The 71,012-nt window shown below is 44.6% G+C and overlaps 4 protein-coding genes across 4 annotated transcripts in view; 2 read left to right on the top strand and 2 right to left on the bottom strand.

Moving 5' to 3' along the window:
- Positions 1 to 753, top strand: part of DHRS1 (dehydrogenase/reductase 1) — a 999-nt gene extending 246 nt beyond the window's left edge. Inside the window, exon 1 of the mRNA XM_056856783.1 lies at positions 1 to 753. This exon is cut by the window's left edge and continues 246 nt beyond it. Coding sequence (XP_056712761.1) covers positions 1 to 753 — 753 coding nt within the window.
- A 6,404-nt stretch (positions 754 to 7,157) lies between these two features.
- On the bottom strand, positions 7,158 to 31,585 carry ZUP1 (zinc finger containing ubiquitin peptidase 1). Its single transcript, XM_056856216.1, has 9 exons — positions 31,345 to 31,585; positions 28,609 to 28,719; positions 26,553 to 26,656; positions 22,705 to 22,873; positions 20,722 to 20,910; positions 17,985 to 18,150; positions 16,738 to 16,892; positions 14,297 to 14,514; positions 7,158 to 7,217 (listed from the first exon to the last, which is right to left on the bottom strand). The coding sequence occupies exons 1-9, from the start codon at positions 31,583 to 31,585 to the stop codon at positions 7,170 to 7,172; spliced, it is 1,401 nt and encodes a 466-aa protein (XP_056712194.1). The 3' UTR covers positions 7,158 to 7,169.
- Positions 31,586 to 37,956: 6,371 nt separating this feature from the next.
- KPNA5 (karyopherin subunit alpha 5) lies at positions 37,957 to 53,266 on the top strand. Its single transcript, XM_056856317.1, has 13 exons — positions 37,957 to 38,103; positions 38,986 to 39,087; positions 39,167 to 39,266; positions 39,917 to 40,011; positions 40,487 to 40,618; positions 41,630 to 41,718; positions 43,032 to 43,131; positions 45,428 to 45,591; positions 46,843 to 46,921; positions 47,930 to 48,055; positions 48,649 to 48,776; positions 50,442 to 50,620; positions 52,909 to 53,266. The coding sequence occupies exons 1-13, from the start codon at positions 37,975 to 37,977 to the stop codon at positions 53,094 to 53,096; spliced, it is 1,611 nt and encodes a 536-aa protein (XP_056712295.1). The 5' UTR covers positions 37,957 to 37,974; the 3' UTR covers positions 53,097 to 53,266.
- A 4,935-nt stretch (positions 53,267 to 58,201) lies between these two features.
- The window catches only part of FAM162B (family with sequence similarity 162 member B), a 14,846-nt gene continuing 2,035 nt past the window's right edge, over positions 58,202 to 71,012 (bottom strand). The window contains exons 3-4 of the mRNA XM_056856318.1: positions 60,558 to 60,666; positions 58,202 to 58,354 (exon numbers count right to left, since the gene is read on the bottom strand). Coding sequence (XP_056712296.1) covers positions 58,256 to 58,354; positions 60,558 to 60,666 — 208 coding nt within the window. The 3' untranslated portion in view covers positions 58,202 to 58,255. The remainder of the gene's footprint in view (positions 58,355 to 60,557; positions 60,667 to 71,012) is intronic.

Here is a 71,012-nt window from a genome sequence, read left to right on the forward strand (position 1 = left end):
GACGAGGCGGGCCGGCTGGACGTGCTGGTCAACAACGCCTTCTCGGGCGTGGAGGCGCTGGGGCAGGCGATGGACGCGGCCTTCTGGGAGGGCGCGCCCGGCGGCCTGTGGGACGCGGTGAACGGCGCGGGGCTGCGCGGCCACTACGTCTTCTCGGCGCACGCGGCGCGCCTGATGGCGCCGGCGGGGCGGGGGCTGATGGTGACGGTCTCGTCGCCCGGCGGGCTGCGCTACCTCTTCGGCGTGGCCTACGGCGTGGGCAAGGCGGGCTGCGACCGGCTGGCGGCCGACTGCGCCGTGGAGCTGCGGCCCTTCGGCGTGGCCTGCGTGGCGCTGTGGCCGGGCCTGGTGCGCACCGAGAGCCTGCTGCGCCAGGCCGAGGCCGGCGAAGGGCCGCTCTACGACCAGCTGCGCCGCAGGCTGCCCGCGGCGGGCGAGAGCGTGGAGGTGAGCGGCAAGTGCGTGGTGGGCCTGGCCGCCGACCCCCGCGTCCTGCGCCACAGCGGCACGGTGCAGCTCAGCCCCGAGCTGGCCCGCCGCTACCGCTTCCGCGACGTCGACGGCAGGGAGGTCTTCAACTACGTCTCCGTCCGCAACGTCCTCGCCGAGCTGCTGCCCGGCCTGGCCGGCCTGTTCCGCCTCATCCCGGGCTTCCTCACCGTCCCCAAGTGGGTCCTCGCCCTGTATGCCAGCAAGTTCGCCGTGTACCCCCCCCTCCACCCGGTGGCCTTGACATCCACCAAAAAGGACTGAACCTGTTGCTTGTGCACAAAACAGCGCCCGCATCTTGGGTTCGCCTCTTTCAGATGCACAGGGTTTAATTCAGACGTCAAGCTTTCCTGCTTTCTGTTTCTCCCCCCCCTTTCAGCCAGTTGCCTTGAAATCCACCAAAAAGGACTGCATCAGTTGCTTGTGCAAAACAGCGCCCGCATCTTGGGTTCGCCTCTTTCGGATACACAGGGTTTAATTCAGACGTGAAGCTTTCCTACTTTCTCTGATGCCCAACCCCCTCCACCCGGTGGCCTTGAAATCCACCAAAAAGGACTGAACCGGTTGCTTGTGCACAAAACAGCACCCACATCTTGGGTTCGCCTCTTTCGGATGCACAGGGCTTAATTCAGACGTGACGCTTTCCTGCTTTCTCTGATTCCCCCCCCCCTTTCAGCCAGTTGCCTTGAAACCCACCAAAAAGGACTGATGCTATGGCTTGTGCAAAACGGCGCCCGCATCTTGGGTTCGCCTCTTTTGGATGCACAGGGTTTAATTCAGACGTGCTTTCCTGCCTACTCATTTGCGGTTGAAGACACTTCCTGAGTTGAAGATCGCTTTGAGGCAGAACTGGAAGTTGCTTTCTCTGTATCCCCCCCCTGCAGCCAGTTGCCTTGAAACCCACCAAAAAAGACTGATTCTATTGCTTGTGCACAACAGCGCCAGCATCTTGGGTTCGCCTCTTTCGGATGCACAGGATTTAATTCAGACTTGAAGCTTTCCTGCCTACTCATTTGCGGTTGAAGACACTTCCTGATTTGAAGATCCCTTTGAGGCAGAACTGGAAGTTGCTTTCTCTGTGAAAATGTGCTTGCTCAGAATCAGATAACCTTTATTGGCATAATATTGATGGTCACAAGGGCAGAGACAAACAGATAAGACATATCTAGGTTACAATTAAGTTTGAATGTGCCTCCTCAAAAGCCCCACCATGTGAAAGGAACTTACTTCTGGGTACACATGTAAGGACTCAACAATTTCTGAAGGCTTTACAGCACCAGCTCTCTCTGTGGTATTGTATTTTTGTTAGCAATAAAAATAAAATAGTAACTGTTAACAGTTTGTCATGATTCCATGTGCTGTTATTAACTGTAGCCTTGAGGCAATAGAGATCTCCATAATTATTAATTTATTTTAGATTATATTCATTCTGCTATTAAATATATTTGAAGTAGCAGACTTTATGATACCTGAAAATATTTTGTCTTAAGTTTCTTGCTGCTACAGTACATATTTTTCCAATGAGGCTGATATGGGGCTGTTGGTATGCCTGATGGGAGCAAATTCTTTTAAGTGCTAGAAGATTGGTACAGAACAGCAAAGGAGATAGATTTTTGGTATATGGAAGTGCTCCTCTACAAGCAGACTGTAATCCACACAATGATCTAGTTATAAGTATGCAGGGACGCAAACTTCTCAGTTTCTGGGGGAGGGGGCACAGTGCTGAACCTGATCCAGGCCATACTAGTAATCCATATTAGATTATTTCAATAGGAAATTATTTATATTTCCAAAAACTATATGCCACCAACAATTAATCATGTGGTTTAAAAAATATAATTTTTCACTCATAATAGTCTGAATCTCAGTCAAAGAAAGATGACCCTGTAAGAGGAGAAGAAAGATGTTGTGAACTCCTCCATTGAGACAATCTGAATAAATGTTTCATTCATGTATGAAAGGAAATACTTTATCCCCCTCTTTTCCTCATAGCTTAGGCTGAGTGAATGACTGGTCAAAGGTCTAATAGTGTGCTTCGTGGCTAGGTGGGGATTTGAACTCTGGTCTCCCCATCTTAGACAACACTTGTAACAACTACACCACTCACATACTGAATACTCAGTACCAATCTCCAAATGCATCTCAGAATCCACAGTAAATACTGGTTTCTCAGATACCTTGACCTGAAAATATGGGAGCATTTGTTTGGTTAAAGTAGGGTCCAGGACAACAGAATCACCTCACTCTCCATATTTGAGGAAACAGCTTTATCTCCTCCCCACCCATGTACAGACACACCGAGACAAAAGAATGGCTAAAAAGAAAAATATGCCTGTCTTTTCAATTTCTTTTTGTTGCAAAGCTGCTATAAAGACAGACAACTGAGCCACTTTAAAAAAAACCCAGCTGTGTTTAACCTTCCAGCAAGATTTTATTGTTGACATATTTAAAATGAATGTGGCTAAAGCCAGTGTTACTTAAAAACTGCTGTAGAAAAGTGTGAAGTTGCTTTCCTCTTCACCTCTAGAGTACTAGCTGTGTGTGTGTTCACACGTGCCGTCAAGTCATAGTGGACTTATGGTGACCCTGTAGGGTTTTCAAGACGAGACTTTCAAAGGTAGTTTGCCATTGCCTGCCTCTGCATGGCCTGAGAGAGTTCTGAGAGAACTGTGACTGGCCCAAGCACTAGCTGATGCCTGTAAAATTAACCACCGTATCTTCCTAGGAAGCTGTTTTGTTACTGCTGTAGGCTGTTTCTGAGTATAAGAGACACGGGTGGCAGGGAAAGGACAATGCAGAGGCATAAAATCTGACTTGGGTCCTCTTTCAGAATCTCCAAGGTGCTACTTCTCTCACACATGGTTGAGCTGCACGGGTCAGGGTCAGCAAGTCAAGATGTTAAGACGCTGTTAGATAGCATTTTTAAAAAACCAGAGATCCCGTGTGTTTCAAGCAATAAAACCTGACAGTGGCTCCATGGTATCTGAACATGTAACAATCACCACAAAACAGGAAAGGGATAATTAAAAGAGGGATTACTTAACATCTTTCAGCATGTTCCAGCTTGGTACGCTCAGGCTGCTTAAGCTACTCAGAAAATGGAGTTGTAGTAATAACAGGGAACACCCAGAAGGCAACCCAAAAAAAATCAGAATCGAGTAGCAGTGTTGCATCAGCTCAGACCGCTGCATCCCTGCTAAAAGCTCAGTCATGTCTCCACCCTCACCAGAAGGTAAGTTCCAGTCAGCCAAGTATCATACACGCAATAGTAATCTTGTCCCACTGGCTTTCGTGGGAGATCCTTAACAACTTAATAGAACATTTTGACTTAGTATATTGAAGGATATTTGGCTAAGCATAACAGCAAGTGAAGGATGCCTATGCACAGAACCATAGAGCCGGAAGGGACTTCCAAGGGCTATCTAGTCCAGCCCCCTACACAACGCAGGAAACCCACAATTACCACCCATTCCCCCAATGACCCATGCCCTATGCCCAAAGGAAGGCAAAACAAACAACAGGTATCCTGGCCAATCTGGCCTGGAGAAAAATTCCTTCCTGACCCCGAAGTGGCAATTGCACATGTAAGAAAGGGCCACTAGAGCCGAGCACTAACTCATCCCTTCCTGCCCTATCTGTCACCATCTCTAAGTTCACACAATCAGCATTGCTGACAGAAGGCCATCTAACCTCTGCTTAAAAACCTCCTACAAAGGAGCCCCCCACTGCCCGAGGAAGCCTGTTCCATTAAGAAATTGCTCTACCCGTCAGGAAGTTCTTTCTAATATTTAGCTGATAACTCTTTGTGTTTTAGTTTCAACCCATTGGTTCTGCTTTGACCTGGGGTAACAGAAAATAACTACACCATCCTCCACATGACAGCCCTTCAAGTACATGAAGATGGCTGTCATATCCCCTCTCAGTCTTCTTTCCTGGCTAAACATACTCAGCCCCTTCAACCTTTCCTCATAGGTCTTGGTCGCCAGACCCCTCACCATCTTCATTGTCCTCCTCTGGACATGTTCCAGCTTGTCAACATCCTTCTTAAACTGTGGTGCCCAAAACTGAACACAATATTCCAAGTGAGGTCTAACCAGAGCAGAGCAAAGCAATACAATCACTTCTGCACAAAACTGCATCTGCCCTTTTTAGTTAGAAGAAGAGTTGGTTTTTATATGCCAACTTTCTCTACCACTTAAGGCATTATCAAACCGGCTTACAGTCACCTTCCCTCCCCCTCCCCACAACAGACACCGCGTGAGGTGGGTGAGGCTGAGAGAGCATGACTTGCCCAAGGTCACCCAGCTGGCTTCGTGTGTAGGAATGAGGAAACAAATCCAGTTCACTAGATTAGCCTCCACCACTCATATGGAGGGGTGGGGAATCAAACCCAGTTCTCCAGATCAGACTCCACCGCTCCAAACCACTGCCCGCCTCTGTGTCACAACCCTGGTATTCCTTGGAGGTCTCCCATCCAAATACGAGCCACGGCTGACCCTGCTTAGCTTCTGAGATCTGACGAGATCTGACTAGCTTGGAGCTATCCTATAAAAGTAGCAGAAATTGGAGCATTTTAAGAAAACATCCTATGTGAATGAGTGATTAGTGACAGTCTCTTCTCCTACGGTAGTACTATTTTGAAAACTGCCCCCTCCCCATATTCCTTTTATTTCTTCTTTAGGAGCTAAACATTTCCTGCTACACTCTTCCAACAGAAGGACTGCAACCTTTTAAGAAACGTTCATCAACATGTCTTTTTCTGATTCACTAATCTATAACAGTGACAGAGAACTGTCACAGCTCAGAGAACTATTAGAGCTTTTAAAAAATTAAACAGAATAGCCCACTACCCCAAAACCACCCACCTATTCTTGTGACACCCGGTAATATAACCCCTCCTTTCCCCATTAAATACAATATTCATTTTAAAGTTTATGAGATCCCTAAGCAGATAGTAGAATGTATACTCACCAATAATGGAATTCCATACCTGCTATTTGCAATATTTTCCGCTCTTACACAGATTCCTCCTCCCTAGTCCAATTGCCATGGAAGAGAGAGTTTGGTATTACACAATTGGGTTTGTGAAGAGGCTAAACACGTATTGGGAGAAAATTGAAGTAGATACAGGCCAATAAACTGAAGCTCAGTCCAGGCAAGATTGAGAGACATTGCTGGACCGAGAGGCCCAATGATTGAGGAAACAACCTGTCCTGGACAGTTGCCTTCCCCCTGAAGGAGCATGTTCATAGCATGGGATGACTGAGGAATCCTGGCTAACAACTGGGCTCAGTTTTCCTTCTTAGCCTGTAGCACCTTTTAACTGCTGATAGGCCATGCTCTGATAGCATCCATGTTAGATTACTGCAAGACGCTCTACAGGATGCTGTCTTTGACAACTGTACAGAAACTTCAACTGGTCCAAAATTCAGCAGCCTGGCTACTATCAAGGGCAGGATACATGGACGGCATCACCTTTGTGCTGAGATTCTTACCTTCAAGACCCTAAAGAGCTTGGGGTCTGGGTACCTGAAAAACTGCCTCCTCCCATACTGTCCAGCCCACCTGTTAGGACCTCCTCACAAGCCCTGCTTTCTGTGCCCTAACCTTCAGAGGCAGTGTCAGGCCTGGCTCTGCATCTTGGCCTGACTTTACTTCAGGCCTGTCTGACAAGGCCCCAGTCATGTGTCCTTTGGTTCTCATGCTCTGTACAGTTTATCTCTGCCTACTGGTGTGGTATGTGCCCATCCTGTTTACCACAGGCTCACAGCTGCACTCTTGTTATGCCTTGTTATACTTTGTTATGACTTTCTGCCCTGAGAACTCTTATCATAGATTCTACTGGACTGTGTGACACCATGCAATGTGTTTTAACCTTGTATTGTAATCCTATTCTCCATTAGTCGCCTTCTTCTGCTAAACTGGCAGTCAACTACTGACTTTGTCCAATCTTGACCCCTAATAAAGCCTAACCTGTTTCAAAGTCTTGCCTGAGCCAGTTTTGCTTGAAGGGCAAAGTCTGACAGGCAGGTGGCAAACAGAGACATGGTTTCCTCAGTGACGGCACCTTGCTCTTGGAAAACCCTCCCCCTCGAGGCTCACCTGATGTGCACTTTACTTTGATTTACATGCCAGGTCCAAACATTTTTAGCCAGGCTAACTAAGGGATTCCACCTTCTAAAAGTTGTTTTTATGGTCTGCTTCTAGCCTGAGGATTGTTTTATGAATATATATTTTAAGCTAGGTGTTGTTTTATTTTCAATGGACCATTTTTGTGCCGTATTTTATTTTGTGAGCTGCCTTGAGTGGGCTTCTGGAGAGGCAACCTAGCAGTCTTCTAAGTAAATAGTGCTATGGCAGTGGCACTTGACCCCCCCTTTTTTATGAAGCAGTAGTAATTGTGCAAAAAACAGTAGTTAGGCACTGTTCTTTCACTGTAGCCTTGAATGTGGGATGTCCTAATTTATACCAGCCACGTGTTTATGAACTGAGGGTCCATTGCTGTCCTTCTTTAGAATCTGATACATAGAGATCACGTGCACAACTTAATTTTTCAAAATTTTATTTTGCAATATTTGAGATACTGAGTACATGCCACACTAAGTATATGCCACATATTTCTGTTGTGAATGCATCAGAAAACTTTCATTTTAAAAAAAAAAGTTGCAGTGATCCATCTTTCAAGGAATTTTCTGAGCTTCGAAGACCTGAGAATCCTGCCGACGGGCCTTTTAAGGAAATGAGAGGGAAGGAGGGGAAATAGTTATTGTAATAGACAAGTCACAACCTAGCATTATTGTTTTAGTTTATACCATAACAGACAAGTAAAATAGGTTTAATAAAATGGCTAATATTTTCAAAATGGCTAATTTTTTCGAAATAAGAGATGTACATCTCAAAAGAACTTTTAAATAGTTCTTCAAGTAAAAAACGGAACCTTGGCTTACCTGTGAAGGTTCCTTCTACACTGAGGGAGGAGTACATCTTCATCAGCGGGTTTTGTTGTTCCTATGCTCAGGGAGGCAGGATCCAAAAAACCTTTGCTTCCTGTCTCATGTGCTAGGATCGCCCTCTGATATCCAGTTTGAGGACTTCCATAGCAGAATTTTTAAAAACAGAAAGACAGATGTGCACCCAAAAGAACAAGGAGCAGCCACTGCAAAAAACACAGCTTAAAACCAAGAATTAGTAACAAGCAGAACATGAAAATACTGTATTCTAATTCCCCTTATTTATTATTCCTATATATAACATATTGTTTCCCCATTTAATTTTTTTTTAAAAAAATTCAGCTTTATCTGGACACTTGACTTTCTTCATCTTGATCCTTTACAAGGTTCCGTTCTCCCACTGAGTTCGGAGTACATCTTCATCAGCGGGATCTTCAAAAGCTGACGTTCACTGGGAGGGAGTCTTCATTGATCATTTGATACAACATTCGGGAGGACTCTCCTGCCGAATGCCGCGTTGGATGAAGAATAGTCATTTATCTTGTAGTGTCTTATGAACATAGAAGGGCTCGACCAGGTCGAAGCCTTACAGATTTCTTCCACGGATGCATGGCCATCAAATGCTGCTGAAGTAGCGGCGCTGCGGACTGAGTGAGCGGTAATTCCTAACGGCACTGGTATGTTGCTAAGTTGATAGCACAGCTGGATACACTGTTTGATGCACTTGCTGATAGCTGCCGCCTTTGACATTTTGCAACCTTTATTGGGTGATGAAATAGAAACGAATAAAGACTGAGCGATGGAAAGGTTCCATCCTTCTCAAAAAGATCCGTAAAGCTCTTTTCACGTCCAGAGTGTGCCAGTTCTTCTCCTTTGGATGAGAAGGATGAGGGCAAAAGGATGGAAGATGGAGTTCCTGTTATCTATGGAACTTAGAATTTACCTTCGGGATAAAGGCCTGATCTGGACGTAGTACTACTTTATCCATGTGGAAGACGCAGAGGCTTTTTATAGATGACAAAGCCGCCAGTTCCGACACCCTTCTAGCTGATGTAACAGCCGTGAGGAAGAGAACTTTCATCCTAAAGAACCCAGGGAAGGCTCCCGTAAAAGTTCAAATGGGTGTTGAGTCAGAGCATGGAGTACCACGTGAAGTCTCCAAGTCGGAAATCTATGAATTGTCGGAGGAGAGATGGCCGAGGCTCCTTTCAAGAAAGTGACTATGTGGGGATGCCTTGACGTTGGGTAGCCATCCAATTGGGGAACAACAGTCGCGATTGCCGTTGTTTGAGAGTAGATGCCTTCAGCCCTTGAGCTAATCCCTCTTGGAGAAAGTCAAGCAAGTTGCCAGTGGAAATGGTCACAGGATCAGTATGTTTTCTCCCATACCATCTAGCGAAGGCCTTCCAGGAAAAATCGTATATGCACCTGGTGGATTGTTTCCTGGCTTTCAACATGGTGTCAACGATCTCTGAGGTATAGCCAGGCGGTCAGCTTTAACCAGGCTGAATCTGGGTGTACCAAGGGGCCCTGTTGGAGAAGGTCCTGGACTGGAGGTAGGGACCATGGCTCCTGGATCGATAGCTCTCTCAGTGTCACGAACCAAGGTCGTCGGGGCCATCGAGGGGCTATGAAGATGACCAGGGCCTTCTCTTGTCTGATTTTTCGTAGAGCTTTGGAGATCACTGGTAGAGGTGGAAATGCATAAAGGAGACCCTATGGCCACGGGGACAACAGTGCGTCTATTCCCTCTGCCCTTGGATGCATAAATCTTGACAGGAACCTTGGGAGCTGGTGATTTTCGCCTGTTGCGAAGAGGTCCATGATGGGTCTTCCGAATTTCTCCGTTATTTGAAGGAAGGTCTCTCTCTTCAAGGACCACTCCCCCTTGTCCACCTGCTGTCGGCTGAGCCAATCTGCCTGCTTGTTTAGTACTCCTTTTCTGTGCTCTGCCCTGATGGACGCCAAGTGAGCCTCTGCCCAATTCAGAGTTGTTATGGCTTCTGCGTGAAGGGAGGAGGAACAAGACCCGCCTTGCTTGGTTATGTAAGCTTTTGCTGAGACATTGTCTGTTCTCAGCAGGATGTGACTGTTCTTGATTCTTGGCTGAAACTCTATCAAGGCTTTCCGGATTGCCCGTAACTCCAGCCAATTTATGTGGAGGTGACTCTCTTCTGGTGTCCAACGACCCTGTGCTACTTGTTGCTGCAGAATCGCCCCCCAGCCTTCCAAGCTGGCATCGGTGAAAATCTGGATCATAGAGATCGGGAGATAGTTCTGGCCTTTGGCTAGGTTGTGGGACCTGGTCCACCACCTTAAGCTGTCCTTCACTTGCCTCAGGACAGTGAGGTGTAGGTTCCTCTTTTGAGTTATCTGCAGTTGAAATGGCTTGAGAAACCATTGCAGGTCCCTCATGTGGAGGCGAGCCCATGGCACAATCCCTATACATGCCACCATTTTCCCCTGCAGTCTGACAAAGGATGACAGGCCGGAGAATTTGGAAAGAATCACTGTCCTTGTCAACTTGACAATGGAGGAAATCTTGTCTGGCAAAAGGAAGACTGCATTCTGGTTCGTGTCTATGAACACCCCCAGGTGATGAATGAACTGGGACGGAGAGAGGGTGCTCTTGATCCGGTTTACCAGGAAACCGTGGAGTTCTAGAGCCTTGAGGACGGTCTCCGTGTGCTGTAAAGACAGTTGTTCTGAAGGAGCGCTCACCAGGATATCATCTAAATATGGGAAGACGTGGATCCCTACCTCTCTCAGGTGAGCCACCAACGTCACCAGGACCTTGGTAAAGACCCTCGGGGCCGATGAGAGACCAAATGGGAGGGCCAGAAACTGACAGTGATTGAGGTTGTACGCAAAGCGGAGGGTAGATGGGGATGTGTAAATACGCTTCCGTCAAGTCTATCGACATCAGAAACGCTTGGGGACGGAGTGCCTTTATGATGGACCTGAGTGTCTCCATCCTGAAAAGTTTGAGCCGGATAAATTTGTTGATGTACTTTAGATTTAGGATTGCGCGCCAATCTCTGTTTCTCTTCAGAACGGTAAAGAAAACTGAGTATACCCCGGCGCACCGTTCTGTCTGGGGGACTGGTTCGATTGCCCTGATTTGAAGCAGGTGGTCTATGGCTGCTTGACTGCGGGCTATCTTGTCCGGTTTGGAAGAGGAGGGGGAGAGAAAGAAGCGGTTTGGGGGGGATTTGCATAGTTCTAGGCTGTATCCCTCGTGAATAATCTTCTGCACCCAAGTGTCTGGGTGAAGGGAGTCCCAGGTATTGGCAAAAAACTGGAGTCTTTCCCCCACCGGACTGTTCCAGCAGTCATTGTTTCCTGGGTTTCTCACTACATCTGTTGGACTTATTGTTGTGGCTGGAATCCCTTGTTAAACCTGGGGCCCTGGTGAAAGGATCCCCTTCCAGAATTCCAGTTGTTCCTTCTGTTGTCCGCTCTGCCCCTTGCCAGGGTGTGAGAGGTTCGGAAGGGACGAAAGGAAGAAGAGTAAGAGGTCTTACCTTCTTTCCTTATGTATTTTGGCAAGGCCTTTTTCTTGTCTTTCGTCTCGACTAGTATGTCCTCTAGTTTAGAGCCAGAGAGCCGATCACCCTCGAATGGGTATCCCAACAGGATGGATTTGGAACCAAAGTCAGCTGACCAGGACCGGAGCCAAAGTGCCCTCCTAGAAATAGAGGAAACTGCCAGTGCCCTGGCCGACATAGTCATGGAATCAAGAGTGTTGTCCGCCATAAAATTTACTGCTTTCAGAACTCTGATAAGACCACTCAGAACCCTTTTATTGTCTTGAGGAGTCAGGTCAATTATTTTTCTGATCCACATGATGGATGCCCGAGCCAAAAATGCTGCCGTAGCCGATGCTTCTATGGATACGGCCGAAGCCTCATGGGCCTTTTTGATAGCATAATCAGCTTTTCTGTCTAGAGGGTCCCTGATGTTGCTAGCCCCATCCTCAGAAAGTAAGCCGGTGGATTGCAGAGCGGCGACTGGTGCTTCAACTAAGGGAACCTGAAGGAGGTTAGAAGCTTGGGACTCTAGATTATACATTCTTCGAACAGCAGTGGGGAGCTGTCTGTTAGAGAGAGGCTTCTCCCATTCATTTTTGAGAAGGTCCTCAAAGTATTCAGGAAAAGGCACAGCCTGGGTATGGGTCCTCAGTCTGGTGAAGAATTCCTTCATGCCCCTAAACTTAGCCTTACTTTTGGAAGCCTCTGAGTCCTCATCCTCATGAAGATCTAAGGCTGCCAATACCTTGCTCAGGAACGCCTGATAATCTTCCCCTGCAAATAACTGGGATTGTTGTTCCTGATTTTGAGTCTCCTTCTCCTCCTTGTCTTCTCCTGAGGAGAACTCGCCCTCTTCTCTATCGCTAGAAGAGGGAGAAGGGGACCTGTTCCTGCTGGAAGAGGACAATGGTGCCTGCCTTGCTGCCTTAGTTGGCCAGGCATGGTATGTGTCGCTGGAGCATTCCCCACGTTCTGACTCAGAGTGGATGGAAGCCCTGGAACCCGGGGATGAGGCTCTGGATCTTGCGACGTCCCCACAAGAATGGTTGCTAATTTGGGCAAACTCCTCTCTTAATGCCTGCTGCATTAAATTTATCAGACTTAAGTTGCCCTCCCCCACTTCCGCAATTAAAAAATGAACATTTTCAACATTACCCGGGGTAGTCCCAGTGGCATGAACTCCAGAGGAGCCGGGATCAAGTTCGCCCTCATAACCTCTAGAGAAGTTGCGGGCATCTTGCCCCTGCGCGTCTTTTTTGCACCGTTTTGAACATCTCCTGGCTGGAGGCTCCGTTTTTGTACCACCTGCAAATTGGGCTGATTCGCCCGTTTTCCCCCTTTGCAGCTCTTGGACGCAGCTAGGGAAAGCTGTTGGGGGGGGGCTTCAACTTGCTCCTCGTCTCCTGACATTAATTCCTCTGAAACCCTATCTCCACTCTCAGACATATTGTAAACGGAGGAGGGGGGAGGGGAGGGGGAGACAGGCAAAGACGAGGGAAAACAGTAGATACAAGAGGAAAAGGCTGCCGGGTACACACAGACCAAGATTAGGACTAAGAAAAAACACAGAAATAAAGTTAGACAGGAATAATTATTCAAGTGCAAAGGCTAGGAAAGAAGGGTTGCTACAGAGCTAACCACAAATGCTGCTTCTCCCTCTAAGGCAGGAGGAGAACTGGATATCAGAGGGCGGTCCTAGCACATGTGACAGGAAGGAAAGGTTTTTTGGATCCTGCCTCCCTGAGCATAGGAACGACAAAACACGCTGATGAAGATGCACTCTGAACTCAGTGGGAGAAAACCCAGTTTCCTCATGCAGAAACAAAATTTTGTAGTGCATTAACCACCTGAGTGCCATTGTCATAGCCCAGTGGTGGCGAACCTATGGCACACGTGCCAGAGGTGGCACTCAGAGCCCTTTCTGTGGGCACGCAAGCCGTCGCCCCAGAACAGAGTTTGCCTGAGTTCGTTCTCCCGGCTGAGGACGCCGGGCTCCCAATGCCTTCTCCGCAGTCGCCAGAAGTGAAGACAACGACAAGCCTTCTGCTGAGGACTGGAAGAGGCGGAGCCAGGACGGGGCTGGACCGGGAGTGGGATGCCTGGGCGGCCCTCTGCGGCGGGCTGGTTGGTGACTGCAGCGCAGGGGGTTGGCGGTGAGGGCTGAACGGGGGCCAGCCTCGGGTTTCCACTCTGCTTGTTCATGCAACTGAAGGTGCCTCTGAGCACGTGCAGAGGGCTGTCCCCACCATCAGCCCCCTCACATAACTGTCTTTTTAAATTTGTATGAAGATAACAGTTGGAAAAAGAACTAAACTGAAGAGGTGGGGGCTATGCTCCAGCTGCTTTCCTTCCCCTGCTCGGCCGCCCATGCAGGGTTGCCAACCTCCAGGTAGTAGCAGGAGATCCGCTATTTCAGTTCACCTGGAGAAAATGGCCGCTTTGGCAATTGGACTCTATGGCATTGAAGTCCCTCCCCAAACCCCACCATCCTCAGGCTCTGTCCTAAAAACCTCCTGCGGGTGGCAAAGAGGGACCTGGCAACCCCTAGCCCCATGTGGACTTCTAGCTGTGTTGGCACTTTGCGATAAATAAGTGGGTTTTAAGTTGCAGTTTGGGCACCCGGTCTCTATCTAAAAGGTTCGCCATCACTGTCATAGCCCCAATTAAGTTAGTTTCCATATAACATGGGTGTTGCATGAACAATTCTCATACATTTACTGAAAATGTACAATCCACATGAAGCTTTTGAAATTGTGCCAGTCCAGAATGTGAGAGGGCTGCTTGCAGGCCTACCCTTCTTCCCCACTAGAGACCTGATCTTCTATATTTCAGCTTTGCCTGGAGAACTATAAATGCATAACAGCTGTGGCTGTTCTATGAATACATTCTTGTTGGGCAGGAATCAGAATTCCTGTGTCAATAGGAATTAGTAAATATATATATATAGTGAATATAGTAAATATAGTATAGTAAATAGCCTAAGAATGCAATTCTATTCACATTCCACTGAGAGTAAGTCTCATTTAACTTAACAGGACATACCTATCAGTAAATATAATAGGATGCATATCTGACTGCAAACTTGACAACGCCCTAGGAGAGAAGAGCAACGTTCATAGCTATTTAACTAGAGAATACTTGGGGGGAAAACAGGTGATGTATTCCTACCTCTACTTTCCAAAATGTGTATTAAAGCACAGAAGATTCCAAAAAAGAAGTATAAGGATAGTACAAAGACCCTTATGAAAAATAATTTGCCTAGTTCTATATTCCCATTGACATAGAGATATGCTATATTTAAGTTCATGGATCCTTATGAATACTTACAACTTTTTCCTCTGCTGACAACACACCATCTATGGCCACCACTTGGTACTGTTTATGTCTTAAGCCACCCACAAATCTCCGAATCATCCTCATACTGTCGATATCAGTCTCTTTTAAAAGTTTTTGCATTTCTTGTGAGGGGCAGCTTGGATCAAATACTAGTAGACACAAGGATTTGTTCTTTCTTTCTTCTATTCCAAAAATAGTACGACTATGGCCTAATTTTCGAAACAAAACAAAAAAGTCAAAATAATTTTGAAGGAAGCATGGATTTTTCTGTTGGACACATTTGAATTACAAATCACTTTGGGAAAACTGCTATGCAAAATTCTACCTCACTAAAATCTATGGAAAGAGCCCCATGGTGCAGAGTGGTAAGCTACAGTACTGCAGTCAAAGCTCTGTTCACAACCTGAGTTCGATCCCAACAGAAGCCAGTTTCAGGTAGCCGGCTCAAGGTTGACTCAGCCTTCCATCCTTTCGAGGTCCGTAAAATGGGGGTAAAGGGAAGATGACTGGGGAAGGCACTGGCAAACCATCCTGTAGTGTAAAACAAAGTCTGCCTAGTAAACGTTGGGATGTGATGTTACCCCATGGGTCAGTAATGACCCAGTGCGTGCACAGGGAACTACTGTTACCTTATTAAAATCTATGGGGCTGGTTCCACACAAAGGATTTCCCCTATCTCAGCCACCCAGCTTGGGTGCTTCCCCCACCCCCCATTTCCACATGACATCATCCTTGATTCCAACACAAGTTGCAAACAGCCTGTTCTTTCCAAAGAACCCTGCTTGTTTTCTTAACCAACAAGAAAAGATGTTTCTGGGCATGATGCTACCAGGACAATCGTTTTCTTGTGTCCAAAAGGGAAGATTATGTCTTACCGTATATACTCGCGTATAAGCCGAGTTTTTCAGCCCAAAAAAAGGGCTGAAAAAGCCGAACTCGGCTTATACGCGGGTCAATACGGTGGAGGGGGGAACTTACCTCCATCACCGCCGCTGCCGGGCCCAGGCACCTTCCTTCGGCCGGCAGGGGCCTCCTTGGGCCGGCAGGAGGCCCCCGCCGACCGCGCGCCTGGGCGCCTTCCTCCGGCCGGCAGGGGCCTTCCTGCGCAGGCAGAAGGCCCCCGCCGGCCGCGCTGCCACCGGCCGCGCGCCTGGGCGCCTTCCCCCGCCGGCCGCGCCGCCGCCAATTACGTGCCTGGGCGCCTTCCTCCGGCCAGCCCACGAAGGCCACGCCGCCGCTGCCACCGATTCGCCGCCTCTCCCGGTAAGTAGGGGGTTCAGGGGCTCTTCCCCCTCCCCCCCTTGGATGGCACTGGGGTCGGGGTGAGTTGGGGTGGGTTGGGAGGGCCTGGAGGCCGGCGGGAGGGCGACCTGGGGCAGGGCCCTGCGCTCTAAAATGGCGGCCGCCATTTTAGAGCGCAGCATTGCCGGTAAAGGGAATTTCTTATTGACCCTCGGCTTATACGCAGGTCAATAAGAAATTTCCTTTTCTGGCCTCAAATTTGGGGGGGTCGGCTTATACCCGAGTATATACGGTATGCTTGAATGGAAATCCTCTACATTTGCACAGTGAACTCTGTAAGTTTTTTTAATGGGGCAACATTATAGTGCAATTACTATTGTGCGGGAATACAAAACCATGGAGATGGGTGGGGGTGTTGGCGCCAGTGTCTTGTTCAACCCAGTGTTGAAATGGAGCCCAAATACAGGAAGAAATACATTCATCACAGTGAGACTGGAGGAAGGGAGTGTGAGGGGATATACCTCAGTGCTGCAACTGAGCAAATAACAGGGTTTTTTCCCCTCTAAAGTGATTAAAAAACTGCATTATTCTTGAGCACCACCATGTGTCAAAATTTCAAAGGGTGGACAGAGTATTATTATGGTGGCACGACAGCAGGTAGAGTGGGGCCTTTCAATGCCCATCTGGTGTAAAAGAGAAACCTAATAATGGCAGAAAAAAACCAAAATTACCCTGCGCCATCTGGAATCTCTGCTGAAAGCACAGATTGACCCACAATTGCACCAGCAATATGGCCACTGTGGAAAAACTTCTTTGTGTGATCTCACACAACAAATCTTGGGTCTCATACAACAAACAATATACAGAAATATAATTCAGCTATAAGGAACCAGGTTCTCTCTTGTACAAAGAAGTTCTTTGAAAGTTATGTTTTACTGCATTAAGACAGCCATAGCACAAAAGATGGGCTGTCTGAGGAAAAACTGAACTTTTATGAAAAAAGCAACAAAGCTCATTAACATCTGGGAAAGACATAGACGGTAATTAAAAAAATCTTGTATAATTTGAATTTCTTCCCATTGACAAAGTATGATTCATAGAACACAGCAAAGAATTGGGCAAGAGAAATAAACAGTAATGTATCTTTTTAAAAAAAATCTAAAAGCAAGAATGTGGAAATCTGTGCTGACCTTGGTGTTGAAGGTAGATTGGAGGCTTGGAGGTACACACTAACTTGGGAACGTTATTCTTGTCGTCTGAACTGTAGTAACTATGCACCCATTCTAACAAACGAGGATGTGTTCCTGATGGGCTAGTTGGTTGGTGAAAGTCAACGATTTGACACCTGTAAGACAGTTTCAACAAAGCCTCCATCAACAGTTGTCAAGTTGTTCGATCTGGTATACTTCACTAGTATATTAGTCTCTGGAAATTCTACTAGGTCTTACATTAAATCAGCCCTTCTCCTGAATTTCTAATGCCCCCTAGTGCCAAACAAACAGAATTGCGCCACATGTTTCATGTTCCTTGATAATATTTGAGCCAAACCGAGCATACACACTAGGAAGCAAGAACTTCATTACTGTCAAAAGCTGAAGTGGTTCTCACTCAGAGGCAGCCTACAGAAGAGTGGCAGAATGATCCTATGAAAAAAGGTTGAAGGAGCTGGGTATGTTTAGCCTGAAGAGGAGAAGACTGAGAGGGGATATGATGACCATCTTCAAGTACTTGAAGGGCTGTCATATAGAGGATGGTGCCAAGTTGTTTTCTGTTGCCCCAGAGGGTCGGACCAGAACCAATGGGTTGAAATTAAATCAAAAGAGTTTCCGCCTAGACATTATGAAGAATTTTCTAACAGTTAGAGTGGTTCCTCAGTGGAACAGGCTTCCTCCGGAGGTGGTGAGCTCTCCTTCCCTGGAGGTTTTTAAGAGGAGGTTAGATGGCCATCAGTCAGCAATGCTGATTCTGTGACCTTAGGCAGATGAGAGGGAAGGCATCTTGGCCATCTTCTGGTCACTGGGGGTGTGGGGGGGGTAGTTGTGAGTTTCCTGCATTGTGCAGGGGGTGGACTAGATGACCCTGGTAGTCTCTTCCAACTCTAGGATTCTATGATCCTAAAATACAAGGAGCAGGGGAAAGAGCAGAGGATTAATTACAAGGATTTATACAAGGAGAAGAGATCCAGGCAATGGATTTGTTAATTGACACCATAGACTTTTCAAATAACATCTTCAGCAGAGTCCAAACAGCACTGAATTTGACCCATTATAGTGCAGCTCATGTATTTAATATTCTCATCTCTATGGAAATGATGACATATCTACACAGGAAAAGTTTGCATTTGAAATCCTACCTAAAAAGTGCCTTCAGAAATGACTGGCATTAATTGTTGTTAAGTCAAAATAAAACATTTTCCCTTTTGATTAGCAGTACTTACTTTAGCCTGAGAGAAGTTAAAAGTGAATAAATTTCACATGCTCCTATCCATGCCTTAGTTCCCTGTAATCTGCTGTTGAAGTGAGAAGCTCCTTGGGGATCAAATCCTTCTTTCCAGGAATTTTCAATCAACGACTGAATTTTTGGAATGCAAGGAATTGACAGATCTAAAAATTAGGAAAAAAAACTGTAGTTAAATTCAGCATTTTGTGGCTAGAATACAATAGCAATTACGTGTATTTTAAGCTATAAATCAACAGGGCAAGCTACAGCATGGGAATACAACTCAAATAGTTACACAGGCCAAAATCAAACCTGACTGGAACTAAGTATGCCACACTGTGGAAGTGTATCGCTAGGTCCCACCCATGTCATCACCTGGGGTTGCCCAGTGAATTTCCGGATTTGGCAAGAGTGCAAACAGGTACACTGAAGATCACCATGTCATTCTGTAGATAAACTGCAAATTGTAAGCTCACATGGCCTCAATTTGTGTCAAGGGAGAAGGAGTTTAACGCTTCAGCCTCCGCTTGATTGCTAAATATAAGAAGGCAGCACGAAGGCTCTGTATACAAAAACACTATAATGTAGACCAACTATAATCCAAAAACATGAAATGCATAACCACCAAAAATCCTATCATACACAGAACTAAACACATAACAACAAAGACAACACAAGGTTTGTGTATCAGTCACTATATAAACTAACAAGGATCCAGGAGTAATATTCAAATCCACAAGTCCACCATGCAGAAGCCAAGAAAGTCCAAAAGCGGAACTGCTAGGCAGAGAACATCCTCAGGAGTCCTGTAGAACACAGAAACCCACAGAGAACGGTCCCTGCGGGGTCCAACAAGAGTGTGAATTCCGGATAGTTAAGTGTTTTGATCCTTTTTCAGCTTGCCATATGTAGGTAAGTGAATTTCCATGGATGGATATAGATGACAAATCTCCAATATAACGTGGATGAAAGATAGCAGAAATAGACCACAGAGGGTTCAATACTGATTATCCCAGGCACGAGTTACTTGACTGCAGCATTTAAAATCTGGCTTCCTGCTTTGTTGCTAGCATCCTTAAGGAACACATATCCCAGGTATTTCTTGGCACTTCCTTAAGAACTGCCACCTGTCTCCTGTGGTGCAACTTCAGTGGCATCTGGATGTGTGCTGAGCGGGCCCCTGCTCAGAGCTGCAACCACTAGAGGGCATGGAGTTCAGCAATGCCTGCTGAGTCACAAAACTGTAACTGGGACTCCATGCGGCTATATGTTGTGCATCCCTGCACTAGAAATAAGTTTGAGAGCTGGTGTAGTATACAGGCTAAAAAGAGTGAGCTAGCAAGCCTGGCTGGCCAGGTAGGCTCACAACAACAGCCTTGGTGGGGGGGCAAGGGCGGAGCCAGGGCAGGGTCACCAAAGCCCTCTATAAAGCTGGGGAAATGGAGACCAGTGAGAAGGCTCCCGGCTGCTAGGGTTAGGCTCTGACTAGCACCCTGGCAACCTAAGAGGAGGAGAGTTCTGACTCCTCCTCTGAATAGTCTGAGGCCAAGGAAGTCCCCCTGGCTCAGACAATTAGGGCTTTGGCAGCCGCTAGGGTTCCCAAAGAGGCTGCAGACGAACCCCAGTGCCAAAAAGGATGACCCAAGAAACTACAGGCCAGTCAGTTTGACCTCTGTTCCAGGGAAGATACTACAGCAGATTTTAAAGGGGTCAATCTGCGAGCATCTGAAGGACAACTTTGTGATCCAGGGAAGTCAGCATGAATTTGTCCCCAACAGGTCCTGCCAGACCAACCTCGTTTCCTTCTTTGATCTAGTGATGAGCTTACTGGATCATGGGAATACCATCGACGTTGTCTACCTTGATTTCAGTAAAGCTTTTGACAGGATCCCTCATGATGTTCTGATGGGTAAGTAAGCTGGTGCACTGCAGACTAGACTCTAGGATAGTTAGGTGGACAGGGAACTGGAGAACAGCACCCAAAGAGCAGTTGTCAATGGTATTTCATCTGATTGGAGGTAGGTGTCCCGTAGGGTGCCACAGGGCTCAGTTCTGGGCCCAGTACTTCGCAATATTTTTATAAATGATCTGGACGAGGGGGTGGAGGGACTACTCATTAAATTTGCAGCTGACACCAAATTGTGAAGAGGAGCAAACACCCCGGAAGACAGAGATAGAATTCAATGAAATAAGAACACATTGGGAAAGTGGGCAGATGTGAACAAGATGCAATTCAACAAGGGTATTGTTATTATTAATAAAATATGCTATTTTGGTATACATTTAGGCTGTTAACGTAAGTTCTGTAATCAGGTTCATATGAATTTTAATTGAATACTTCTGGCCACCCATGAAAACATCCCAGGGACTGCTCTTATTTTCACTTATTTGAATTGTTAACTCACACAAGGCAGAAATATTTTCTTTTAATAACAGAAGTTGCTTTATACCAGGTGAGACCACTGATCCCACCTAGCACTGTTCTGCCTTCTCCAATTGGCAGCAACTCTCCTTCAGAAAGAGCTTTCCTCACCCTGACTACCGGGGACCCTTTTAATGGAGCTATCAGGAACTGGATCGGGGACCTTGGGCACATAAAACAGGCACTCTGTCACTGAATCACAGCCTCTCTCTGAGGCAGGCTGCAGGATGGGCAGTTACAGAAGTACATTCTTTCACTAGGTGTGTTATAAGCTAGCAAATCGTGCAATACAATTTGATACCAAAATGCATACCTTTCAAGCAGTCTTGGTAGGTGCTGTTTCTCAGGAGAGAAGAAAGAATCATCTGAAAGTTCCGATACCCGCAACCCCAGCCTTTGTCTCTGAAAGAACAATGGAAGTGATCCACTCCCGCAGAAAGCCAGACTCGCTTTATGTCTGTACATTTAGTATGATAGTAACGGCTGAGCACTTCGATAATGCCTGAATAAATACACAAAAGGGGGTGGGGAAGAGACAGGTACTTACAATAGGTCAATTTGTTTACTGTACTGTCTGTGTCGTTCTAGCCAAAACAGATATACACAGAGCAAAGTCCTATTTCTTTTCTCTCAGTGCTAATAAAAATCCAGAAAATAGAAATGTCTTCCAAACTAGAGGAGATTCAGATGTTTTTTTTTTTTTACTAAGTTTGCATTTGTGGAATTAGTGCGTAATTACCATTTGTAAATAGTACTGAAAACAGAGAAAAATAAAACATTTTAGGTTAGCAGCTGTTAAGAACAGCAAAGAAAATCCCAGACACCATGGTACTGTGGAACGCGGCAATGCTCATGGAACCAGTATGGTCTAAGTGGATAACAGGAGACACTATTTGAATCTTTCCTTCAGCCATGGTTGGTTGTGAACAAGACAGACTGTAATATACTTTGATCATTAGTAGAGTGCATTAAGTGACACAACAACCTTTAATTTACTGCAACCTTTTATTTACTGAATAAGAGAGAATAATCTCTCTTATTCAGATTTGAAACCAATATAGCACACTTGGAAGCAATTTTCACTAAAATTAGTAGTACTTTCTTCTAAGTAAATATATTGGAAGCTATCATACCAGATTGACTATATACAACATAAATCAAGACTTCTGTAAAGGGCTTTAAATGTGTGGATTTTAAGCTCTATAATTTATTTATTTCCATTTGTTACCCCACTCTTCCCGCAAGAATGACAAAATGGTCAGCAAAAGATCCTCTACTTGAAGCCAGTAAAAAAAAGGTCCCCTGTGCAAGCACCGGGCCATTCCTGACCCATGGGGTGACATCACGTCCCGGTGTTTACTAGGAAGACTTTGTTCATGGGGTGGTTTGCCAGTGCCTTCCCCAGTCATCTTCCCTTTACCCCCAGCAAGCTGGGTACTCATTTTATCAACCTCAGAAGGATGGAAGGCTGAGTCAACCTTGAACCAGCTACCTGAAACCAACTTCTGTTGGGATCGAACTCAGGCTGTGAGCAGAGCTTAGACTGCAGTACTGCAGCTTACCACTCTACACCACGGGGCTCTTATTTGAAGTCAGTAGCTAATGCATAAAAACGCAGTGTCGACTTATTAAGGGAACGTCTTTAAAAAACAGCCAGGCAGATAGCCACCCTGCGCTTCAGAACCAGAATCTCACAGTTTTGTATAGCTAACGGTCCACTCACTTCAGGTCACAGTCAAGTTATCACCACTGAGACTTAGAATTATACATTAAGAAATCATGAATCTATTAATGAATGAGCCAGAATCTGTCAGATATTACACAGGCAGACCGAGTAATGTGCTAAACCCTGCAATGATACTAAATAGGGATCATAACATATACACGAGCCAGCCAGAGTCCATATTTCCTGTTACTATTCACAGAATCAACTCTTTATCTGGAAAACTAAATTGCACATATCTTGAGAACAAATGGCACACATATGCTAGAATATCTAAAAACTCTGTCGTGTGTCTGATCTCCTGGCTGACAAATTGTCCCCAAATGTGGAAGAACCATACTCAATATACTTTAGTACTACTATACGTAATAATGACTACAAGAATTGCCATGCCTAGACAAGATCTTGAGGCCCAATTTTTATTTCTGTCCTGACAGATCAGAGAGATATTTCTAATGTATGCATCCATATCCCAGAACAAGCCAACTCTTAATCAACAGTGGCTGTTAAGAACTACTCCAAGTCACTTTAAATCAGGCTTCTGAGGAGGCTCCCATTCTCTGCACTACTGACCTGAAGTCTGTGTATTTTCATCATCAGTGCCACCAGCCAAAAAGTCCATCAGGTCAGCTTTTCTCTTTTGATTCTTAGAAGGTGGCATTCTTCCCTGAGTTACTTCCTTTTCCATGTTCTTCAATGATTGCTGCTTGCACCCACCAGAACCATCCAAGGCATATCGTTTCTGTTAAGGATACATTACAGTAGTTTGTATGAATATTGCATGAACAATACACACAATTTAACTGGCACACTATGTCAGTTATTAACATCAGGAAGTATCACTTTGTTTAATAATACCTTATAAAACTAAGCCCTTATTTTTCTACAGACAGATACCATTCAACTAAAAGTGATACTAATATTCCAAAGTAAGAGAGAAAATTGTAAAGTCAGGCATTCACATTCAATCTCTGTGGGTAGCATTTGTCCAGCAAAATAATCATCATTAGTTGCCTAGCATATTAAAATGACCCACATTCCATTACTGAACAGAACAGACAGTTTGAAACTCCCATTATGACATGCATTTATTACTAGAAACTTAATTTTCTCCCTTAGTAAACACAGATCCATGTACGATATCAGCATGTCATATTTTGTGTTACAATGGAAGTTGACCTGTTCCTGATCAGACCTTAGTCTTAGACTAACATAACCTGTAATTTTCAGTTACTGAAAACTAGCTTGATAGAAACTTCCGCTCAAAGAATTCATCTCAAAGAATAAAGATGAGCTAATACCTATTTTTAACAGAATTCTATCTGTAACATCTGTCTTCCTGTCCTATCTGAAATTTATTTTTGCTTATCCATAGGACAGTCCTTTCATAAGATGGAGATTTTGGGAACTTGTAAGTAGGGACAGTCTAGAGGCCCAAAACCAAGCATCCAAGCTAGCCAAGCCTAACATGATGTCCACCTCCCCTGCTTATGCTGCCGAAGCCTAACCTGGACATGTCCTGGTGCCCTTGGGGGTAGGAGAGCAGAGGTTGAAACATCTGAGAGCTGCCTCACCCATCAAGGCCAGCAGCAAGGCTGGGACTGCTTGGGCAGGCCTGGCAGGGGTGGGGATGATACTACCAGGGCAGGCTCCAGTGGACAGTCCAAGTTTGCTGGAAGCAATGGGAGGACAGGCTTGCTACAAGGTAAGAAGGACCGAAACCCTGTAGAATCATAGAGTTGGAAGGGACCCTCTGTAGCCCTCTGGCTATCCTGCCTGGTTGCAATGAAGAGGCAGGAATCTGAGAAGGGCGGGCCAAAGACGAGGTGCAGGTGAGGGAAAGAGGTAATGAAGGTAACTGGCCTCTTAGGCCAGATTGTCTAAGGCAGGGGTGTCAAACTCATTTGTGAGGAGGGCCGGATCGAACATTAATGGCTGTTGGTCGGGCCGAACATGGGTGGCCTCCATGTGTGTGTGTGGGGGGAGTCCCCTTTGGGAAGCTTCCCCCCCTCACGGAGGCCAGGTCTACCCATTGGTGTCTATGGTGGCCCATAGAAACCAATGGGTAGACCTGGCCTCCATGGGAGTCTCAGTCGGGAGGCCAGGTCTACTGCCATGCAAACCAATGGGTAGACCTGGCCTCTGGATGGAGACGGGTTTTTCCCCCCACTGAGGCCAGGTCTACCCATTGATTTGCATAGCAGTAGACCTGGCCTCCCAACTGAACCCTCTCCCCCCCATGGAGGCCAGGTCTGCCCACTGGTTTCTATGCCCATAATCAGTAGACCTGACCTTTGGGGGGGGGAGGAGAAAGTCCCCATGGGGAGGCCAGGTCTACCGCCATGCAAGCGGCAACCTGGCTGCGCCCAGGAGAGTGTGTGTGTGTGACGGGGAATGCGATCGAGCCAGGACCGCCCGGGAGTGTGTGTGTGTGTGACGGGGAAGGCAATCGAGCCAGGATCGCTCAGAAGAGTGGGGTGGTGGCGGCGGGGAAGGCGATCCTGGCCCCTGCCCGGACCAGGATCACTCGGGAGAGTGGAGGGGGGTGAGGGGGAAGGTGATCCTGGCCCCCGCCTGGGCCAGGATTGCTCAGGAGAGTGGGGGGGGGGGGTGACGGGGAAGGCGATCCTGGCCCCCGCCTGGGCCAGGATAGCTCGGGAGAGTGGGGTGGTGGTGGTGGGAAAGGCGATCCTGGCCCCCGCCTGGGCCAGGATCGCTCGGGAGAGTGGGGTGGGGAAGGCGATCCTGCCCCCCCCTCGTGCCAGGCACGCCCGGCTGAGTGTGAGGGGTGGGGGTGGCGGGAGTGGTGACGGCGGGGAGGGCGAGCCTGGCCCCCACTGGTGCCAGGCACGGCCAGAAGAGTACGGGGTGGTGGTGGGGGGGGGCTGTCTTGGCTCACGGGCCGGCGAGCAGCCCTCCGGGGGCCAGATCTGGCCTGTGGGCAGCCACTTTGACACCCCTGGTCTAAGGGGTGGAGACAACAGAAGTTAAAAAAGGGAGACTCCCAATGATGGCCTGAGAGAAGGAGGCTCAGCTGAAGGCTGTGAGAGGTGCTGCCAGTGGAAGAGAGGAACAGCAACTGCTTCTGCTTCCAATTTTGATGCCTACAGAGGGCACAGGGCTTGTGGCAAGATGGTGGAGAGGTGGATGGGCAAGAGGAGTGCCACACATCAGACAAAACTGACAACCTATTATTATGTGAATAATTCATTGTTTGCTGACAAGACTGTTACAAAGGCAAATGAATCAATCAAAACACAGTTATTTTATTCTGGTAACTAGGTTCAGGGGACTGCAAGGGATCATGGAACAGAAGAATAATTTGAGATCCCAGTCTTCAAATCCCCTTCAGAGGGCCTTTATAAACTTTCAATGTAAAGCAGGCCAATGTCACCCTCACTGCATTTTCTGTAACTGACACTCAGTTAACTTAATGTGCTTTCTAGAGCATTTTCAGTCGCCATCAGGCTTACCGGGGGGTATTTTTTCTTAATTTACAAAGTCATCTTTATCTGCATTCCTGGGGAGCCCTTGAATAAGAAGATATCCTCCCATATCTGTGGACTGCATGGTTTGTGGCGTTTGTTATCTGCATGGGAACCATCATATTAAGCGCTATGCATTGTCAGGGTGACAAGAGGAGGCTTCAATCAAGTAGATAATCCAGTTGGAGCTATGTGGAAGGCTGAGAGTACCTTATAGAGGCCCATTCGGTCACCCACATGCATCCCTGTGAAAACCACAGCGTATCTGCCTTGGGGACCCTGATGGAGTGGAAAGGTGGCATAACAATGTGTTATATAAATAAATAAATCTTAAGTGCCCTGAAGGAACCCAGGCATCCCCACCCCCACACTGCCTGCATCTTAGGATGAGATCTTACCATACAGCAAATAGCTCCCCAAAGAGCAGCTAGAGAGAGTGATGAAACTGAGGCTTTAATTCTGCTTTACGTTGTCCCCAGAGAGGCAAGGCATCACTGGATGTTACACAGACGTCAAATGTTTACATATTTAGAAAATATTAAGACATTTTCAGGCTTCTGAAATAAATTCATTACCTCTCTGTTAAGAAGGGACAACAATGAAAGAAATAAGCTACCTCCCCTGTCATATTGTGGCCTGCTATCAGTACAGTCCTTTGCAGAGTCACTCCAGTTTACACTCACTGAAATCAAAGGGGTTAGACTGGGGTAACTGCACAGGATTGTATTGTAGGTGCACTCTGATTACAGGGGTGCACCCTTTGCTCCACGTGCTCCAAGAGTTTAATAAGCATTTGCCAGAACTGTATGCACACAAGTAGTATACTTTTTCAGAAAACAGCAGATGACCTCTGTACTTCTCTGCAAACAGTACTAAAGTAAAAACTTATAGCAAATAAGGCATCTAATACATCATGCAGTTAGACTGTCAACATACTTGCAGCTTTTGAAAGTCTCTCTCTTGTCTCACAGCCTCTCTCCGTTGTCTGACTTCCTCATTCTGGATATGCTGTGCCAATTCTAGATCATTTTTGTTTCTTCCTATTGTTACACCAGATCATATAAAACAAAAGAAGGCTCCAATAAGGTTTCACTTAATTGGTTTGCAGTAGGGATGGCAAATGACCCCCTACTCTTTGACTACAATTAAATATTCCAAGAATATTTATTTATTTATTTGCTCTTACATCCTGCTCTCCCCGGCAAAGCCAGGCGCAGGGCGGCTCATAGCACATCAGTAGGTGTCTGCTTACTTTCTGAAACGACATTATAGCAAAATTTCTAGTAATAAGAATGTTTCAATAATTATTGTTTATTTCCATGTTAATTTCATTAAAAACTATAATGGCACATTGACCCCAATGTTCCAGGATAAAAGCCAAAGAGAATAATTGTTCAATGAGTAATTCAAATCTTTACAAACTTTACTTAATATTAAAAGTTACAATAATTCTTGTAAAAGGTAACTGGTAGTGAAACTATTAAATTAACCTTTTATTGTAATTAGTATGTATTAAACCTGTTGATATTAATCACTCTGCGGGGCAGCAACAAGGGTTCTGATAAAGGGAATGCTTTAAAAATAATGGGTCAAGCAACCAAATTTTTTGAATAGCTGGATGCCGAATTATCTCTTACTATATGCCATATTTTACAACAGAAATTCTATTAGATTTCAGAAAGTTGAGAATTTTTGAAGATGCAGATTAGAGATCTTCCCAGCAAAGTACAACTTTTCAAACACAGTATAATATATTTCATATAATATATGTTTCTGACAATTTCAATATTTCCCTAGAAGGAAAGGAATATACAAGATTATCTTGGTGCCGCTACTGTTCTTTTTCTAGTTTCAATAGTTTTATAACTATTGATATAGCACCATATTGGCCAACCTATGGCCACCAGCGCGCCCCCCCACTCGCCCTGCAGTGGCATGGGGAGGGGTGGGCCCATCGCCTGGGCTGGAGCGAGGGCGGGGTTGTTGCCCCGGGGGCCGCACCATCGGCCGCTTGCCTTGCATAGCCCCCCGGCCCTTGCGATCGCCCCACCCCCCGTCAGGGAGATGGACCACGCCGTCCCAGTCACGGGGCAGGCACCGCCTCCTCTCCCTGCCACCCCCCCCAGCTGGGTTGCGGTGGGGGTGGGGCGACGGGCCCGTGGCCCCACGCTTGCTCCGCCCGGCCCCCCCCGATGCTTCTGCATCTCCCGGGGGCCTTGGAGCAGTTGGGGGTGGGGGCGGTCGACCGCTGACCAGCTGGGCTGCGGTGGGACAGGTGCTGCAGGCAGCCGGCGGTTTCGTGCCCGCCCTGCCTGGCTCCCCTGGACTCTGTCGCGACTCTCGGGGGCTCTGGGCAGGACGGGGGTTGGGCAGTGGTGGGTCTTCCTGCTCCCCGGCGGCGGACGGGTGGGTGCCGGGATGCAGGGGAGTCCTGGTTTGGGCTGGGTCTTGGCGGCCCGCCCTGGACACGCTTCTGGGGGGGGCAGTCATTCTCTGCCTGAGACCCTGGAGAGCCGTTGCCCGTCTGGGTGGTTCAGGATAAGGCAGCCTCATGAGGAGGGGCTGTGGCTCAGGGGAAGAGCCTCTGCTTGGCATGCAGAGGATCCAGGATAAGTCCCCAGCCACTGTAGTTAAAGGATCTCGGGTAGCAGGTGAGCCACGGCCCCTCCCCCGACTCTCCAGGGTGTTGGGCGGAACGTCTGCTTGGCATACGGAGGGCATGAAGCCTCAGTGTTCAGGTTGAATTGCCGTGTTGGCACTTGGCGGTGGATGAGTGGGTTTTGGGTTGCAGTTTGGGCACTCGGTCTCTGGAAGGTTCGCCATCACTGATATAGGACAATCAAAGCCTACGTTAAGGGGTTTCATTTTTCCTACGTTAATAAAATCAAGAAGAGAACACACATATTTGTGTACAGATACTGCTATTTCCTGAATGACAGAAGGTTTTAAATTTTTAAAAGTACCATTCATATTTTGGAATCTTCCCCCTTACCTTCTGAACAACTGGATTCCTCCAAATGCAACTCAACATGTTCCCGTAGAACTGAGTAGTCATTACAAACAAGGTTACACAGTGGACATTCATACAACTCTTGATCATTTTCTGAGGGAAAAAGGGGGAATAGTATCCAGTGAACAACTAGTTAGATTACCATTTGTCAAAATAAATATTTTTATTTTTTAGATCAGCATGAAGGAGTACTGCTGTCATATTTTCATCTGCTCAGAGGCAAAAAAAGGGGGGGTTTCCAACATTTAAATCAGTGGGATTTTGTTTCAAGTAAAGATGAATACCACAAGGCTGTGCCACACGAAGCTGGAATGGCTAGGCAACAGAAGTGGAACTGGTACCTGTGCCTATAATCCTAGGTACATTTATCTAGAAGTCAGCCACAGTGAACAATGCGGGGCTTCCTTCCGAATGAACACCAGACTACTGGGCTGTCCTGCACAGGAAGCAGGTTGAGAGGACATCAGCTAGCTATTCATTAGCAAGAGGTTCAGTTTGCACAGGCAGACTGACCGCCACAGCATTCAGATGAGGAAAAGGTGCTTCTAAAGTAAAGGTCCCCTGTGCAAGCACCAGATCATTCCGAATCCTGACCCATGGGGTGACGTCACATCCCGACGTTTCCTAGGCAGACTATGTTTACGGGGTGGTTTGCCAGTGCCTTCCCCAGTCATCTTCCCTTTACCCCCAGCAAGCTGGGTCCTCATTTTACCGACCTGGAGTCAACCGTGAGCCGGCTACCTGAAACCGGCTTCTGCCGGGATCGAACTCAGGTTGTGAACTTTTTTGATTTATGCCACCAAGGCCGCACGATTGATATATGCGGCTAAATGGAAGGCAGTCGAGATACCAGACAAAAAAGACTGGATAAAAAAGATGCTGGAAATGACTGAGATGGTGAAGCTTACAGCTTTGATAAACCAGAGTGATAACGTACATTTTTGGGGGGAATGGGAGGCTTGGAGAATTTACTGTGAAAATCAATTTTCAATGGGATCATTTAGAGGATATTCTTTGATCTAATCCCTTATCTATACTTTGTATTAATTTTATATTAGGTATTGATTTAATAATGTTGGCTAGGATAAGAACAGGTTAAAAATAATATCGGGATTAGCTCCATTAGCAAACGTTTATACAATTTATTTTTAGATGGAAGAGGGAGAGGGGGAAGTCATTTTATTGTTAAATTAGTGATATTATTTGTTGTTTTTTATTATAACTATTTAGTATTGGATATTGTTTTTATGTTGATATATTAAATGATGAAAATAAAAAATATATTAAAAAAAACAAACAAAAAAAACCTTGAGCCGGCTACCTGAAACCGACTTCCGTCGGGATCGAACTCAGGTCGCGGCACATGCTGATTGACCGCCGCATCATTCAGATGGGGAAAATGTGCATCTATTCTAGAGAGTGGCAAATCCAGGGCAAAACCTGCCACTCTCTAGATGCAGTAGTAGAAAAGGGCAAGAGTGCAGTAGCACCTTAAAGACTAACAAAAATATTTTCTGGTAGGGCAGGGGTTTCAAAACTGCGGCTCCAGAGCAAGGTCTTTATTCAGCCCAGGTAAATGCATTGACTTTAGTTTGAATATCAACTGTAATTCCTGTAATTTACCTGGGCTGAATAAAGACCTTGCATTCATGGCTCATCACCAATGATGATTTCTCCACACCCATCCCTCCCCTGGACATCACAGACTCCTCTGCATACCACACCTAATCCCATCACGCCTGCTATTCACATGGACATACTGTTAACGTTTACATACTAATGCTTGTCTGAATTCACTCTCCTCTACTTAAAGACAGATGGATTTACATTCTAAGCTGTATCTGAAGAAGTGAGCTGTGGCTCACGAAAGCTCACGCACCCTGCCAGGAAATATCTTTGTTAGTCTTTAAGGTGCTACTGGACTCTTGCCCTTTTCTCACTACTGCAGACAGACTAACACGGCGACCCACTGTGGATTAAAGACAGATGGATTCACATTCCAATTGTATCTGAAGAAGTGAGCTGTGGCTCACGAAAGCTCACACCCTGCCAGAAAATATTTTTGTTAGTCTTTAAGGTGCTACTGGACTCTGGCCCTTTTCTCACTACTGCAGACAGACTAACACGGCGACCCACTGTGGATTATCTTTCCTAGAGAATACATATATACTGTTTCATGAATCACATCATAAAACGTATTTATTTAGTTGATACAATAGCAAGTATTAATATGATATTAGTATTAACTTGCGTATTCATGTTAAATATTGAAAAAGGGCCAGAGGTCAGTACAACCTTAAAGACTAACATTTCGCCTGCGGCTCACGAAAGCTCACTGCCCTGCCAGGAAATATTCTTGTGAGTCTTTAAGGTGCTCCTGGCCTCTGGCCCTTTTCTACTACTTTGTTAGGCTTTAAGGTGCTCCTGGACTCTGGCCCTTTTCTCACTACTGCAGACAGACTAACCCGGCGACCCACTGTGAGTTATCTCTAGATGCACTTTCCCCCCCTCTGAATTTTCAAAACCCTGCACGGGGGGGGGGGGGCTTATTTTTGAGTTCTGACAATTTGGCTGGGGAAAATGCGCATTTAGAGAGCGGCAAATCCAAAGCAAAGCCTCCCGTGCGGAAGAACCAACGCGGAGGGAGGGAAGGCCGCAGGACGCCCGCAGCGACGCGGGCGGCGCGTTTGAGGAGGGCCGCTTCAGAGGCCGACTCACCGCAAGCGGCGGCTGGGAGGCCCGCGGAAGAATCCCCCCGCCGGGACATCCGTCGCCTCCGCGTCCCGGCGCCGCCCAAGAAAAAAAAGCACCCGCGGGAACCAAAGCTTGGCGAGCCGAGTCCGCTGGACCACCCGGAAAGGGAGGAGGAAAAACCGGAAACCGCAGTGCGAGGGGAACCGCCCCGAACACGAGAGGGGAGGGGGCGACGCCAACCGCCCTTTATTGACCGTTGGCGCATGCGCCGTCTCTCCGCTCTCGCGCGCTTTGCTGGAAAGCGGAACTCGAGCGCGTTTCCCAGACTGCCGCCGCGTTCGGTTGGGCTGCTGCGTCGTTCCAAAGGGAGCCTAGTGCGCACGCGCAGCTCACACCCTTTCTTCCCTGTTCCAGCCAGGATGCAGCCAGGAGGTGCGTTCGATCCCGGCTGGATCCTGGCTGGAACAGGGAAGAAAGGAGGCTCCAGCGGCCGTGCGCTTTCGCCCTATGAGTACTTGTTTAAATTCAGATCCCTATGTGAGTTGTTTTTTTGTTGTTGTGGTTGTTTTTTTTGCGGCCCACTCCAACGTCAAGCTTTGCTTGTCATTCCAGACCCAGAGTAATGCATCTGGGCCAAGGGACCTTAATAGAAAACCCACGTTTTCTTTGCAACTCTTTTTGTGCTGCAATGTATTCCAGTGAAGCCCATGCGACCCTGGCTCCCATCATCTTCAATGGGCCGTGCAGCCTCTCCCATTGTTTCGAATGGGCTGACTTGGCATTCGTTTCAGTACATCCCTGCTGTGGCTTCCTTTACTGAGTCCATCCATCTCTCGTTGGGTCTTCCTCTTTCCCTGCTGCCCTCAACCTTTCCTAACATGACAGACTAACACGGCTACCCACTGTGAACTATGAATGAAAGTCCTCCAGAATGTCCTATCTTTGGCAGCCTTGTTCAGATCTTGCAAATTGAGGGCTGCTGAGGCTTCCTTTATTGAGTCCATCCATCTCTTGTTGGGTCTTCCTCTTTCCCTGCTGCCCTCATCTTTTCCTAACATGACAGACTAACACGGCTACCCACTGTGAACTATGAATGAAAGTCCTCCAAAATGTCCTCTTTGACAGCCTTGTTCAGATCTTGCAAATTGAGGGCTGCTGTGCCTTCCTTTACTGAGTCCATCCATCTCTCGTTGGGTCTTCCTCTTTCCCTGCTGCCCTCAACCTTTCCTAACATGACAGACTAACACGGCTACCCACTGTGAACTATGAATGAAAGTCCTCCAAAATGTCCTATCTTTGACAGCCTTGCTCAGATCTTGCAAACTGAAGGCTGTGGCTTCCTTGATTGAGTCCATCCATCTCTCGTTGGGTCTTCCTCTTTCCCTGCTGCCCTCAACTTTTCCTAGCATGACTGTCTTTTCCAGTGTGTTTTGTCATCTCATGATGTGACCAAAGTTCGACAGCCCCAGTTTATTTTTTAAAAAATATTTTTTTTATTTTCTTCATTTAACTTATCAACATAGAAACCATATCCAATACTAAAAATAATAGTAATAATAAAAAAGACAAATAATACCACTAATTTAACAATATAATAACTTCCCCATCTCCCTCCTAAAAATAAATTGTATAAACTTTTGCTAACGGAGCTAATCCCAATATTTTTTTTATTAACCTATTCTTATCATCTAACATTATTAAATCAGTACCTAATATAAGATTAATACAACTATATTTTAACTAATTAATTCTAGTCCTGTCCAACATTATTAGATCAATACCTAATATAAAATTAATAAAAAGTGTAGATATGGAATTAGATCAAAGAATATTCTTTGACAGCCCCAGTTTAGTCGTTTTAGCTTCTAGGGTCAGTTCAGGCTTCATTTGATCTAGAACCCACTGATTTTTGATATATATTTTTTGGCGGTCCGGGGTATCCGTAACACTCCCCTCCAACACAACATGTCAGCAATGGGAGCTGGCAGAGCCTCTCGCTTTTCTTTTCTCCTTCCCAGCGACGTCTTGCTCTCCTCGCCGTCAGGCACCATCACATTTTGGATGCAGTAGTAGAAAAGGGCAAGAGTCCAGGAGCAGCTTAAAGACTAACAAAAATATTGGCTCACGAAAGCTCACGCCCTGCCAGAAAATATCTTTGTTAGTCTTTGAGGTGCTCCTGGACTCTTGCCCTTTTTAAATATTTAACAATAATACTCAAGTTAATATTAATATCTTATTAATACTTGCTATTGTATCAACTAAATAATCAAATACGTTTTATGATGTGATTCATGAAACAGTATATATGTATTCTCTAGGAAAGATAACTCACAGTGGGTCGCCGTGTTAGTCTGTCTGCAGTAGTGAGAGAAGGGCCAGAGGCCAGGAGCACCTTAAAGACTAACAAGGATATTTCCTGGCAGGGTGTGAGCTTTCGTGAGCCACAGGCGAAATGTTAGTCTTTAAGGTCCTACTGGACTCTTGCCCTTTTTAAATATTTAACATTAATACTCAAGTTAATATTAATATCATAATACTTGCTATTGTATCAACTAAATAATCAAATACGTTTTATGATGTGATTCATGAAACAGTATATATGTATTCTCTAGGAAAGATAACTCACAGTGGGTCGCCGTGTTAAGTCTGTCTGCAGCAGTAGAAAAGGGCAAGAGTCCAGGAGCACCTTAAAGACTAACAAGAATATTTTCTGGTAGGGTATGAGCTTTCACATTTACATACTGTTAACATTTACATACTAATGCTTGTCTGAATTCACTCTAAAGACAGATGGATTCACTTTCTAGCTGTATCTGAAGAAGTGAGCTGTGGCTCACGAAAGCTCACACCCTGCCAGAAAATATTCTTGTTAGTCTTTAAGGTGCTCCTGGACTCTCGCCCTTTTTAAATATTTAACATTAATACTCAAGTTAATATTAATATCTTATTAATACTTGCTATTGTATCAACTAAATAATCAAATAGGTTTTATGATGTGATTCATGAAACAGTATATAGGTATTCTCTAGGAATGATAATCCACAGTGGGTCGCCGTGTTAGTCTGTCTGCAGCAGTAGAAAAGGGCCAGAGTCCAATAGCACCTTAAAGACTAACAAGAATATTTTCTGGCAGGGGATGAGCTTTGAAGAAGTGAGCTGTGGCTCACGAAAGCTCACGCACCCTGCCAGGAAATATCCTTGTTAGTCTTTAAGGTGCTCCTGGACTCTGGCCCTTTCCTACTACTTTGTTAGTCTTTAAGGTGCTCCTGGACTCTGGCCCTTTTCTACTGCTGCAGACAGACTAACACGGCGACCCACTGTGGATTAAAGACAGATGGATCCACATTCTAGCTGTATCTGAAGAAGTGAGCTGTGGCTCACGAAAGCTCACACCCTGCCAGGAAATATCCTTGTTAGTCTTGAAGGTGCTCCTGGACTCTGGCCCTTCTCTCACTACTGCAGAGACGAACACGGCGACGCACTGTGAGTTATCTTTCCTAGAGAATACATATATACTGTTTCATGAATCACGTCATAAAACGTATTTGATTATTTAGCTGATACAATAGCAAGTATTGATATGATACTAATATTAACTTGAGTATTAATGTTAAATATTAAAAAAAGGGCAAGAGGACAGTAGAACCTTAAAGACTAACATTTCGCCTGCGGCTCGCGAAAGCTCACGCCCTGCCAGGAAATATTCTTGTTCGTCTTTAAGATGCTCCTGGACTCTGGCCCTTTTCTACTACTGAAGACAGACTAACACAGCTACCCACTGTGGATTATTTGCAGAAACTGTTCTTGTACAGCCTGCCAGAAAATATCTTTGTTAGTCTTTAAGGTGCTCCTGGCCTCTGGCCCTTTTCTACTGCTGCAGACAGACTAACACGGCGACCCACTGTGGATTAAAGACAGATGGATTCACATTCCAATTGTATCTGAAGAAGCGAGCTGCGGCTCACGAAAGCTCACGCCCTGCCAGGAAATATCCTTGTTAGTCTTTAAGGTGCTCCTGGACTCTGGCCCTTTTTAAACATTTAATATTAATAATCAAGTTAATATTAATATCATGGCTCACGAAAGCTCCTACCCTGCCAGGAAATATCCTTGTTAGTCTTTCAGGTGCTCCTGGCCTCTGGCCCTTCTCTCACTACTGCAGAGACGAACACGGCGACCCACTGTGAGTTATCTTTCCTAGAGAATACATATATACTGTTTCATGAATCACATCATAAAACGTATTTGATTATTTAGCTGATACAATAGCAAGTATTGATATGATACTAATATTAACTTGAGTATTAATGTTAAATATTAAAAAAAGGGCAAGAGGCCAGTAGAACCTTAAAGACTAACATTTCGCCTGCGGCTCACGAAAGCTCACGCCCTGCCAGGAAATATTCTTGTTCGTCTTTAAGGTGCTCCTGGACTCTGGCCCTTTTCTACTACTGAAGACAGACGAACACAGCTACCCACTGTGGATTATTTGCAGAAACTGTACTTGTACAGCCTGCCAGATAATATCCTTGTTAGTCTTTAAGGTGCTCCTGGACTCTGGCCCTTTTCTACTGCTGCAGACAGACTAACACGGCGACCCACTGTGGATTAAAGACAGACGGATCTACATTCTAGCTGTATCTGAAGAAGTGAGCTGTGGCTCACGAAAGCTCACACCCTGCCAGGAAATATCCTTGTTAGTCTTTAAGGTGCTCCTGGACTCTTAGCCCTTTTCTACCCTATCAGAAAATATCTTTGTTAGTCTTTAAGGTGCTCCTGGACTCTGGCCCTTCTCTCACTACTGCAGACAGACGAACACAGCTACCCACTGTGGATTATTTGCAGAAACTGTACTTGTACAGCCTGCCAGATAATATCCTTGTTAGTCTTTAAGGTGCTCCTGGACTCTTGCCCTTTTCTACTGCTGCAGACAGACTAACACGGCGACCCACTGTGGATTAAAGACAGATGGATCTACATTCTAGCTGTATCTGAAGAAGTGAGCTGTGGCTCACGAAAGCTCACACCCTGCCAGGAAATATCCTTGTTAGTCTTTAAGGTGCTCCTGGACTCTTAGCCCTTTTCTACTGCTGCAGACAGACGAACACGGCGACCCACTGTGGGTTGTTGTGGCTGCAGAAAGCCCCGCCCCCCCCCCGCACCTGGCTGGCGTTCTGTTTTCCCGAGCGCGGGGGTTGCTGGGAAAGGAGGCGGGGCCCGGGCCGGGGCTGCGGCGGGGCGGAGCCGCCATCTTGGGCCGCGGGTCTGCGTCGCTCGCGAGAGGGGAAGCGGCCGTTGGCGGCCAGGGGCGCCCTTCCCGCCTTCCTTCCTCCCTCCCCCATGGGTGCGTGTCGATGTCTCCGTCCGTCGGGGCCGTGGGGGGGGGAGGGGGTGATAAGCTCGTAAATAAGCCGGCAGCGCACGCCCTTTTGGGGTTCTTGTGTTCGCCCAGAAGGGATATAGGTTTTCCTAACGGTTGCGGTCCTGTGAGCCTTTTCTCAGGGGGTGAATCCCACTGAAATGAGTGGGGGTCGCCTTCAGGTAATCGTTCACAGGGCAGGGCTGCAAGGCTTCAACTATCCTAACTTAAATGCTTTATCTCCCTTTTGCTCAAGTCTTCTTTTTTTTAAATTTTTTTTATTTTCTTGATTTAAAATGTCGACATATAACACGCTTATCCGATGTTAAAGAATGCTAATAGTACTAAAAAGTCGAATAATGTTACTAAATTAATCACGAATTGACTCCCCCCTCTCCCTCTCCCATCTAAAAATCAATTGTATAATTGTTTGCTAACGGAACTAATCCCAATACTGTTTTAATTAATATGAACTTATCCTATCTAACATTATTAAATCACTACCTAATATAAAATGGATAAAACGTGTTGGTCTTCTAATGTAAATTAAGCTTTGTCTTCGAAAGAGGTGGAATCGTAGGAATTTGCCTGGCGTGAGTTTTGTTGTCTGTACATTTGAAGGGTCTCTGGCAATGATGGGGTTTCCTTCAGTTGAAGAAAAAGTTTCTTCAAGTGTTACAATTCCCAGGCCTGGGAGAGAAGGAAAACCTCAAAAGTCTTTCATCACGCCTGGTATCTACAATGAGTAGGTAGCCTATAAGGTGTCATCCTTATTTTCAATGTCGGCTCATCCTGTTACATAGTGGTTATCCCCCTTGTGTTTGCACCACTGTTCAATTACTCTTTGCTTCTGTCAGTGATCCTAAGAAGTGTTTTGGTATGTTGCCTTGCCTTTAATGACAGACAGTGGAAGAGTGTTGCTTTTGAATTAAAGCTGTTCAGTGCCAGTTTGTACTTTCATATATCTCTACGCTTTGGGACCCGTTAGGGAAACCAGGAGAGGAAAGGTCAGGTGGTGATTAGTGCTGCATTCAATGTGGCAATAAAATCAGGAGTAAAAAGGGTATTTGTGAAATATCCTAAAGATGCTGTATAAGCAGGGTATTGGTAATATCTGAACTTTCTATATGAATGGAGATATTACCTACGCTGACCTAAGAAGCAAAATCTCTTCCTGTATGTGCTCAGAGTGCACTTGTTATGTCTAGGTTATTTTCTCCAGCTTCCTTCAGACAGAAGACAAAATGTAGTCACTTTGGATTTGGTGTAAACTTTTGTCCTCTATTGTAGATACCATGACAAGCCCAGAAAAAGATCACTGCAGAATGAAAAGTTACAAAAATAATGCTCTCAATCCCCAAGAGATGCGGCGGCGAAGAGAAGAGGAAGGTATTCAGCTTCGGAAACAAAAGAGAGAAGAACAAGTATGTCTGTTAATATTATAAGTAATAACAATGCTGATAAAGAGATGATTGTGTCAAAGAAATGATGCAGATGTACCGTTGTTACAGCCCATCAGACATTTATGTACTCATTACGGGGAAATTAACTGAAAAATTGCCCTGCTGGGTCAGACCAATATCTATAACAGTGGCAGCCTGTGGAAATTGTGTTGCTGCTGTTCATTATCTGTTGTTTGACCCACAAGATCTGATCAGGTGTGTTGGGTTGAGGGATGACATAGAACACACAAAACCTCCAGCCTTGTTTTACTATAGATTTGCCCTGGCCATCCCCTTCAGGAAAATGTTTGATTTTTAGAAGCATTGGCTACTTTATGTGTCAATAGCCATCCTAAACAGGCCTTTTCAGGCTCTTACTCAAATCTACTCAGCGGGGCTTATTCCCAGAGATGTTTTCTTAAGATTCCACTGTAAATCACTTCTGGTCTACAATACTAAATACTGTAGTTCATGCAGTGCTCCAAGCTGAAACCTAGGCAGCATTCAGAACAATGACTTAAGTCAGTGTTAAGAAATCAGAAACTGGCTGAAAGATTGTGTGCAATCCTCCAGCCTCTACCACCTCTCCTTGTCTTTTCTAAGTAGTGTTTAAAGTTGCAGATGACCGAACTGGTTTAAAGTGCAAGTGGGTATGCTTCTAAATTCATATGGCCTATGATTATAAATTCACTGTTGAAGTGAGTTTAGGACTACTTCACAGATTTTATGTTAGATAGGTGAAGGGGCTGATCAGATTGGTTTTAAAACTGAGAAACATTGTTTGAATATTTATATGATGTTATTTTACACAGATTTACACTCATCAGCCCTGATGAGTTCTTTTACCTTTCTTTTTCCCCTTAGTTATTCAAACGCAGAAATGTTTCTCTGCTGGGAAATGATGAGTCAATGCAAGAAAGTCCTATTCAGGATCCTGATGTCAGCTCTACTGTACCTATACCTGAGGTAGGCAATTAACACTAGGCTTACTTGTAGTGACAGACACGTTTAAAGCTGAAGTTATAATGATTTTTCCTTTTTTTAGGAAGATGTAATTACTTGTGATATGGTACAGATGGTTTTCTCAGATGATCCAGACCAACAGCTTGCAGCAACCCAGAGATTTAGAAAACTGCTTTCTAAAGGTACCGTAAATAATCAGTGTTGTACTCCCTTGTTTTAAAAAATGGCTGCTGTTCATTTTGCTCACACCCATTCAGATGACATTGTGGAGGGGAAGAGATAGTTTTAAATCACAGCTTGTTAAACCTTTTCATCCACTGTTTCATCACGAGTGGTTGTATTCATTTAGATATAATGGGCAAATACCCAAAAGAGACTGTGAAAACAATAAAAACAAGCAAATCTGAAAAGCAGTGGCCATATGTTCGGCTCGTTGTTACTTTGCTAGTAATCCATCTAGTATCTGTGTGCGTTGCAGATAGTCCATTAAGCTGCTGACATACAGTGACTTGAAATTCATTGTTTTTATGTAAATTGCATGAAGGTTGAGAGACAAATGAGTGACTTACTATGGTGGTAATTTTGGTGGATACCAACTGAGTTAAAAATTCCAAGAGATAAGTAAAAATAGCTTGAGAATTACCTTGGGCAAAGATGCCGACTAATTGTAATTTGTGTTCAGTCTTGCGTACATCCGCTAGAGTTCACATTCCATCCTAACTCTGTTATTTAGATTTTTCTGTAATGATCCTCTTCTTAATTTGTTCAGTGTTGCTCTGAGTTAAACCTGAGGTATCGGATTATAATCCTTCTAATTAATCTTTCTTTTCAGAACCTAATCCTCCAATAGATGAAGTCATACAAAAACAAGGAGTTGTGCAGAGATTTGTAAAATTTCTAGAAAGGAATGATAATTGCACTCTTCAGGTGAGTCCAAACATGTTCAATTTTTTTCTGCTGGGATAGGGTGTTTTTTTTTCCTTCCAAATTTTGAGTTTTCCTATTCCTTGAATTCTATTTATTTCACTGTATTTGTATCCTGCATTTCCTCAGGGTGCTTAGGGAAGAGCACATGGGTGTGTTTTACACTCACAATGTGGCTTGTGAGGTAGATTATGCTGAAATGTAGTGACTTGGCCAAAATCACCAAGGAAGCTTTGTGACTCAAACAGGGATTTATTTAGCCTGTGCTTTCTGGGTCCACATCCAACACTTCATGTTTCTGTTACAGAAGCATCTTATTTAAAAGATTAGCAAAGCAGTGCTGGTTTATTTCTTTCTAAGAAATAGGTGATGCAACTGTAATAAATTTTGGTGTGGAAGATGACCTGGAAGATAGTTTTTAGAGTCTGCATTGCAAAGGTGTTTTGTTTGATACTTACTTTCCTGTCTTTCCCTCTAGTTTGAAGCTGCCTGGGCTCTTACAAATATAGCGTCTGGAACATTCCTCCACACCAAAGTAGTGATTGAAACTGGAGCTGTCCCAATTTTTATTAAGTTGTTGAATTCTGAACATGAAGACGTCCAGGAGCAGGTAGCTTCTTTGTGAATTTTTATCATGAAGATTGTGGATGGTGCTGTAGTGTTGGGTTCTGAAGAGCTTTGGGAATAAATAAGGGTTGAATAATAGTAGCATTATATTTTCTTAGTTACACATCTTAATTATAAATTACTATTTCTCTCACCTTCTGCAACCTCTCTGACCTGCTGTCACACCTTCTCATGTTCCTTCATTGGCTGCTGCTTTGTTATCAGTGGCTCTGTTGGGTGGTGGAGTTTGGAGGAGGTGTCTCTTTGTGCTGGGGTATTCTGCCTTGATCCATTGAGTCCCTTCATCGCATCAGTTTCTAGGATTGGCTGTACATACCTGTCTTCAGGGTCTTGCAGTTTTTGCCACCTTTGGTTCAAGGTAGAGAAGTTGGTTTGAATAATAGTCTTTTTTTACACATTATGCATACTGTATATACTCGGGTATAAGCCGACCTGAGTATAAGCCGAGGTGCCTAATTTCACCCCCAAAATGGGGAAAAATTAGGCAACTGCGTATAAGCCGAGGGGGAAATACACCCCTCCCCCACCCCCCGCAGGCTTACCTCCAGGTGCGCAGGCAGGCGGTGGCGGCGGCCCCCTCCCTGCGCGCAGGAGGCCCTGCGGGGTCAGCTGGCAAGCGGGAGGACCAGCCCGGGTGGGGTGGGGGGGAAGAAACCGCCACTGCCCAGCAGAAGGCTGGGTGGGGGGGGGGTAAAGAAACCTCTGCCGCAGCCGTGCAGAAGGCGCCATCGGGTGGGGTGGGGGGCGGGACAGCCCGGCCATCAGCTGGCCGGCAGGAGCGTGCTGGGAGAGGGCCCGGCAGGCGAATTACCGTATTGACTCGAGTATAAGCCGAGGTGAGTTTTTTAAGCCAAAAATCATGGCTTAAAACTCGGCATACTTGAGTATATACGGTACTTCACAAATTACAGAATTTTACATAAGGACTGCAGGGGAAGTGGTGTTGGTGAACTTGTTAAATGTATGAATGTTAATTTAAACCTTTGTTTCTAAGGCAGTGTGGGCTCTTGGTAATATTGCTGGAGACAATGCAGAATGTAGAGATTATGTGTTAAGCTGTGAAATACTTCCCCCACTTTTACAGTAAGTATTGAATTCTCTTGACAGTTCAACTGTATAGATGTAGGCTTGATGGTTGATTTTTAGTTGGTATCTTGGTAACTGTTAATTATGAACTTACAAGTGGGGGGCCATAAGGACTGGCTAAGGGTATCTCATTTTCCCCTCCTCTGCTATTTCTTCTTTCCTTCCCTGAAAGGTCTAGGCACTCCCCTTTTCCTGCTTCCTTCTCTCCTTCCCACCCTCCAGCCAAACTACCTATCTGCCCCTGTCTTCAGCTTCCCCTCCCCCCAGCAGCCTCTGCCCAGGAAACCCAGTTGCGTAGCAGGGAACCCTCAGGAACTTGCGGGGGGCACCTCACTTTCCCCTGTAGCTCCCTCCCTGCACCGTTTCCTCTTTCCTTCCTTTTGGCATATCTTCACATTTCCTCCTTCCCACCCGCCACCTTTCAACTTTCCACCATCTTCAGCTATATTTACTATTTCTTTAATTTATACCCCACCTTTCTTCCAAATGGGACTCAAAGCAGCTTATATCACTGTCTTCTCCACTGTATCCTGACAGCAACATAATGAGGTAGATTAGGCTTAAAATGTGTAACTAGTCCAGGGTCATCCAGTGACCTTCCATAGCAGAGTGGGGAATTCAAACCTGGGTCTCCCAGATCCTAGTCTAAAACTCTAACCACTACACTACAGCCGGCATTCATGGGGTGACTGCTGTTGGAACAGTAGCAAGTTGCCAGGCCTGGATGAGTCATGTAAGCCTTATGGTATCAAATCACCCAGTTGTTTCTGCTGGGCCTGGCCCCCAATGTGTCCTCCCTCAAAGGCCAGAACAGTCCTGGAAAAGGCCCCCTCCTTGCCCCCTGCCTTTTCCTGACAGAAACCATGACTGGAATACTGTTGTGGTTGCCTAGCAATGGCCACTGAGGGAATTTGTTTCTTAAAAGCTGCTGGTGCTCCTTTTATCATTTTGGGAGTTTTAAACCTCCCATGTGTACTTTTTTTAAGATTTCAGATTTTTCTGTAAACCTGGGAGTTTTCTCAGGTTTGTAGAAAGACCTGTCTTGCCTGTCTATGGCCGCAGTCTCCAAATATAATTATCAACAAATGTGGGCGCACTGAAGATTAGCTATATTGAATATGTAACTCATATTCTGGCATTTTGGCACCAACAACTCTTTACTTTGAGAATTTTGATTATTTTCAAAACAAATTGAAGTAGTTATATGTGGAATAAGGATAGTGTTTGGAAAGTTAGTAATTTGCATAAATGTCTTGCATAAATGAGGAGAGTGCCTGTTTTCAGTTAACTTTGTTAATATTTCTTGATAGACTGCTAACATACTCTAACAGACTTACCACAACTAGGAATGCAGTCTGGGCCCTTTCAAATCTCTGCAGAGGCAAAAATCCACCTCCAGATTTCAGTAAGGTAAGGATCACTTTGCAATCTTTGAAGGTGTTGTAATGATTCTAAGCATTATTAATTGCTTTGAAATGACATAGATTCCTGTCCACAAAGCCAAATCTTTTTGGAGTCTTTAATTGTTGCCTGAATTGTTAGAATGCTGTCATGCTACTATCTCCAACAGACAAGTGGTTGTGGAAGGAAACTAAGTGTTTGTATTATATTCAAAATGCTATGCTTATGGTATTCACTTTTAAACAATCAAATTGTCAAATCAAAGATGATATTATAACATAACTGCAAATCTCTTATGATTTTGCATAGCTGTTGACTTGAATGCTTAATGCAAAGCCTCCCAAAAGCCATGCCATGAGTTCTAGCACTTCAGAATAACCCCAAATTTAGTGTTTGGGCAGCTGCTTCTGGTATCACTCACAGATGATCTAGAAAATGTTTTTGTAGCTAGGCAGCGCAATCCTGAGGCCCAGCCACAACTTGACCACTCCCTAGGGGGAGACCTATGAGGTAGCAACGTTCCAAGGGTGGGCTGTTCTGTGGGCAAGGCTCTGGGTGAAATGGCTGGTCAGTGGTTGGAACTGGAGCTTTCCCAGTTGGATCACAACCTGAAGCAGAAAAGAACACATATACAAGCACAACTGCCACAAGGGGCCTAGGGTTTCTTGTTGGGCACAGAGTGCTCCCTTGGTGTTCTTCAGATGGTCCAGTCGTCAGCCCTTGTGGGGGGTCTGTGGCATCAGCACTGCAGCCCCCCCCCTCAGCTTCAGACTTGTGACATCCAAGTCTTTGTCACCTATCTGCAGCTCCTGTCAATGCCAGCAGTAAATGATAGGTCCTCCTTGGCATGGACTCCATGGGGGGGGGTGTTCTCCTGTGAGGGAATGAGTGCGGGGGGGCCTCTGTCATACACTGCTCTATGCATGGGGTCCTGAGGGTAGGACCCCCCCACCCCCTCGCTTCCTGTCCTTGGGGGTGTGCTGCAGCTGTCAAGGCAGACATAACACTGCACAGTTCTTCATCTTGGCAAAGAACCCCTGGCAGCTGTTCCACCCCAGCCCCCACGTAAACACCGCTTGTGTTCGGGGACAAAGGTGGGTAGGTGTTCTTGGGCTCCTGCCTGTGGAAAGGGAAATGGGGGAAGAAAGTTTGGGGGAAACAGTCCCTAGCTTATCTGCCAGTGTGCATCACCCTCGTCAGGTCCTTCCTGAAGATATGGGGCACCTTTAATGGTCCTGAACTGGGAGAGCTCAGCTTCAGAGTGTGTGGACTTTGCTTTCCCAGCTGGGTGTCGGTGCAAAGTGCTCTCTTTGTGCTTTCCCTGGCACCAAAGTTCTGCTCTGCTTGCTCTAAGTCCCCATGGCAGGTAGCTATCAGACAGTGTCCCATGCCATTTGCCCTATCTGCTGAGGTGTCAAGTGTCCTGACCAGGGTTCATAAAGGGATGGGGAGACCAATATTGGTTCCTGAGGAGGGGGCTTGGTTGGCACTGGGGAGCTTTCCCATTGGTTGCTCCCTTAATCGGCATCCTAAGCACTTTTGCTCCATATGGGTGGGGCTATGCCGGTGGGGGGCATTTTTAAAACTGTTATAATGGAGCCCTGTGTTCTGTGCTACTGTTTTTGTCAGCGCAACTTTGTGCCTTGAAAAGGGGCATTCCTGGGCCAAAAGGGTATAGGGAGAGGACTTTGTCTCTGACCTCCTGAACTGCCCCCTTTTATGCTGGTATAGAGCCCCTAGCTCAGCTGGTGCACAAAAGTGGCACAGCTGTGCTGGCATGCAGAAGCGGCACAGCTGAGCTAGGGCTCTGCGCCAATGTAAATGGTCCTAATGCCATTGTATCTTCTAGATATGTTGGTGTAGAAGTCAGTCTGCCCCCTCTGGCCCTTCAGACCCCCCCTTAGGATTGTGCTTTAAGTTATGTATCATCTAAAGCATAGTAAAGGAGATTTAAGTTTATATTGTATCGCAGCCTAATACTTACTGAATTCCAGAGGGATTGCTCTGTTTATCTGCTGCGGCCTAAATGGGAGTCTTGTGGCACCTTAAAAGAGTAATGAAGCTAGAGATCACTTTGTCGGATGCATCTTTAAGGTAATGAAGTAATGAAGCTAGAGATCACTTTGTCGGATGCATCTTTAAGGTCCCCCAAGGTTCATCATTTTTATTATTAAGGAGGATCATGATAAATTAGCACAAATATCAAGGAAATATTTCAGCTTTTTAGAAAAAGTTCTTGCATTAATTTTGTTCAAAATAAATTTATAAAGAGGAAATGCCTGATTTTTCTTCTTTAACTCTTAAGGTTCGACCTTGCTTAGGTGTTCTGTCAAGACTGTTGTTTAGCAGTGACCCAGATGTATTAGCAGATGCTTGCTGGGCCCTCTCTTACCTTTCAGATGGACCTAATGATAAAATCCAAGCAGTTATTGATTCTGGAGTCTGCCGAAGATTAGTGGAACTTCTGATGTGAGTCCCTTTAATCAAATCATTGTAGTTTTAGAGGGGATCTGAAGCCAAATACATGGTGGATTATTAATTCAAGCATGTAAAAAATATACTTTCTGTATCCAGCTACTTCACAGCTGAATCTCCTTCTGTCCTCAGGTACCTTGTGACTTTCCCCCCCTTACAGCCCAGTCCACTTCCATAAATGATCAGAATTCCATGACTGACATTTCCCCTCATCTTCTACCATGTTTTAACCAGTTTTTGACACCACAAGAGTTAACACAGAAGAAACTTGTAAATTCATAATAATACTGCCGTTAGCCTTTTTAATATACTGTCTCTATTTTCTGCTATATGTACCTCATATAATATTTTTTAAAATCCAGGGTTGAAGCAGTGGGAACGAATCTTCTGTTCTGTGATTATGATACCTGAGTGATGTGATACTGCCGGACAGATTAACGAATATTATGCCCTGAAAATTACATTGAGAATATCTAATTTGTGTAGTAAAAAAAGTTAATTGAATCAGTGCCAGTTGCACTAAAGATTGAGATTGCTAGTTGAAATGGTATGTGTCTTGCTCTACTCCCCCAAAAGGAGTAGGGGTTAGGATGTGATTAGCTTTTTTTATACAGCACAACATAAGGCCTCAATCTGTACCGTTGTATTGTATTGTCTTGATGAAGCCTGTCATTGCTTGCTGGTAGAGCTTTTGTGTGCCAATTGAAATGGAGTCCTTTTCAATGAGATCTGCATGGCTACACATGCAGCTAGTAACACATACAGCTATTAAGAGCTCCATTTAAATGGACAGCAGCTCTCCCATTCAGTTGACCTGAGATCCCCACAATATCTGTTTAGACAAGACACAAAATGTTATGGGGGAATAGTGTACTCCTTTAAAGGAATATACTCTTCTTGCAACCAACCCAGAAACAAAGAAGTGATTACTGACTTTAGCTATGATCTAATAGATGCATCCCAAGCGTGTAAGCTGGAAAATCGGCAGTTCCTGTATTGCCTTAGTTATAGACTCACTAGGAGGTCATAGGAAAGCCACTGTTCTCTCAGCACCCCCCTCCCTGCTCATCAGTCTTACATAGATTGTTAACATTCTATTATTTTACAGTAATACTATGAGCGTGAGGCACTTTTAAATGCGTGAAACACATGCAAATTCATGTAATTATGTAAAAGTACAGGCTTTCCCACCTTCCTCTGAACAGCTATATGTTTAGTAACCTCAAATGTTGTTATTTTTTCCAGGCACAATGACTACAAGGTGGTATCTCCTGCATTAAGAGCAGTTGGAAATATTGTAACTGGTGATGACATTCAAACACAAGTAAGCAGACCTTATTAAGTTTGAGGACCACATCTCACAGTGCTTTTTTTACAATTGTGAGATTACGTCAGCATACCTCTTCACTCAATTGTACCCTCAAACTATCAGATTAGGATAGTGCTGCTTCTGAATTGAGTCCAGTGTTCACATTATCCAGGCTTCAAGCTAGTTGAGGATAAATATTTTCCTCTCATTACACCTCTAGGAGTGCATTTTTTCAGCAATAAAAATCGTTTCACAAGTAGAGAGGTCAAATTGCCCTTCTTTGCCAAGTATGAAGTTAAAGGACAGCAAATGAATTGGTAATACTGTTTCGGGCTAAAGATTACTAGGTTTTTAATTCACAACTCTATTAAAAGTAGGCTATGGCATTTTGGAGGCTTTTTTGGCACGTGAATTAAATATAGAAATAGCTTAACTCCCATCCCTGGAGAATTGGGGTTGCCAGTTAATCACTGCCGCCATTCCTAGCAAACTGAGAGGGCTTTCTTTTCACATCACCTAGATTGTACAAGAAGAGCTCACCCTCTTTATTTGTAAAGAATTCCTGATCCCCCCTGGGTGATCTTTGCAGGCTCCTTTTTGAAAAGTGCTGTATTATAGCATAGTACAAATTCTTCAGCCAGTGCTTGTACGGCAGTACTAATGACTCACAGTTGTTTGGATCCAGTACTTTGAATTTATGCACACATAAATAATCTAACATCTTCAAATATTACATTATGCCAGTTATCCCTTAAAACTGAAAGCCTAGATAGGTTGTTATGTTAATGACACCTTTGTATTTTCTGCTGAGCCTTCATATTTTATTGGAATCTGGTATATAATTTTTTTTCCAAAATAGGGAAAATTTATTCCTGCAAACATAGGGAAAAGAGTGTAATGATAGCTATATACATTACTGACAGAATAAGTTATACTTGTGAAAATAGTAGTTGTTTCAACTATATGGACTGTCTTTGTTTTACATTGTTTAGGTAGAACTTTTCATCTTTCAAATTATTTTAGGTAATTCTAAATTGCTCTGCATTACCCTGTCTCTTACATTTGCTGAGTAGTCCCAAGGAATCTATTCGGAAAGAAGCATGCTGGACAGTTTCTAATATTACTGCAGGAAACAGAGCTCAGATCCAGGTATTACATATAATATTTAATATATACTTTTCCTGTTTATATATTATGCAGCATTGTGTTTCCCTCCCCTTTTGTTTGAGCGGTATTCTGAATCGTCGGTCAGCATCAAAGAGGGAAAATAGAAATTCTGAAATTCTGATGAACCTGTGAGTTCTCCTGCTCTGCTTTGCTGAGAGCCAGCATAATGTAGCGGTTAAGAGTGGCAGACTCTTATCTGGAGAGCCAGGTTTGATTCCCGCTTCTCCACGTGCAGCCTGCTGGGTGACCTTGGGCTAGTCACAGTTCTCTCAGAACTCTCAGCCTCTCCTACCTCACAAGGGAGGGAGGGAAGGCGATTGTAAGCTGCTTTGAGACTCCTTAAGAGAGGAAAAGCAGGGTATAAAAACCAACTCTTCTCAAATCTGAACCTGTTATTGCTTGGGACAATATTTTGATGTTTTTCTATTTGAAGTTCAAGTAGGTTATTATTGCTTAGTTAGAAGTAACTGGCAAGGACAGGTTGGTACCTCCTAGTTCTGACCCGCCTTTTGTTCAAAGTTTGCCCTTTGTCTTGTTGCTGCCCATCACATGCTGTCCTATCCCATTTTTCCTAGGCTGTCATAGATGCAAATATATTTCCAGTACTGATTGAAATTCTTCAGAAAGCTGAATTTCGTACTATCAAGGAAGCAGCCTGGGCCATCACTAATGCAACATCAGGAGGGACTCATGAACAGATCAGGTAATTGATGATGTGAATACTTTTTCTCTGTTTTTAGTTCTTGTGAAATGTTGTAGATATTGTTAGGACTTCCTGAACTATCAGACTTTAAGCTAAGATGCTTGTGAGATCTGCATGCATACCATGGTTTATTTAAAAAAATCATGGTATGTTTAAAAATCATTAGAAGCTTCGCAGAAAGCTGCTAGAGGAGGAGACAAAAAGAAACAGCTTTGTGCAGAGGCTGCAATTCTTGCTTGTGAATTATTCACTTTTCTGGATTACAGCTATCATCTTCCAAGGCAAATAATTAAATAGCATTATAATATGGAAGAAGAAAGCCTGCAAAAGGGTAATTTAAATTTTACTGCTTTCCTCAAATCACAGTACAGTATCTCTTTTATAACTAAATGGTATCTTTGTGATACTTTAATGCTATTTTCCACCTGTGGGAATTTTAAGTTTTGTTCTCTCCTGTTGGTTTTACATTATCATTATTGCCTGAATGTAGAAGTTATATTTTACAAATGGACATTTTAAACACTCTCGTGTTCTTGGGATGAAGTATCTCCCATGTTTGAATTTATTAGGTCTGCTTCCATACTATTTGATTTTTGACTTTTCAGAATAAAGCTTACTGGGTTTCATTGTAAGGATGTAGCTGAAATTTCCATTCTGACCTCCTAACCTTGTTTGGAGGCTGCAGACAGGGAAGAAATCTTTCCTTATTGTGCAGGGTGGAAGGATCTGTGTTGCCTCACTACCTGGGCATTGCTGCCCAATCTTCAGGCAGTGCAAAGGCAGCCGTAAAACCACTGTAATACAGCACAGTCTGGCGATTCAATCAGTTGTCTGGGCAGTGTTGTGGTCCTCCCTGCATCATCTTCATTGCTAGAAGAGAAGGGGGTGCATCCTCACATTATTTAGACAGTGCAGTTAGTCAATCTGGCCATATAATGTGATGACACCATCTTGCTATTAGACTAGTACTGTGCAGTGAATGAGAAGAGGAAATAGCATTAGAGGGGAAGCAAAGAGGGTGGATAGAGTGGCTGAGAACAGCTACAGAAACTGAACCAGGTCTGCATTTCTGCCCCTCCCTTATTTTCATTAATGGTGATTTGCCCACTTCTCTTGATACTATATATCCTGACATAAGAGATGGGGATATTATATTAAATTTCTTGTAAGTGCATGATAAGATTCCCTCTGGGCAGTATTAATATATTCATGTCAGATTACTAGAAATTGCATCTTAAGGAAAAGCGCACAGATTTTTTTCTTCAGCAAAGAAGTACAGTCTGAACAGAAATAAGCATTGTTAAGGCCAGGTCTGTTCAGTGCTTGCCTTGCCATTCATATTAAACAGATGCATATCTAGGTCAATTTGTTCAGATAAAAATATAGCTGCATTATGTGCAACTTACCTATACAAGTGGTATATATATGTATGTGCTTAACAACATTCCCAAAAGTGTTCTCAGTGTTGCCACTGAGAATATACTAAAGGAGCAAAATTATCATATTGGGATACAGTTACAGCTAATTAAGTGTGGTAGACTAACAGTGCCATCTTTAAAAACACTTTCCTGAGAGTAAGCCTTATTGAATAGATTCTACATAGACCTGCTCAGGGTTGCTGTCTGAATCCCCCCCTTTTTTTAAATCTGTTATGTTCTGCCAAAGCTACTTGGTGGCATTAGGTTGTACCAAACCTCTCTGTGATCTTCTGACTGTGATGGATTCTAAAATAGTCCAAGTGGCACTGAATGGACTTGAAAACATTCTACGACATGGAGAACAAGAATCTAAGCAAAGTGGAATTGGAGTTAATCCTTACTGTGCCCGTATAGAGGAGGCATATGGTAAGAAATTGTGGTAATTATATAGTTATTTATGGTACTTTCAATATGCCTTTCTCTAAAAGGACTGAAAATGGATTGCAGTGTTGTTTAGAACCATAACAAAAAGAGAGATAACAGTACTAATTAATATCTTTTGCCAGGCCTAGAAACCCCCCCCCCCCATAGCATAGGTGCCTTATTAACATTCTTAGGAAGGTTTTTCCACCTAGGATTTAAGGCATCACCTGTTCTGGATGGGGTTGCACTCCCCTTGAAGGAACAGGTTTGTAATCTGGTGGTACTCTTTAACCCAGGCCTACTTCTGGATAAGCAAGTGGCAGCTTTGGCCAGTAGTGGCTTTTGCTATCTCAGTGGAACATATTGAGAGGCATTCCTGTAGATATGTGGGTCCCAAGCCATGAAGGGGTGTTGTAATAACCAGCATGCTGAATTGAACTGAAAAACTAACAAACAGCCAGTGAAGTGCTTTCAAAACAGTGTGTAATATGTATGTTGCAGTTTTCTCCAGATAGTGAGTTGCCACATTTTATACCAGTTGAAGCTTCCAAGTTGTCGTCAATTGCAGTCCCGTGTGGAGCATGTTACAATAGTCTAGCCTTAAGGTTACTGCAACATGGATCAGTATGGCCAGGTTGAGTTGGGGAAGGGAGCCAGCTTCCATGCTAAGTGGAGATGGAAAAAGATAGCTAAGCCAAGCGCCAATTCTGGGCTGCAGCCAATGCAATTCTGGGCTGCATCAAAAATAGTATTGTGTCTAGATCAAGGGAAGTAATTCTGCATTCTGCATTGTATTCTGCATTGGTCAGACCTCACTTGGAATACTGTGTCCAGGTTTGGGCTCCACAATTTAAGAAGGATGTTGACAAGTTGGAGCGTTTCCAGAGGAGAGTGACCAGAATGGTCAAAGGTCTGGAATCTATGCCCTATGAGGAGAGACTTAAGAAGTTGGGTTTGTTTAGTCTGGAGAAGAGAAGGTTAAGGGGTGATATGATAGTCAAGTTTAAATATTTGAAGGGATGCCATGTTAATGAGGGGACTAGCTTGTTCTCTGTTGCTTCAGAGACTAGGACACGGAGTAATGGATTTAAACTAAAAGAAAAGCGATTCCACCTAAACATTAGGAAGAACTTTCTGACAGTGAGGGTGGTTCGACGGTGGAATGCCCTGCCTCGGGTGGGGAGATGGAGTCCCCGTCTTTGGAGGTCTTTAAGCAGAGGTTGGATGGCCATCTGTCGGGAGCGCTTTGATTGTGGGATCCTGCATGGCAGGAGGTTGGACTGGATGGCCCTTGTGGTCTCTTCCAACCTTGTGTGATTTTTTTGTGATAACTCCCAGACTCCCAAATATGGAGAGTACAATACCCTCCTCAGCTTTACCATGATTTGGTGCTATGTGAATAAGCCTTGTACTCACTGGCTCACTCCTCTTCTTGCACTGTGATTAGTGGCTGTTCGCCTACCAATTTGCTATTACTTCCAAACTGGCAAACGTATGATTTGTTTTTGCTCTTCCAAGCACCAAACTTGGAGCCAGCGTGTAGAGGGTTAAGAGCAGCGGATTCTAATCTGGAGAACCGGGTTTGATTCCCCATTCTCCCACATGAAGCCTGCTGGGGTGACCTTGGGTCAGTCACAGTTCTCTCAGAACTCTCTAAGCCCATGCAGAGGCAGGCAATGGGAAACCACATCCAAACGTCTATTGCCTTAAAAACCCTACAGGGTTGCCATAAGTCAGCCGTGACTTGACAGCACTTTCCGCCACCACCAAGCACCAAACTATGGTTTGCTGTAGCAATTGAACAAGCACATAATTATGTATTGAGCTCATTAACATTGCAAATGCAGTTGTATTTCCTGCTTTTAATACATAATGTTTTTTCTCTTCATGCAAATAGTTGAAAATGACCCATTAACCTTTAGGCTTTCCTCTGCTTGGTTCTTTTTTTGGTCTGATAGAGAATCCTTAGTAGATATTCAAGCTTTCTTCTGTTTTGTATGAGGGAAAGAAAATACAGTGCTCTCCACACAGTCCATAATAAGCATTCCCAAAGCAGCCCAATTAAACTCAGTGGGAACATTCGTAGTAATTGAACTATAGAATAAAGTCTTTGGGCCAGTCATTAGCAGAGGTATGTATGTAATAGAGTTTTAGTCAGTGGATTCCCACATGGTCATTTACTGCGTATTAAATTAAAGCCAGTGAGTTAATACTGTTTATTACTGAAAAAACTGTATGGTAGGAGAGTGTACAGAACTAAAATACAATCTTATGTGATCTCTCAAATTCAGGACTAGATAAAATTGAAATTCTTCAGAGTCATGAAAACCAGGAGATCTACCAAAAAGCATTTGATCTTATTGAACATTACTTTGGCGTGGAAGAGGAGGATGCCAATATTGTTCCACAAGTGGATGAAAATGAGCAGCAATTTCTGTTTCAGCAGCAGGAAGCTCCAATGGAGGGATTTCAGTTGTAACTGTTAAAATAAATGCAAATTCTGTAGCTCCTTATGCAGACCTCAGCTTGCTGGCTAGCTACAAGGAAGATAAGAATGCTCTGCTGAAGACAGATAAAGAAGCAGCTCATGCACTTGAGTTTTCTGTCAGATGCAACTTTTTGTTCATTTTTTATTTGTGTGTGATTCCATTGTCCTAGTCCAGATACACTAACTAATCACGACTTTTAAAAAAAGTTGCAGAGCTTGAATAATGTTCTCATTAGCTACTGCTGCAGTTTTTCAGGCAGTTACTAGAAAAGTATAATTATGCATAAACAGCTGACAGTTTGAATTTTGGCTGTAGGGTTCAGTTGCCCACTCTAAATCTACCTCTTTTCACTGGAGCCAAAAAGACGCTTCAGAACTAAAGTGACACACACACACACACACACACACACACGCGAGCTCCTAGCAAAAGCTAAACTTAGAATGTGAAAAAGTATTTATTTAAATAGTGAAAATATAGTTTTATGTGTGATACTTTGCGATAAACTGGTGAAATATATTTATATTTGAAAGCATAACACTTAACTGGGGCACACTGCTGATTATATGACATAGTATTGAAATATGGCAAAAACAAGTTTTTCTGCTGTATGAAAAGATGTAGTGGCTAGTTTTAATTTGTTATACATAGGCCTTGCTGCCTGGCTTATGTAATGAAAGTTCCTTCTTCCTCCTTTTATTCTGCAGTGATATTGCAAATAAGGCTGTCAAGGTTTCAACCAGTCCCAGTAGCTCTGCCTTAAACAGCAGGTTGGGGAGACATGAGTAGGCAGTCATGTTTACCCTCTGTGCTGTGAGAAGCTGGTCCTTCCCCAGCTGGCTTCCACTAAAGGCAGACCATGCCAGGGTTTTTTATGGCCTTTTGACAATTTTAATTGCAAGTTGGAGAGAGTTTATTCCTTTGTATTTATACTTTTGTAATGCCCACTGGATTCTTGTGAGGGTAGGGGAAGGGTTCCTATAGTTGCATAGAGTCAGATTGTAGATAGAAGGCTCCATGTTTAACTTACATGTTACCAAAGTGTTCGAACTCTGCGATATTCTTTTTTCTTGAAATGCTGACGACATGCTTTATTTGTACGAAGTCAATTTATTGTAATTGACCAAATCCACTAATATGACATTTCATTTTTGGGGGGGGGAGCTGAGGAGTAAGGTTATTTTGTTTTTAATCCTATGTTTTAAACAGGGCATTTACATGTTCCCTGCTGTAACTATAGTAGTGCTATGGTAGAACATCTTTTGCAGTAAACTGAAGAAAAGAAGCGTGGTTTTGTTGTAAATACAGTAGGTGCTTGGACACCCAAATATTTCTGACTGTATAAAAAATGTCTGATGCCAAGCATTTTATACAAAATTACTACAATGAAGCCTTGAGGCCTTTCTCTTGCAGAGTTCCAAGCTCTATGGATTTTTTTTCCTGCTAGCAAAATTAAAGTACTCTGATTTGGCTAACTAGAAATCTCGATCTGTGTGGGATTTTTTTCCTATGTTCTATAAAATATTTGCAATTGCTTGCTGTTTCCTTAGCATAATTCAACTAAAAAAACATCTACAATAAATCAGATATGGAGCCTTTTGCTGATGCAAGGACCCTGTTGTGTTAGCAGAGCAGAATCTTTGGATCTCTGGTGTCTGCTGAGATCAAATACTGATTTGAGCCCTGTGTGAGAGTGATCTATACAAAGACCTGCCTGAAGCCATTGCATGGAGAAAGAAGCTTCAGCTGGCAATTTTCCTGTTCATCCTGCATAGCAGTTGAGAGGAAGGATTCTTAGCATCCATCCTTCCTCCAGTAGGAGATCAGTAGTGTATGCTTAAATGAATTGCTCTTGTTACGAAGCTGCCTTATACGGAGTCAGAAGACCCTTGGTCTATCGAGGTCTGCATTGTCTACTTTGACTGGCAGTGGTTAGGGAGAGGTCATTCAAATCATCTCGTACCGGATACTTTTAACCAGAGATTCTGGGGATTGAACCTGTGACTTCCTGCATGCCAAGTGGATGCTCTGCCACTTAGCAATGGCCCCTGGGGCAGTGTGAAAGAGTGTCCGGATGGTCCATGCTTCCTGAACACTTCCTGAACCTTCTGCTTTCCATCCTCAATTGTGAAAGTGACAAATGCAGGAGCCGATAAATAGCTTTGTGCTGTGTGTGTGGGGCTCTGGATTGCGGCCACAGCCTTGGAGGCCTCGTACCAGCATGGTGTTAAAGATTGCTGTTGAAACTTTCAAGGTTAATAGTAATCTGAATTACTCATAAGCAGCTGTAGCTGAAGAAAACAGCCTCCGATACCTTGATGGAAATCAAGTGTATCTTAAGGGACAGGACTATGTAGGGTTGTACTGATATCCTGAACTTGGTAGCCTTGAACTGGCAACTCTCTTTGTGTGAATTTGTTCCCTTGATGTTAGCATAATAGTTGTCTCCTGGGATTCATTCTAAAGGCAAGTCAAAGAAATGATCATGAAATCTGATCAGAAAAGTTCTAGTATGTAAAAAATATTCTGCAGTGACAGGATACTCCATTGTTTCTAAAAATCTTTTATTGTATTACAAAAATTACCAGCTGTGCCTGTTCTTAATTTGATTTTTCTAATAGATACTACCATCTAAACATTTTGATCTAGCCCAAATCTGAGACTAAATCTCTCTCCTTATTTCTTGTAAGAGAAGACTGCTTTAAAAATCCTGAAAGGCTGTTCTAGTGTTAAGAATTAGAATATTCTTTCTATTTGGTGAAGATGTAATGCTAACATGTTTAATTTCACACTTTATTAGAATTTTAGGGTGAATTTTGTCCTTTTACATATGAGACTGAGAAGCCTTGCATAATCAGAACTGCAGATGTAGCTTGTAGGCAGAACAGGTACGAATGGCACCTGCAGCCTATACTGTGTTCTAGAACAATGATTCTATTTGTAATTTTTGTAAAAAGCTTTCAAAATACTTAAATAGTGTTTTCCTAGTGTTGGCTGAAAGAAATTTTCATATAATTGCTTGAATTTGGATCATGATTATTTAATCTATGCAATCATGGCAGGTATGTTCTGCAATATATTTCAGATATAAAACCCTCTAGTTTTCTATCAAATATTTTCCCCATTCCTGCGCTTCCATTTATGGAAAAAAAATTGGCTTTTAGGTCTTGCCTTTTAAAGAGTGGCAAATAAATAACTGCCTTTCATTCAAATAAGTTTACACCTAGAAAATTTTGTCGATCAGTGTCTTGAAGAAAATTTTTTTGTCCATTAATGACTGGAATAATTTGCTTGAGTCTTATAATTTACCTTCTGGGTGTTTCCTGTTTCCCTACAAATTCTGTTGGAAGAGAAAATGTAGATTATGAAAGTACTTCAAAGATTATGGAGATCTCATAAAGATTGCTTTTACATTTACTGTCATTACTGTTTTCTAAAATGGTTATCTATAACTTAATATTACATCTCTAAAAGCAAACTGGAAACTAATTGAACAATCCTGCAAATTTGAACAGTATACAATATTATGGAATGTTACTATAAATATAACAGATTAAAACTAATAAAGGTATTTTACAGTGACAGTATGTGTCCTCTGAATTGAGAGTTGGCCCTATTTACTTGAAACTAACAGTATAGTTTGAGATTAGACTGTTGCATAAGCCTAGTTAGAACAACTGGGAATTGCTAATGTGATGTGATCATATACCTGTTAATTCAGAAATAAATACAACTATATTCACTGCCTTTCAGTTGTGGTTACATGGACATGGGATTTGATCTTTAAGCAGCCCCCTTTCATCTGTTACAGTTCAGAAGGACACCGTTTAAGTCACTATTGTAAGCTAGTGACTTAAAGTTTATACTTTAATTTTTTATGGTGTTTACCATTTCCCTGTACCAAAGACATCACTACCAGGAAAAACCTCCACCCGAAAAGTGGTGTTCAAGACTGAGTAATTAAAAGACAAAAAGGAAGTCTCTCTGTGACTCTGGCTGGGATCTCCTGGTTCTGAAGAAGTGATCTTATGCTTAAATAAATGTTAGTTTTTAATGTGCCACTGGACACATTATTTTATTTTACCTGGCTGCCCCTCTGGATTTATCAAATATATATTCACTGCCTGTTAGCATTGTTGTTCTGCCAGTCTCAATCTTACAGCTTCCATTCCTGCTTCAATGCCTTTGATATCTTATTTAGTAAAGAGGTCTTCTCTACTTCTGACACTATCCCCTATAATGATGCCATATTTCTAACTGTCCTAATCTATAGACCTATGTTTTTAGAGGAGTTGCTCTACTGTCTGCGGTTCAGGGACTCCTCTCTGTTCCATCCCTCACTTAGCTTCATCCACAAGTTTTATGGTCTTTCATCAGAGGCAGCCCTATGCAAATGTATTCATGAATATGTTGTATGGGCTTCAGTAGGTTCTACCTCCATATTATTTGAACAGTTGTACATGCATACTATTTCAATCTGTATTATATAGCTTGTACCTAAAAGAACAACATTTTTCCATTTACCTTTTGTGATGTAGAAATTATACGACTGATAGCATTTCCAATAAAGGATAACTGTTTAGAAGTAAAATACCCCAGAGAAGCCTAAATGCATTGGATTATTGTTGTTTTCTCAGTGTTAAAAACTTTCCATACACAACACCAACCTCTACTTGTGCTGGTTTATTTTGTTGCTGTTTTACAATCATGTTCTTTCTACATTTAAGGAATGAAGTAGCTCTTTGCCTTTGGCAGGATGAGAACTTTTCAGTGTTAATGTATTTAACCCACAAATGCAGATAAAAATCTCTTTGCTGGACAATGTCCAGAATAAATTCTGGCCAGAAAACTCTGTGTCTTGGTAAATAGTTCTGTGGTCCCTCTATTAGCTACATAAACAGTGATCGTTTGAGTTGAGGCTAAAAACTGGATGAAGCCTTTCAGAGCAAATTCAGTTGACCTTGATTTCTTAAATCCCTTGATTAAATGCTTGTGACTTTGAAATACATAATCCTATCCCACCCATCTTTGTTACATAAATGTATATGAAAGTTAATACTGTTACAATTCGTGTTTCCTTCAAAACTTTCCCCAGAGAGTTGATTTGTGTTCCCTTTTCCCACCTTCCCTTTGGTTTCAATAGCATGCAGTTCTATTTAGCCTTGGACTCAGCAGCTGTGGCCGCTTCTTCACGCCACTTGGCTTTCTTTGCTAGGTTCCAGCTGGTGAGGGTCTCGTGGCGTTCAGCAGCCTGGAAAGGTAGAACATCCACTTCAGATTTAATGCCTAATGCGGTTTCAGAACACACAATGAAAAAGAGGCAATTATTTGTACCACATGGCCATTTGCTAGCAGTGCTAAACAACAATGCTTGCGTAGCCCCCAACTTAACTTTAGATTTTGAGAAACAGATGGCCATTTAACTTCCCTCTCCATCAAACTATGCTACAGAATGTTCAAGCTGTATTGCAGAGCTGGTTGTCTTCATGTAGCACAAGTCCCTAGTTTGCAATTACCATCAACCAAAAGAGCCACCTGGCTACATGACGCCTTGTTCACCGCTCAGCCCTGCATGTTCCTGATGACCTTGTGGCTTTTGAAGGGGAGGGAAGACTACCTCAGACGCTTAGTTGCAGGCCCCAGATTTCATTTCTCTGGTCCTGTACAAATTAATTCCCCCACCGCAATGCATGTGATTCCATCCCATTCATAGAATGTCATGAATCATGAAAGAAATTTTATATTATTTCTGCAGGGACATAAATATCAGTGGTAACAAGGGCACAATACTTTCCTCCCACTCCCCTCGGGCTTAGGACCTGTTTTGTCGACCTACTAGTCAATTAGTTTATCCAGACACTGACCGCTCTAGAACTTGGTTTGTCTCTTCTACTTTGTTGGCCTCCCTGTGCCTTTTCCAAGGGAGGACAGTAAATGAACAAAGTTACTAGTGAAGGGAATGTTTGGCCATAATACTTATTCACCTAGCACTGCTCAGCTTCTTTGGGTTCATCCGTGGTGCACACTCTGATTTGCAGAGCGCCACATTTGCAATTACCATCAACCAAAAGAGCCACCTGGCTACATGACGCCTTGTTCACCGCTCCGCTAAACAATAAGAACAGATATAGCTAGTACTCGATTTTCTAACAGCCAAGTCAGCCAAATTTGAAGATACTTAAATCTGGAGATTGGACTTATGAATGGACAAGACACATCCTTCTACAAATGTGAAAACGACCTCAGCTTTGCAGAAAAATTTGAAATCTAAAAACACAACATGGAATTAAGAACCCCCAAATGTTAAAAAGAGTGCCTGTAGCTTTCAAAAATGGATACCCTCAGTGGGTATTGCTAGGCAAGCATCACAGCCGTGGTTTCTGTCATTAAAAGATAGTGGGCAGGGAAAGGCACTTTCCAGGGATGTTTTGGCTGCAAAACAGGACTCATTGGTGCCAGGTTCAGCAGGAAAAACTGAGCTCACCAGCAGCCCCCCCCCCACCCATGAAAGCCAGTGTGGTGTAATGGTTACAGTTGCAGGCTAGGACCTTGAATCCTCATTCTGCCATGATAACCCACTGGGTAACCTTGGGCCAGTTACATATTTTCAGCCTAATTTACCTCACAGGCAGGGCCAAGATTGCCTGTTCAGAGCACCTGGATGCCTCCTGGTGGGCCGATGGCCTCCCACCCATGCCTGGGCTGGCCCAGTGGGGCCCCGTGCAAGAGGTGAGATGGGAGGCGGCGGCACCTGGCTCGGCCCGCAGCTGAATCCAACAAGGGGCAAGGCAGATGGCGGCACCCGGACTGCGCCCTGCACAAGGCACCGCAAGGTAGATAGTGGGGCCCGGCTGGCCCTGCATGAGGTGAGGCAGACAGTGGCGCCATCCCAAGTCCTGCTTAAGGTGAGGCAATCCTGTGCCCACTTTTGCCTGTTTTTGTGCCAGATTCCCACTCTAATGGTCTGCCCAGCATAGCAGTAGCGACAGACCCCCCTTCTGTCACTGCAATAATTCAGAATTCGGAGATGGTATAATGGTAGCCCTCCACTCCAAGCACATTTGCCGGCGGACAAGTATTTTGCCCATGCTACGGGCATGACAGTAAACGCCAGGCAATCTATTGAGTGCGGCTAAAAGTTCAAAACCGTAATGTAAGTCAGGGTTGTATAAAGTTTAGTATGTCAGACTGGAATAGGTGAGGCTGAGGTTTAAACCCATATTCCCAAAAAAAGCTCTCTTGGTGATTTTGGACTAGTTATGCTTTCCCGGGCTAACCTACCTCACAAGCTTGACGTGAGGACAAATATTGGGGGAAGAGCACTGAATGCTGCTCTGAACTCCTTGAACCAAAGGATGAATACAGATAGCTAGAAAGACAATCAGCTTTTAAAAATGGGACAGTAAGGGTGCTTTTTAAAGCAACATTTGTCCAGATCCAGATGGAACACTTACTCTTTTAGCAGAGGCAATCACAGCAAAGCAGGCCACAATGGTAAGACCAATCATTATGTAACAGGCCTTGACTCGAGCTTTATTCCTGGCAGCATCCAGCATCTCCATCCTACAAGAGAAATAGGACTGGGCCCAATTATTTATTTATTAATTATTTAAACCATTTTTATGCCACCTCAGCCCTCCAGCTCTGAGCCGGCTGCAGAAAGCCAGCTGCCTGTCTGCTCACCCCCCCTCCCCTTGGTACCAGAGCCTCAGGAACAGCGCAGGAGGTGGACACGTAGGGTTTTGCAGAATCGGAGGTGAAGTGCTTGGCTGGTAGCTAGATACCGACCCAGCACGGACAGCGGGGATGAGTGTTTGCAGGAGCAGGACTGAGGGGGCTGGCAGGTGCAGGGCATTACAGGCTGCCGGCATGGCATGCTGCTGCTAAACCGCTGGGAAGAGCGTAGCTGCGTGGAAGCAACGTGTCTCTCTACTCCTGACCTCGCTGTGAACTGTTTGCTCTGACTGGGATTTGGCTTGGAACCCTTGGACTTGACTTTGGGATTACCTTTGGACTTGCCCCTGTGAGGTTTGAAACTGTTTTGGGGGGGGTGCTGGGGGATCGCGACACAGGCGGGTAGGGTCCCCCATTAGGGAAGCCCAAGCATTCAACGGCTGGGAGACGCCGCAGCACGGAATGAGAGGCGTCCACCAATCAAGGGGGGCGGCGGCCACCTAGAACAGAATGGGGTGCCAAGTGTCACCCTAGGGTTGCCCGGGCCAGTGGGCTGCCCGTTCCCAGCTAGCCGCCTCTCTCTCTGGGGCTCGGTGCCTTCTGAGCTAGGGGGACCCACCTCCCTGTCGTTGGGGCCTGGAGAGCCACTGTGAGTGGTGTGACTCCACCTCAGTGAGCCAGTGCTGGTTGTGCTCTTTCCCAGCCACCATGGCATCGGCCTTTGGCCACCTTGGGACTTTGCTGGTGCGAGGTGTCGCCCAGGGGCAGATGCGAGGGGGGGGGGTCCTTGGGTGACCTGGCCCACTCTCTGCAACTCCTGCTCTGGCTGCGGCTGCCTCCCCGCTGTGGCCAGCGCCTCGACCTGTGCAGAGGGGTCGCCCTCGCCAGGGTGAGCACCCCTCTGGCCACTGAAGTTGCTGTTGACACCCCGCTGCTCCCCACACTCCAGCAGCTCCGACCCTCCCCTTTCCCCCCCAGCCTCTGCCCAGCCTGCTTTGGAAATGGACATTTCAAGGGGGATTAGAGTTTTGGGAGGTCATGCCTGCAGTGCCGGATGGGGGATCGGGACTGGCAAGTGGTGGGCAGTCACAGGCCCATTCCTCCCAGTGGCTGCTGTAGCATGCAGGACTACTGCATGCAGTTGGAGCAGTGCATGGCCCCTTACATGCAGTTGGAGCATCCATATATTTTGGTACAGATACCAGAGTACGAAACACATGTACCCCTTGTCTGGTCTGAAGTGTGTGAGTGTTGAAATTTGGCAAATCTTCCCCATTCTTTCCCAGTATTTTTCAGGGCCAGATGTTATACATGCACACACACTTTTCACGTTTCACATATTCCCTCGCCTGATAAGAGCAATTTCTGAACAAGCTAGCTATAAAATTAAGCACTGCGGTTGATGCAGCCGAATCACAAAAATTAACAGTCTCTCTGGCACAAGGGACTTTCCAAATGTGGTACATGGCCAGGGCAACCCATCTTCCCCCAGCTCTCTCCCACCCCTCCCTGGCCTCTTCTGCACTCCTTTGGGGCCAGGTGGGAACGTACCCATCCTCCTCCTTTGCCTAGTCCCGCTCCTTGTGCCCACACCAGTGTTCGCCTCACTGTTATTTTGTTTAAAACGCCAATTTTATGGAGCTGGCTGTGGTGCTGCAAACCTCTTAGGTGGCGGCTCACCATCCACAGCTGCGGTGCAAGTACCCCCCCCCCCTTAAGACTGGGCTAATATTGTACTTTAATACTTTGTTTTTGCATTCCTAGAGGGTGTTCCTTTTTGTTTTCTGTGAGGCTTCTCGGCCTTTTGGCTAAGATCAAGTGTAGTATAGATTGACAAACCAGAGGTTTTCTTGTATGTTATGAAGCTGGGGGTATCCTGGTAGGCAATTAGGCCTCCTGGTAGCCAGGCTCTCTTGGAGGAAGTGGCCAATGGAAGAGCCACTTAAATTGGAGCACAACTCCTTAGGCTGGCCAAAGGCTTTCAACTCTGCTGAATGATGTGGACTGCAAATACAGTCGGTACAGTACAGTACAAATTTGTCATATATAGCCAAAGTCCGTTACAATCAAATAAACATAAATCAGAACAGCTTCTACAAATAAAATCAAGTACAAATGTACATTGCTATCAAATTACATTTCATTATCCGGTTTAAGTACAATACTTGCCGCTAAAGCAAAAAGAGACAAACTGTAAGAAACACTGCGTCCTGCAACAGCGTCCTGCAATTTTGCTAGCTGTGACTACAAGTAAAAAAGGAAACATAATCTTGAACTAATTAATCTGATTTCTTCTCCTCAAAAGTTTTTTTTAATACTTTTGGCATGTCTCTAGCCTTCTGAATTACACAGAAAGTGCTAAAATATATAGGCAACGACTATTGAAAATGTGAGGGATTTTTATTTCTTGTTTTTATGTTTGCAATCAGAGGCGCTCTCATTTGAGAGTAAGAATTTTTCAGTAAACATTCATAGGATTGGGCTGCATGACGGTTATCCTTCAGATGCTGACTTGTGAATGAATCCCCCTGAATTCAGTGAGTCTTACTGCTGAGTAAATAGCTGCTTCCATGGAATTTTTCCTGTGGAGTTTCTACTGAAAATAGGCAGCATCAAGTATGGATACCACAAAGCTCTACCCACAAGGTCGTATTTTGTGAGAAAGGAGGGTTCAGAGTTCATCCCTTTCCCTGTGTTCAGAAATGGTAAACAAGCACAGCTGTATTTCCTATGATCTCGGCTAAATGCATTTAGAAATGAACAGATCAAAACCAGGCAAGCACATTAAACCCATTAATCTGCAAGTCACCAAGAGAAACAAAACATGCAGTTGATGGGTTAAATGAACTAATTGTGTTTTGCAGAACACTAAAAAGAACAATTTTGCAGATCTGTTCCTTCCAGAGGAGGCAGAAAGCCAGTAGCAATACAGACCTTATCACAATACCCTGTAATTGTTCACTAACTGCATGATCTGGGCTGCCTATGGAACTCCAGGACCCAACCTTTCATTCAGTATCATACACTTTCTAAACGAGCAGTTACGCCTAGACATGTGCTTTTTTATACGTAGGCACTCTTCAGTTCCGTGGATAGACGGTCACTCGATTAAAGATTTTAAAAGGCTGTTTTTTCCCTCCACAGGGCAAACAACAGCTTGAAAGGAGAGGCAATTTTTTTATTAGGAAAACATGAAGAGGGGTTAAATAGTATTAGAGGCCATGTTGATCTGCAGTAAAACAGTTAGATTCAAGTCCAGTAGCACATTAGAGACCAACAAGAGCTTCAGGGTATAAACTTTCAAGAATCAAAGCTCCCTTTCTTAGACAGGAGTAGAAATGGAGATCTCGGAGTCCTTTTATTTAAGGTGGGTGGGATATTGTAAATAATACTTGTGAAGGACACACAGGTACCATGCATATTGTAATCAGCTTGATCAGAGCACAGGGGAAATGCTTGGGGGGCAGAAAATTAGCATGGGTAGTGAGAAAGAATCCAGCCCTGGGGAGGTCCATTGTTCTAAACTAGTGAATGAATTCAAGTTCAGCAATCTCCCATTGTAATTTCCCCTTGAAATGTCTTTGTTTGAGATCTGCCACTCTAAGGTCAGCAATGGAATGACCTGGAAGATTAAAATGTTCTGCCACTGGTATGTTGCAATTTTTAATGTTGGATTTATGTCCATTTATTCTTTTGCATCGGGACTGACCTGTTTGTCGGATGTAGAGAGCGGATGGGCAATGTTATGCATACATACTGCATACATAACATTGGAAGATGAACAAGTGAATGAATCTGAGATGGTATGGCAGATGTTGTCAGGTCTGGTTACATATGGGGACAGAGTTGGCTCTTCGCTGCTCCTGTGAGCACATTTTATAGCATGCACTTCAATTAAAAAACAACCGTTAGAAGATCCAATCATGTAATCTGGCCTTCAACTAGATTATATGAAATCATTTTCTTTCACAGGTGTATTGGTAGTTTGCATATTCCTCATAATATTTTACCACAGAGACAAAGAATGAAACAAGTTTTGGCAAAAAAAAAAAAGATATAATATTGACTCACATTGCTAGAAAAGCATATGGATTTGTCATTGCCACCGTTTTTGCTTACCTTCATTAAATAGCCTCATGGAAAGCACCAAAACATCTTACACTAGGCCAATTCCTTGATATAAAAGTTCAAGCCGTTACCAATCACAATATTTGTATGCAAACAGGAACAAAGGCACATGAAAAGTACTGCTCCCTCCAGTTATGTCACTGATGTATAATCCCCTGTAAATGTTACATATCAATTTTTTGAATTTTAACTAATGGACAGATACAATTTTTTTTTTTGGGCAAATGAATGTAGGAGGTTGGGGTGACACACACAAATGAATATCCCAGAAATACCATTTTATCTCTGTTGTCCTCAGACGTGTGGAACACTGAAAGATGTGGGGCTGTACGCGGATTTCAGCGACAGATATCTTCCTTAGTCCAGTGTGGGTGTCTATTCCGCCTTCATGCTGGGACTATACTTTTAGATGCTGCCATTCTCGTGCAGTTGTGAAGAACAAAAGTCATGTGGTGTTTTGTTCTGTACAAGTCAAGAATATTATGAAGATGGTCCTGACACCAGTCCTAAAACGACGCCGGCAACAGCAAGGGAGATAACACAGCTCCCGGGGCTTGTGGTCAGTTGGCTAGTATTCAAAGAGGCCTCCAGGACTGGATTTTCTTCCTTTCCCCTCCTACTGCATCCTGCTGAGGTCTCTCCAGTTTTGTTGCTGGAGATGAGTAGACCCTCAGGAGAAAGTGAGGGGGACAAAGCAGGAGTCTGCAGGGGGAGAGGGAATGGGCAGATATCACTGCCTGCCCTTCTAAAGATGGAAGTGCTCTTAAGTTTTCATAACTGATAGTGGTTGGACAAAAACGGTTACAATAAGCACACTGTTGCTTCCAACCCTATAGGTTGAGCGTAATGTCTTGACTTTCTACATTTCCCTGCCCCTGGCCATGATGTTAAACTGGGGCAGAAAAACTGCAGAGCACTGTAACGTTATGACACACACTACATTCTACTAGTTGCCATGGCAAGGATGGGGCAAACTAAACATGTATGGACCTCTTTCTGCATTACATGATGTTTTAGTTGCATATAAGACATGTTAACAGTGTACAGCCAGGGTGCAACACAGTGTAGAGTGCATGAGTCAGATGCATATCGGTGCACAAATGCTAAACTGGCCCAGTTTTCCCCCTGCCAGTACAGATGACTGGGGAAGGCACTGGCAAACCACCCCGTAAACAAAGGAAAACGTCAGGATGTGACATCACCCCATGGGTCAGGAATGATCCAGTGCTTACACAGGGGACCTTTACCTTATTGCATACACAGTCTGCTACTCAAATGTGCTTGTCCATAAAGCCATATCAGCACAAATCAGTAAACCTAAATATTCAAAAGTATAAATATTCAACATGTTCATGAGATCCAAACTGTCATTAAAAGCAATAAAATGTATGTTGCTAAATGCCTCTCCCACATATATGTCTTGTCATCGCCACTGAAATATGAGCCATACTCATATGCTGCTCATGAGAACACATTTTGTTTATACACTTTGGAAACAAATATAGACACAATCCCCCTTTGAGAACACTTTTCATTTCTGATTTTTTCCCCAAGCAAAAAGAAGAAGAAGTTGTTTGGTGCATACAGCAAAACTACAAAATCTTCAAGACACATGCCCTGTTTTCTCCAGCTAGAATTTAAGTTTTCCTCAAGGACACAGACTATGTTTTCCCAAGAAGAACTTGGCTATCTGGCTGGTGTAAATGTAGCCAATGCCCCGACAGATCCCCTGTCAAGCTTGCTAGAGGTGGCAGCAGGCTGGGCCTTGGAGTTTCCTAAACTATTAGACTTGGGGAACTTCAACGTCCATGCCAATGCAGTCCCCTTTTTTGCATGTCTCAGGCCTGGTGCCATCCATGGTGGCTCTGGGGCATTCCTAATTTGTTTTGGGTCCCACAAGCAGGCCACACGCTGGATCTAATCTTTGGCTCTGGGATAGGTTTAGAGCTGATGCCTAGTGAGAAAGTGCCCTGGTTGGATCACTTTGTCCTGAAGGCCCGAGTGGTCTTTCTGCCTCCTCCCTGTTTGGGCGGTGAGCTGATTTATACTCTGTGGAGACTCATGGATCCTGTTGGATTCCAGAGGGCTCTGCAGGATCCTATTCCTCCTGGTGATTCCCTTGATGTGCTAGTGGAGGACTGGCATAGCCGGCTCTCCACAAACATTGATGAAATCGCACCCTGACACCCTCTTCACCCATTGAAGGAGCTTAGATGGCTAGAGCGAGTTTGGGGGTGGGCTTGTGACAAAGCTACACGAGCATCTTATAGGACGTTTATGAAAGCCTATGAGATGGCAGTGAAGGCTGCTAAGAAGGAGCATTATGCAGTCTCCATTGTGTCTGCTAGCTCTCGCCCGGCACAGTTATTTAGGATAATTTGGTCACTTATGTCCTTGGATTGACACTCAAATATAGGTACCAATCTGGCTCATAGCTGTGAGGCTTTTGCGAGCTATTTTGCGGGTTAAGTCTTATCACTTCACCGTTACTTCCCTGCCATCTTTGATACAGTAAAAAGAATTAGAGGCCCCTTGTCCATCTTGTGGTCCATTTTGGACCATTTCCGTTGGCTTTTGGAAGCAGGATCCTAGTGGCTGTGAGGCCTGTCACCTGCTTCTTGGACCCATGCCCAACCTGGCTGGTTAAGTCTAGTCTGGACACAGTACAGGCACCCCTGGGAGATATTGTTAACTTGTCCCTGACGTTAAAAGAGGCGTTTAAAGAGGCTGTGGTATGACTGCTCTTGAAAAAACCGTCTTTAGATCCAAGAGATCTTGCCAACTGCCGCCCGGTATCAAATCTTTCATACCTGGGTAAAGCAGTAGAGAGAGTGGCTGCCAAACAGTTACAGGGTTTGGGGGACGATACATCGGCTTTGGACCCAGTCCAGTCCGGCTTCCGCCCTGGTTATGGGACGAAGACTGCTCTGGTTGCCCTCACATACAAACTCCATTGTCAGGTGGATCAAGGCAGGTTGGGGCTGCTGATACTTTAAAATCTGTTGGCAGCCTTCACCATGGTCGACCACTGTCTTTAAGACCACTGCCTTGCCAATGCTGGAATTTTGGGCACAGCCCATCAGTGCCTGCACTCTTTCCTTCAGTGTTGGGGACAAAGGGTAGTGCTTGGGGAGGAGGTTTTGCAGTGACACCCTTAGGTATACAGGGTGCCACAAGGTGCGATCCTCTTTCCCGTGTTGTTTAACATGAACCCTCTTGCCCAGCTTGTCAGGAGATTCAGGCTAGGGTGTCATCAGTATGCTTTATCTGCTGGTGGATGGCCATCTGGATTCCATCTCAGATACACTGGCCAAGTGTTTGGATGCTGTGACTGGGTTGTTGAAGAATAGCCACCTGAAGCTTAATCCAATGAAGACAGAGGTCCTGTGGCTCAGCAGGGGTGGCAGCTCCCGACTCTTGACAGTGTCAGATAGGGCTTCTGACAGCTCCGGTCCCAAACAAGATGGTTTTCCCCCAAACAAGATGGGGTTCTCCGTGCACTCCTCCCCCCCCCGTTTTGCACACGAACTCCGGCCAGGGATTTACATTTGTATTGGGACCCGTCCGGGTAAATCTTCTATCTGATATCGGGTCCCGCGCACAAAGCCAGGAGCTCAGCCATCTCCCCCACTGATTGCTCTTAATGGTTTCTGTTTAAGTTTTACTTAAGTCGTTACTGGCAGGAAACGACTACATTGTCTCTTTGTTCCCATAACACTATTGTATCTGTCCTATATATGTATCCTCTCCACCCCAGTAATGTATTCCAGCCTTGTTTGCCTCCTTACTGAAATCATTGACTTTCGGAATAAATCTTTGAATCGCTGCTCTGCCTGGATTCGAGTTCTATTGCCAGAAACGCCGTGTATTTGCAGAAGCCTGACAAACTGACATCTTCGGCCACCATCAGGATCCTGGGTGCGATTTTTGATGCCTCCTTATCTACAGAGGTCACAGCCATGGTCAAGACGGCTTTATTCCATCTCCATCGGGCCCGGCAGCTGGTGCCTTACCTTTCCTTCCCTGACCTAGCCATGGTGATACATGTGACAGTCACCTCTAGGCTGGATTACTATAACTCACTCTACATAGGGCTGCCCTTGAGACTTATCCAGAGGCTCCAGGTGGATCAGAATTCTGTGGCAAGGCTCCTTATTGGGGCCTCGATTCAGGAGCATATTCAGCCGGTTCTTCGTCAACTGCACTGGCTCCAGCTGGAGTATTGGATCAGATTCAAGGTGCTGGTTTTAAAACCTTACTCAATCTGGGACCTTCATATCTTTGGGACCGCCTCTCCTGGTTCTCCCCAAAGAACACTACGTTCATCTGATACCAATCTGCAGGTGGTCCCCGGCCCTAAGAGTGTGCAGCTGTCCTTGACAAGAGCCAGGGCTTTATTGGTCCTGGTTCTGGCCTGGTGGAATGCTCCTCCTAGCAACATCAGGGCCCTGCTGGACTTGAAAGAGTTCCACGGGGCATGTAAAACATAGCTTTTCCACCAGGCCTATAACTAAGGACAGCCATGAAGGTCATCAGTGTTGGCCTCCCTGCCCCCCCCCTTTCCTGTTGTTTATATGAATTACAGGGGTTGTCTGTATCTGCCCTCTTGGCGAATACTGTATTTTAGCACCATCTGATATTGCAGATTATATTTTAAACGAAGGATTGTAGATTTTAAATGGTTTTTAGAATTATTGTGCTTGTATGTTGACTTTAATGTTGTTACTCGCCCTGAGCCCTGCCATGGCTGGGGAGGGCAAGTCAGAAATTGAAACAAACAAACCAACCAAAACGTGGCAAACTCTAAGCCTGTTATTGAATGTCTAGGGAGACTGAAATGCTCTCCTCCCCTGTTTCTAAGTGTTTCCCCTTTTAATACTTGATTTGAACACATTTACTCTCTTGCAAAGACGCAGTCCAGTCTGGCTGGTGTATATGGTAAAAGGGCATTGTCAAAGACTTATTAAAATTCCTTGGGGACAGGTTGGTCAAAAACAAAACCCCAAAGTGTTGAGCTGAGAAACCTCACAACCCCAGGGTAAAGCTGCCACCATTCCCCTTGACTAACCTGCCAGCTAGAGACCAAGGGACTAAGTCTCTAGTCCTCCTGGGTCTCAGATCAAGAAGTCAGCCCTGAAGGGTAGGACTCTTGCAAGCTGAGTTCCAGAAAAAAGTTATTCTGGTAGCTGTAGCCAATAACGGCTAAAATACTGGATTTAGATTGAAGCCCCAAAACCCCCAAAACACCACAAAGTGTAATTAATAAGATTTATTACAAGATGTGCAGGAATATATAATATATGACCAGTGAACAGAGAGGATAAAATAGTAAACCTAAATATCTAACCTAAGCACATTTACTAGCATTGGTTCTTTAGATCCAGATGTTACCTGACAAGATTGTATCCAACAAAGTTTCAAAGTCCAAGACAGGTGCTCAGGCCAGCATGGGTCACTCAGAATGGAGAGGTGTCCCAAAGACAGATGTAATCCAGACAAAGGGCAAAACTAGAATGAAAGATCTTTCCTTTATGCCCAGTGGCCCACGTTGGCATGACTCCAATTGACCAATCAAACGTGAATGATGTAACTTAACCAGTCAGTTGTGTTGCTAACTAGGTGACCCAACCAATCAGGTGAATTGTCATAATGAGTCCATATACTCTGCAGGTGTATAGGGCCTAATCAATCAAGCACCTTCTCTCACCCTTGGGTCCTCACACTAATGAGATGCAATGCATAGGCCAAACTCCCTCACGGATTCTTTGGCCTTGAAACCACTAGGCCTAATGGTCTGACCAGCGTCCGTGCCAGCCCCCCATCTTCCTTATCTCACTCTTTGAAGCTATAGTCAGCTTGACTTTGGGTTCTCAGAGTGGGAAACGTCCGTGATTTTTACTAGGCTTCAGCCTGAACCAATGTTTCTGAATAGACAAGAGGCTGCTAAGAAAGCCAGTTGCTTGTCAGGCATTTCTGGTACATGAATGCATACATTTTTCAAATATATCCTAAAGTTCCTTTTCCCTCAGGTCTCAATCGTGCCTCCTGTTGGCTGGGACTGAAGTCCACTTTTGTACTTAATTCTCCCATTGAACTATATAGGATTC

Source organism: Euleptes europaea, chromosome 10, assembly GCF_029931775.1.
Source record: "Euleptes europaea isolate rEulEur1 chromosome 10, rEulEur1.hap1, whole genome shotgun sequence".
NCBI lineage: Eukaryota > Metazoa > Chordata > Lepidosauria > Squamata > Sphaerodactylidae > Euleptes > Euleptes europaea.

Coding starts and splice junctions, on each gene's coding strand:
- ZUP1 (XM_056856216.1), bottom strand. CDS start 31,585: ATGCGCCAACGGTCAATAAAGGGCGGTTGGCGTCGCCCCCTCCCCTCT. Junction 20,911..22,704: donor TGAAAATACACAGACTTCAG/GTCAGTAGTGCA, acceptor GTATTTATTCAG/GCATTATCGAAGTGCTCAGC. Junction 16,893..17,984: donor TTAACTTCTCTCAGGCTAAA/GTAAGTACTGCT, acceptor ACTGTCTTACAG/GTGTCAAATCGTTGACTTTC.
- KPNA5 (XM_056856317.1), top strand. CDS start 37,975: ATGACAAGCCCAGAAAAAGATCACTGCAGAATGAAAAGTTACAAAAAT. Junction 39,088..39,166: donor CTACTGTACCTATACCTGAG/GTAGGCAATTAA, acceptor TCCTTTTTTTAG/GAAGATGTAATTACTTGTGA. Junction 46,922..47,929: donor GTGATGACATTCAAACACAA/GTAAGCAGACCT, acceptor AAATTATTTTAG/GTAATTCTAAATTGCTCTGC.